Source organism: Henckelia pumila, chromosome 1 (genome assembly GCF_033568475.1).
Source record: "Henckelia pumila isolate YLH828 chromosome 1, ASM3356847v2, whole genome shotgun sequence".
NCBI lineage: Eukaryota > Viridiplantae > Streptophyta > Magnoliopsida > Lamiales > Gesneriaceae > Henckelia > Henckelia pumila.
This window is the reverse complement of record NC_133120.1, coordinates 95,400,086-95,471,893: the sequence shown is the minus strand read 5'-3', so window position 1 is coordinate 95,471,893 and position 71,808 is coordinate 95,400,086. Positions and strand designations below refer to the sequence as shown.

General features: G+C 35.0%; 6 protein-coding genes, 1 long non-coding RNA gene and 1 pseudogene across 10 annotated transcripts; 4 read left to right on the top strand and 4 right to left on the bottom strand.

The window, feature by feature from the left end:
* Positions 1–8,379: 8,379 nt before the first annotated feature.
* LOC140869484 (uncharacterized) lies at positions 8,380–12,791 on the bottom strand (annotated as a pseudogene).
* Positions 12,792–24,870: 12,079 nt separating this feature from the next.
* LOC140874773 (large ribosomal subunit protein uL5-like) lies at positions 24,871–26,743 on the top strand. The gene is made up of 5 exons (XM_073278164.1): positions 24,871–24,984; positions 25,095–25,202; positions 25,298–25,340; positions 25,451–25,646; positions 26,372–26,743. The coding sequence occupies exons 1-5, from the start codon at positions 24,982–24,984 to the stop codon at positions 26,568–26,570; spliced, it is 549 nt and encodes a 182-aa protein (XP_073134265.1). The 5' UTR covers positions 24,871–24,981; the 3' UTR covers positions 26,571–26,743.
* Positions 26,744–32,521: 5,778 nt separating this feature from the next.
* Positions 32,522–36,108, bottom strand: LOC140885032 (ER lumen protein-retaining receptor A-like). Its single transcript, XM_073291951.1, has 6 exons — positions 35,930–36,108; positions 34,707–34,972; positions 33,867–33,982; positions 33,518–33,591; positions 33,389–33,452; positions 32,522–33,265 (listed from the first exon to the last, which is right to left on the bottom strand). The coding sequence occupies exons 1-6, from the start codon at positions 36,018–36,020 to the stop codon at positions 33,229–33,231; spliced, it is 648 nt and encodes a 215-aa protein (XP_073148052.1). The 5' UTR covers positions 36,021–36,108; the 3' UTR covers positions 32,522–33,228.
* A 6,928-nt stretch (positions 36,109–43,036) lies between these two features.
* On the top strand, positions 43,037–44,474 carry LOC140869468 (uncharacterized). Its single transcript, XM_073272964.1, has 3 exons — positions 43,037–43,834; positions 43,907–43,978; positions 44,043–44,474. Exons 1-3 carry the CDS (start codon positions 43,037–43,039, stop codon positions 44,472–44,474), a joined length of 1,302 nt encoding a protein of 433 aa, XP_073129065.1.
* A 5,348-nt stretch (positions 44,475–49,822) lies between these two features.
* Positions 49,823–51,577, bottom strand: LOC140876497 (uncharacterized). 2 transcript variants are annotated; one of them, XR_012148813.1, is made up of 6 exons: positions 51,440–51,577; positions 51,207–51,331; positions 51,023–51,101; positions 50,232–50,364; positions 49,991–50,084; positions 49,823–49,882 (listed from the first exon to the last, which is right to left on the bottom strand). It is a non-coding gene; the product is annotated as an uncharacterized lncRNA (long non-coding RNA). The 2 variants fall into 2 exon arrangements; XR_012148812.1 differs by lacking the exon at positions 50,232–50,364.
* Positions 51,578–52,950: 1,373 nt separating this feature from the next.
* Positions 52,951–53,805, bottom strand: LOC140869452 (uncharacterized). The gene has a single exon (XM_073272963.1). The coding sequence runs from the start codon at positions 53,803–53,805 to the stop codon at positions 52,951–52,953; it is 855 nt and encodes a 284-aa protein (XP_073129064.1).
* Positions 53,806–57,833: 4,028 nt separating this feature from the next.
* Positions 57,834–60,284, top strand: LOC140881942 (U-box domain-containing protein 17-like). Its single transcript, XM_073287629.1, has one exon. The coding sequence runs from the start codon at positions 58,066–58,068 to the stop codon at positions 60,169–60,171; it is 2,106 nt and encodes a 701-aa protein (XP_073143730.1). The 5' UTR covers positions 57,834–58,065; the 3' UTR covers positions 60,172–60,284.
* A 919-nt stretch (positions 60,285–61,203) lies between these two features.
* Positions 61,204–66,845, top strand: LOC140876474 (serine/threonine-protein kinase 12-like). 3 transcript variants are annotated; one of them, XM_073280443.1, is made up of 13 exons: positions 61,210–61,472; positions 61,690–62,108; positions 62,341–62,415; positions 62,548–62,649; positions 62,851–62,933; positions 63,009–63,129; positions 63,492–63,571; positions 64,150–64,212; positions 64,338–64,456; positions 64,726–64,811; positions 65,524–65,645; positions 65,767–65,878; positions 66,378–66,845. In XM_073280443.1, exons 2-13 carry the CDS (start codon positions 61,776–61,778, stop codon positions 66,474–66,476), a joined length of 1,395 nt encoding a protein of 464 aa, XP_073136544.1. In that variant the 5' UTR covers positions 61,210–61,472; positions 61,690–61,775; the 3' UTR covers positions 66,477–66,845. The 3 variants fall into 3 exon arrangements, 2 of the variants coding, with proteins under 2 accessions (XP_073136543.1, XP_073136544.1); XM_073280442.1 differs by having other exon boundaries at positions 61,204–61,472; positions 65,767–66,845; XR_012148803.1 differs by lacking the exon at positions 66,378–66,845 and having other exon boundaries at positions 61,207–61,472; positions 65,452–65,645; positions 65,767–65,795.
* The last annotated feature ends 4,963 nt before the right edge of the window (positions 66,846–71,808 follow it).

The following is a 71,808-nucleotide window of genomic DNA, read 5'->3' as shown; positions in this document are numbered from 1 at the left end:
TAACTTAAAATTCATTTAAAATTTCTTTAATAAATCAAGAATAGTTTTATGGATTTTCTGGATATTACAATCTACCCTCCTTAAAAGAATTTTGTACTCGAAATTTGACTGATCAATCTCCAAAAATATAAATTTTCCTCAACTAATCCATACAATCCCACACTTACATGTCTAATTTCCACTATTATTGTCTTATAAATCAACAATCTGCTGCGCACTCTGATAAAATAATATATCGCTCTTATTTGCAATTTTAACCTTATCAAACCAAAACACATATGTTTGAATCTGCCACGAATCCGCTTGATGATTTAATTTAGATCAAAACATATCTTTTCAAGTCAGCTTTGAATCTGCTTTAAGCCTTAATTCAGATCACCAAAATCCTCAAAATCTTCAGGCACGTGATTCCTACTCCTAACGCTAGCTAAAGGTCAAAGAAAACGATAACAAAACGGTTTGTTTTTTTTCCTTCTTTTGCCCTATAAATATGATCACAAAACAAATTTTAATCACACTCAACTTACTCTTTCTCTCCCAAGTTATTTCTCCAAGATTTCCAAGAAGAAGATGGGATTTGCAATGTTACTCTTTGTAACTATTATGATTGTCCTATTCACGGGCCTTATATTTTTCGGTGAATATCCATCACAAGTCTTTTATTTGTTCTTACTTATGCTTGTACTCTTTGTTCTTCCCTTATATTGTATTGTCATAATGATAGAATTTTACTAAGCTCAACCAAATTCTCGATTTCATCCGTTAAAACTTAGCATTCAAACTATTAACCTTGAAAATAAGCTTGTTCCAACAAACTTAACCTTGTAATACTCCGAAAGTAATTTTACATGCCAACAAATTTTCGTGTCACAGCTTAATCCTAAAGCATTTTTCTTATAGTCCAAAGAAACAATCACCGAGGACATTAGTTGTCATCGAATCTATTCTATACAACAAAAGTATTCCAACAGAAAATCAATAATCATCTTACATTCCTCATGGTGAAAGTATAACATCCTCAGAGAATAATCTTAACTGTAATGCCCAAGAAGGAATTTTTTTCATCAATAAATCCCGTGCCCTCACAAAATCTTTTATTCCAACAATAGTATCCAAAGTATAGCACATTCAAATCTAAAAATGATCACTTAATTTATCCAAACAAGATATTACTATTAACCAAATTTAGAAAGTAACATTAATCTAAATTCATGTCTTTGAACAATGCTCATTATTTCCTTAAGATGCTCTTAATCAAGTAAAGTTCGTCACGATCACAAATCCAAAATCCATTAAACACATGAAAAATTTCCTTTTGAAATTCACACCCGATCATAACTGTAAGAGAAAACACAATTGAAAATTTCAAACATTAAACTTACAGTCATGGAGGCAGGAGCATTCGAGTCCTTGACGAGATTACACGCACGAACTATATCCCAGTTGCTCTAATACCAACTGTGACGTCCCGTATTCTAGAACATTTAATAAAATAGTTGCGGAAAAGGTTGGAAAAAATTTTCATAACTTAAAAGTCATACATCGAGTGCATCACACCAATTCCAAAAGAATTTAAAATCTAAATTTTTAACAATAGAACTCATGACTCCGTGTTCACGAAGTCTAATAAACACTGATGAAACTCAATAACAAAGACCATTTAAAATACGGCACGTCAAAACTTACTACTAACATTTAAATAGGAAAAGGGAATATGAATTCAATTAATTATTATATAAATAAAATACAGTTGAAAGCAATTGAGAAAGTCACTTAACAACTATAAAACTGAAATGAATATTTAAAAGACGAACCATTTGAGATCCTCAAAACTCATCTTTAAAATATTGACAATTTAAATAATTAAACCATTTCTTTTGAACATCGTAAATAAAATATTGTAACAACATAACATAAATAAACATAGGTAAATATTTTCTTTTTAAATACATCAGAGCTTTTGAACTATTGTGTCATGCAATGTCTTTACCTCTTGGACTCTTCAGCCGTGCTACCAAAGCTTTTTAAATCAAAACTGCTAAAACATCTGCACCATTCAAGTATAGTGAGTCTAAAGGACTCAGCAAGATTAAAATATACATATCGATGTCATTATAGCTTCAAAATAATTTAAACTTAAAATGACTTGAGCATACATAACATGATACCTTGAACTTGAAGAATTTTAACGTAAACATCATGGAACTTTAAACTTAAAATCTTAAACATGAACTTCAAAACTCTTAAAAGATGCAAGAAACTTAAACATAAACATCAACTTAACTTTAAATCTTGAAAATAGACTTCATGCATATTCCCAAAACATTACCATTTCATTCTTAAATAAACTTTTGCACTTAACATCTAATAAATAAAATCATGCAACTTGGACAACATCAAATCATGAACATAAACCATGAACATTACATAGAAACTTATCATTTTGGGGTGATGAATTATGTGAAATTGTGGCAACCTTCATAATGGGCACATTCGTAGTTCCTGTTGATCAACAAGCATATGGCACTAAGCCTCATAACATTCGTTCTTTGGAAAGGCCCTCTTCGGAGCTCATTTCGGAGCACCAGTCCCGTGTACTTATCTATCTCATGAGCCATGTTTGGAAAGGACCTCTTCGGAGCCCAAACCGGAGCACCAATCTCGTGTTTGCCACCACAAAGACACATAAGACATCAAAATCTTTTCATGCATCAACATATCATATCATCTTAACATCATTCATCATATCATTTCATTCATTATGAAACATCATTGTTTCATCGTAAATTCCGTCATAACTTTCATTTCATGAACATAAAACTTTACTCCATTACTTCATGCATGTCATAGATGATAAAAATCATACTTTCATATTGAACATATGTTTCATGAATGAAACTTAGACATTTACATGCATCACATAGCGTAATCGATCCACGTAAGTCGTTCTTGTCGTTCTTGACTTAAAACTTGAAACTTTTTGCATAAAAACTCTTAAATATATTTTAGAAGCCTTAAAATATCATAAAAATTAATTTAAGACCCTAAAATAACATAAAAAGAACTTGAAATTCGAAGGTTAGGCGCGGCCGCTCCATTATCGGCGCGGGCGCGCTTAACCTGCGCAGATGGGTCTTCTTGCTCGCTCTGAAACTCTATTTTGAAGCCGGAATTTGAAAAAGTGGTAAACATGAAAATTGTAGCTCTGGATCTTGGCTTCCTAATGCCGAAAACCTCACCTAAATTGGAGTTTTCAGTAAAACGTTATGATCATTCTCCCTAGATGTGTCACTGCCGGGAATTCAAAACACTCTACACACTTTGGGGTGATTTTGACCAATCTTCCAAAATGATTTTGACAAAACCCAAAACATAAAAGTTGTAGATAAATAAGCTAGCTTTGAAATAAAATTAGCCTCATATCATTTGGATCACTACACTAATTATTATCCTCAAAATCATAACAAGTATCGGTAATCCAGTGCCATCAAACACAACTTCAACACTTCAAACTTCAAACATAAACTTCTTTTACCCAAAATCCTAACTACATAAATCATCAAACCTCATCTTCTTGTAATTGAAAATGGATTAACTAACTTCAAAACACTAAAATATTAAATGATTTTGCTTCAAAACTTTTAAACCGTAAATACTATCAAAATTTCTCAACTTCTTCAAAATCTCAAAAATTCATTTTCTTTCAATTAAACATCAATTTCTCACCTTTAAAACTTTCAATAACATCATAATCTTCAAAAATTCATTATTTTCTACACATCTATCAAAAACTTGTCAAGAACGACCACGTTTCACAATTTTAACAATTCATAACTTGACACTCGTAATTTTATGCTTCTTCAAAATCATAAACCATTAAAACATGCACATAAATATACATTTTCATATTAAAATAATTATAATCTTGAATGAGTTTCAAAATCTTAAAATACTTGTTGAAAAATTTGCCTTGAATGAAGATCGAGAAGATCCGGAAACTTGGCAACGGACTAACCTTGGCGCAAATGGAATTTTGGAAGCTAAACTACTTTGGATTTGGGGAAGCCGATGGAACCAAGAAATGAAGAGGGAAGAAGAATGGAAGGAAATAGAATGAATGGGAAAAAGTTGACGTGAAGAGGGGGGATGATAGAATAATGGGGTGGGGTTGAGCATGTAGTAGGAGGGGGAAACCATAGATTAATGAGGTGGGTAAATGGTAGATGGATGAGGTGACGTTTAATTAATAAATAACGTGTGTTGATTACTTAAAACACATTCAGGTCACACGTTTCGAAACGAACTGATAAAATATTCAACCTCTTGAAGATTAAAGTAAAATTATTACAATATTATACTTAAAATAATCGTAAAAATAATTCCTACGATCTCGTTCATAGGTTAGCTTCGTTCCGTGAGTTCAGAATCAAACTCGCCCTGAAATGATTAGTTCAACCGAGAACGTTAAAACATTAAACACACAAATCATGAAATCATATACATAATCATAACTTAAAACAATTTAAAATATAAAACCATTAAATCAAGCATAACCTTTTAAATCATGAATAATAAAATGAAATAACTAAACATCATTTAACACAATAAAACATTTAAATGACAAAAGCATTTAAATAGCAATAACATTTAAATCATAAATAATCAAATGAAATAACTTAAAATTCATTTAAAATTTCTTTAATAAATCAAGAATAGTTTTATGGATTTTCTGGATATTACAAATTGTCTTGTGAACATCATGTTTATCGGAGGTAAATTATGTGCTTTAGATATACTTTATCTATATAAGATCAACTTTCATTTCCAAATAACTGTTTTAAATAAAAGAACAATAGTTTGTTTTTTTCACTGAATTGTTTAATTTTAGGTTTTGATTCACTTGAATTTTTTTTCAAAGTTTTCTTTTGATATGCGAAATTTTAAGTTTAAAGACTGTAATTTTGATCTAATTGCTAACGTGACACTGTGACATTGCAAAATATTGATTTGACATCAAAAAATGTTGACATGACATAAAAATGATGACTTTACATAAAAAATTGTTGACTTGTTATGAAACACCTACTATTAATAAATGCGGAAAAACTTTTTTTTTTTTAAATAATACTATACATATACGCCCATACATATATGTATATAAAAATAACATATATTTCTTAAATAACCTGAAAAAATATTAAATAAATAAATAAATCCTTAAAAATATTTCATGCATCAATTTAAAATGATAAACAATGCTGCTGAAAAATCTCATATGCGGAATAATAATAAAATAAAACATGTTTCAAAATTCCATCATAATAGACTAAATAACTGCGACGGTCACGGGGTCCACTACTCCGTGAGCTCATACGTCCTCACCACCGGTAGGAGCTACATAAATGTCATCATGCTCACCTGCACCATATAAGCGTAGTGAGCCTAGGGGCTCAACATGTCTAATCCTTTATAACAAGGGTTAAAATAATGCATCACATAATCATACTAATACATATAACTTACGTGGACATGCATGCATGATCTTAAAATAATGCATCATAAAAATTATTCATCATCAGTTGTACATACATCATAGCTAATCATACATAACATAATTGAGCATGTCATCATCATAAAAACTGAGTATGGTCATATCCATGAATGTGACTAATAACTGTGCCGACTGATCAGTCTAAGAACCATCGTACGTGGCGGTGGATAAATCCACCTCTATACTGGTAGTAAACTACCTCTGTGTCAATGATAAAACCACTTCTATGTCGGTAGTAGAACTACCTCTGTGCCGGTGGTAAGCCACCTCTGTGCCGCCACATCACTTCAATTTCCATAAAAATATTTTTCATGCTCAATTCTTGATCATAAACACATCATAAAATATTTCATGTATGCATGCACTTAAAAATGAGTCCATAATATATATTTAATTATTTTCATAACATATATACTTATACTTAAAATAAACTTCATGCATAAAATAAATTAAATATATATTTCGAACTTAGTAAATTTTCATGGCTTGGTCCAGACTGCTGATCACTCACTCTAAGCTCATTAAACTTAAATAAAAGCCCAATAGAAATAAATTCTTAATTAAGTATCATTAATCATAATTGGGCCTAAATAAAACATTTATGTCCATTAACTTAATATAAGCCCAAAAATCATTTTTATCCCAAATAACTTAATTAAACTTAATTGGGCCTAAATAAAAATATTAAGCCCACTAACTTAATTAAACCCAATAAAACTCTAGACTGGCCCAAAAATGCATTGACTGGCCCGAAAATTCTCATGGGCTTCCAAACCCATAAAAATAATTGGGCTAACTTAAATAAATTATTTAAGGTACAAATAAAATTATTTGGAGGCCCAAATAATTTTCTAACTAATTATTAAATCCCAAAAACCAATTAAACTTTTAATTAATTAAAAATTAAAATACCCGAGCCCGACCCACCTAACCCGGACCCGAACCCTACTGATCCGACCCATGACACCCCATACCCGACCTGGACCACCCAGACCCAACCCAGCCCCAAAACCCAGCCCGAAACCCGTCACCCCCCTTTCCCCCTCCCTCTCGGCTGCGTGCAGCAGCCCTTGTAGGGCTGCTGCCGCACCAGTTCGGCCGCGATCGGCCGGACCGCCGCCAACAGGACCTTCCCAGGGTCCTGCCGGTTCGAACTCAGCCCTGGCTCGGCTGGTTCATGGCCTAGCATGAACCAGCCGTGGCCTTTTCTCTAGAACCCTAAATCTGTCACGCCTTGACCCATCTCGATTCTAGCCTTGAACCAGGCCAACTCCAGCCCTTAGCCCGACCATGGTTCCCTTCCTAGGACCCTAGCCCACCTATGACCTGAGCCCTAGCCTCTGGACCGAGCCATTCTGAAGAAAAACGTGAGCCATGCCAAGTAGACACTCAAACATGCATCAAACATCCATGAAATTGCATAATTCGAAAATATCTGATAAAAATCTGAATAAAACTCAACATGAATGGTTAGTAGCTTATATGGTGTTCAAACGAAAGAATAAACATGCCTTAAACGAAGATAGATTGAGAAACGAGACAATAATCGCGTGTACGGCGCTCCGGGACGACGAACGGACCAACGACTCCAAGAATCTATGAAGGATCGACTATGGAGATTGCTTTCTGCTGAACGTGAGAATGGGGTGGGAGGAGATGGGAGTTGTCGGCTGAGTGGGGTTAGGGTAGGGTAGGTTTTTGTTTTAAATTTTTGTAACTAGGAATAATTTAGGATAATAACTAGTATAAAATAATTAGGTAGATAATATAACATAAATATAAGATTTTAAACTCTTAAAAATACCTACTAATCTGATAACTAATCAAAAATCCCGAAATACTAATTTATAGTATTTTTAAAAATTAATAAAAGTCATTAAAATGACTTATTTTGGCTAAAAATCAACTCTTAAATAAATATATAATTAAATACTAAAATTTTCTTGACAAAATATCTTAAAATAAGATTTTAAGGCTCATAAACTCATAAAATATTTTTGGCTAAGAATTTTGATATCTCGTCCGTCCACGGTCCCGTCTACGCGATCAAAATAATAAATATTCTCAAAAATCCAAAAATACCATAACTGCGGGTTAAATGATAAAATAAATTTAAATCATGCATATAATTCACATAATAACACATAAATGTCATTTAACCCAAATATAAATTTTTAAATAATTATTCCCAAAATTATTTTTAATTCACATAATAACACATAAATGTCATTTAACCCAAATAATTGTTACATGTTAGATGTCACATCAGCAATTGGACTAAAATAGTCAAAAATTAAAAATTAGTGCATCAAAACCAAAATTTGACAACCTAATGGACTAAAACTCAAAATTGTACAAGTTAATGAAAAAAAAATCACATTCTCTTAATGAAATAAATAGACTAAAATTTTCATTTAACGTATATTGCTTAGGTTGGAGTGCAATAATTGTGTTTGCTTTGTAGAGCAATCGAAATATGACGCTTGAGCTATTACATAGTTTAAAATATATGAATAGCGCTATTACAATCAGTTGTAACTTTTGGTCATACAATTGTCATCGAAGTCAAGGTCACAACTTTGATTCTCGTTGATTGCAAGGATAATTATTGAATAATATATTGTAAAAAAATTAAAACGTGACGTTTGAACTATTGTACAGTTTAAAAATTTTGAATTGCACTATCAACATCAACTATAACTTTTTGTCAAATGCAAGTCACTCGATTCAACAAATATATAACATACGCTATTGTTCTAAAGCTGAAGTAGAAAAATAAGTCAAACTCAAGGTAGAAGACGTCTAATACACTATAAGAGAAATTGCCAATTAGATAGCTACAAATTGATCACAAAAGATAAAAGTTAAAAACATAATGTTCAACTTCAGTAGCTAATTTGAGAACGAATGCTATAAAAAAAATTAATTTATGCATTTCTTGATTATTTCTGCCGCTGATTATAGTGAGGAAAACACCAACACGACGACACGTGTGAACATTAATTGGTTAGAAAGAAGTGTTTTTTGATCTTCTGTAAAGTTCCCAGAGCCTCTCTCATGTTGGTCCTCTCACCAGGCAATTCGGCAGAGCAGTCCAAAGCCAATTTCATGATTAACAACACACACTCGACAATTTTATGGGTATTTGTTTCCTCATTTAATAGTAGATTGGCATCTACCACCTTACGTATAGACTCAGGATACGACTCTTTTATCCAACCCCTGAGGCTCCTACCTCCTGTGAACAGGTCATCACTTGGCCTCATTCTTGTGAACGTTTCCATCAACACAATGCCGTAACTGTATGCATCACATTTTCTTGAAACCAGTCCTTCCAATCCGTACTCTGCATGAACCGTAAAATTCCGTTGAAAGAATCCAAAAAACAAGAACTGGAAAGCAAGAGAGATGATTCACCTGGTGCAATATAACCAAATATTGCCAGAGTCTTGGTGTGTGTGTCACGGTATCATCCTCATCCATTAATTTTGCTACCCCAAAGTCACTCACATGTGCCACCATGTTTTCTTCTAGAAGGATGTTACTAGGCTTCAAATCACAATGTATTATAGGATTTGAGTAGCCGTGGTGGAGATAGTCCATTGCAGATGCAACGTCTATCATTATGTTTAATCTTTGTAGAAGATCCAACGGTTCATGATCATAGTACAAACACTTATCTAGAATCCCATTAGGCATGAATTCGAGTACTAAAGCTCGAAAATCAGTGTTTGTGCAGCTGCTGAGGACTTTTGTCAGGTTACGATGGCGAATGTTGTGTAGCACTTCACATTCTGTGTCAAAGCTCTTGAATGCTCCTTCTTTCTGTAAATTGAATACCTTCACGGCCAAGGTTGTGCCATCAGTTAAAACCCCTTTGTAAAAAGAACCAAAACTACCAGTTCCTAGCAAGTTGTCTTCACTAAATCCATTAGTTGCTCTTTGAAGCTCAAGGTATGTGAGCCTGTCGATGGTTACAGAAGGAAACAAGTCCACTTGGTTGGGAACCTTTTTTTTCCTTCGGCATGCTATGAGAAGAAAGGAGATTGTCAAGGCGGAAAAGGTTAAAACAGCACCCAGTGTTATGACTATAACATTAAACTTCCTTAGTTTCCTATGTTTATGGTGATCATTAACATGGCATTCTGGAAACTGGAACCGAGGCGGACCACACAGTGCACCATTTGACATGAAGGATTGATGGTTGAAATACACGAAAGGCCCTCCGTCAGGAATTTCTCCTCTTAAACTGTTAAAGGAGAGGTTGAGATACATGAGATACTGAAGTTCCTCCATTGATTTTGGAATCACACCTGTGAGATGGTTGCCAGAAAGATCAAGTCTTTCCAAACTCAACAATTTGCCAATTGAATCAGGGATGGATTCATTCAATATATTATGTGCCATGGATAGATTTATCAAGTTTGTCAGCTGACCAACTATGTTAGGAATACCACCCGATAACTCATTTGAGGACAAGTCGATAGATATTACTTTCTTCAAGTTACCAATTTCCTGGGGTAGCTGGCCACTCAATAAATTTGAGAACAGGCTCAATTTCAGGAGATCCTTGAGCCCCCCTATACTTGGAGATATGCTTAAATTTAGTTCATCGGAATCGAGATTGAGATATCTCAAAGAAGTAACGTTCCCTAAGCACATTGGAAGTGGACCATGAAGCTTGTTTTTGCTCAATGTGAGCCCCCCTAATCGGGTTAAAGTGCAGATGTCATCTGGGATTACACAATTTAATGAATTACCAATAAGGATAAATTCTTGTAGCTTCAACATATGTTTGATTGTGATGGGAATGAACCCTGTTAAACCATTGTTATCCAGATACAAAGATTCCAAACTACTTATATTACCAATTTCTTGTGGAATGCTTCCCTCAAGTTCAGACTTACTTGCATCAATTGTCTCAAGATTAGAAGAGAGGTTACCAATTGAAGCTGGAAGGTAACCATTGAAGGAGTTATTCTGAATCCAAAGTACTCTTAGAAGTCGGCAGTTTGTTAAAGAAGTGATGAAACTCAATTCCGAAGACTCGGTAGTGAAGTCATTTTCTCCTAGATTTAAAAAATCAAGAAACCTCAACTCCCCAAGCGATCCAGGAATGGGGCCGGATAACTTGTTAGCAACCAAGCTTAAACGAGTGAGAGCGGAAGCATTTGAAATTGAACTTGGCATGAAACCAGTGAGATTGTTCTGTCCAAGCAAAATTGCTCCAAGGTTAGGTAGTTCATTCCCCATGGTTGGTGGAAGACTCCCGCATAGATGATTTTCTCGTAATGAAAGTGTTCTCAAAGCAGAAATATTGAAGATCGTCTCTGGAATATGATCAGTTAAATAGTTTGTACCTAGAACTAGAATTTCCAGATTCCAAAGCTTGCCAATCTCTGATGGTATTTCACCTGCCACAGAATGCACACAATTAATTATGGAAGAGCTTTGACCAAAACGAACTTCAAAATAAGGCACAATCAAGATTTCCACAAGAATTTGAAGTGTTTCCAGTTGGCCAATAGTTTTTCTTTGGCCATTTGCTCAAGAAGTCGAGCATTCATTGCGCTCGTTAATGTAGGGGGGTCTTTAGCGAAATGTTTTTGATGTGTTTGTTGTTTTAAAACGATGAGGCCATTTTTTTGTAACTGTCCCTTAATATAGCTTCTTGAAGACTATTAATATTCTCCTACATAGCATCTGCTGACATCTTATCATTTATTTAACCTTTCATGCTAATTTCTTGTTGTTTTGTGACAAAAAATTGGCTGAGCTGATGAAGTATCTTTTTTTTTTTTTTTTGTCTGACTGATTATTTGCTTGTTTCATAACCGGTTCTATTTGTGGCTCCACTATCCAACAATGAAAAAAACCATAGACAAACCCCAAAACTATAATCAGTTTTTGTATTATCGGAGAATCGTATATGTTACTCATTTCCTGTGTACTTATTGTCATCCATGTACAACTCCACGAGTGAAGAACAATTGCCAAGTTCCCTTGGAATTCTTCCAGTCAATTGATTTTGTCCAATATAAAGTCCTTGTAATACTGGAAGGTTAGAGCATACATCAATTGGCATTTTTCCTGTCAGGTTATTTTGTCCAATATAAAGCCATTGCAGAGTAGACATGTTATAAATTAAAGAAGGTATTGGACCACTGAGGCCAATTGCATCCAAGGTCAAGTACTCTAACTCATGAAGGTTGCCTAAGTCCTCTGGAATTTCGCCTGCATACGAAACATAGATTTAGTTTTAGTCTGTGTTGTTTCAAAGTGTACTTCTACATACTTTTATTATTCAGTAATTGCCCACTTTGAAATGGGATGTACCTTTCAAATTGTTGTCTCCAAGATACAAGTATACAAGTCTGGTTAAGTTCCCTATCTGATTCGGTATTGGTCCAGTGAATTGGTTAAACTGAAGAATCAAATATTGAAGCTGCGAGCATTCGTTTATAGTTGATGGAATCAGACCATGTAACTGGTTGGAATACACAGAAAAATACGTGAGATTATGGAGATGTCGACACATGTTTGCTGGAAGATTACCCGAGAGGCTGTTCGCGGTGAAATCAACTCTTTCCAGCGATGAAATGTTGAAGATTGTCACGGGTATGGATCCTGAAAGATGGTTCTCTCTTACAATCAAACTCTTCAACTTGTAAAGATTTCCAATCTCGGCGGGGATCATTCCTTCTAGCAGATTATACTACAAATTCAAGATCTCTAGCTTTGATAAGTTGGAAAAAAAAGAAGACGGGATCGACCCCGTAAAACTGTTGTTATCAAGAAGTAGATGTTGAAGACTATACAATTCATCGAACCATGATGGAATCTCCCCACTGAAGCTATTAAAGCTAAAGCTGATAAATCTAAGTCTTTTTAGATTAGCCATCGCCTCAGGGAGATCTCCTTCAAACATATTGCCACTTATATCCAGCGAAACGAGAAAGGAAAGATTTCCCAGTTGTGGGGAGATTCTGCCTGAGAGTTCCATGCCAGAAACATTCACAGCCGCTACTCTTTGGTGACGCGAGTCGCAAGTGACTCCGACCCAGTTGCACGTGGAAGTGTTAGAGGACCAATTTCTTGCCAGAAGATTATCAGGGTCTGGCTCTACTTGTGATTTGAACCCAAGCAGAGCAGATTGATCGGTGCTGATGTCTAAGGCCGAGCAAAAAATGAAGAAGTATGCGGACAGGGAAAGCAGAACAAGATAAGTACTTCTTTCCATCTTCAATGGACGAATTGTAGGAATTCAGTTAAATGAGTTCTTATGCGCCATTATTGTTTGTTTAGCTTTCGCTCCACTTAAGGCCAAGTGGTTGACGTTGAGGTCTTGTAAAAGACCCCACCACTTTCGTAATGTGTTTTGTTTCAAGTGCTGACAAGTCTTAGAGCCAAAGTTGTCAAGCAAATACAGAGAAAGTGCAAATATTTATTTTTAATATTTGTTTTCTTCGTCGTCTGATTGCTCCAAGTACAAAAGCTAAAGCAAGAATACAGGTCACAGTAACTGGTACACTGATTAGAACTTAAAGCATTTTTCTCTTCCTTGATCTTTGCATAGAATTGTTTCGACAAGATGGGACATGCAACCTCGGTGAACCACAAAAAGCCTCGTTTGACATGAAAGACCGATAACTGAAATTCTTAAAGGGCCCTCCACCCGGAATTTCTCCGCCTAATCTGTTGAATGATACATTGAAAAACTTCAGTTGGTGTAGGTTCTCTAATGACTTAGGAATCACACCTGAGAGATTGTTATTAGATAAATCCAAGAATTCTAAACTGATCAAGTTTCCGAGTGAGTTGGGAACAGGTTCATCAAGTTGGTTGCTTGCCAAGGAAAGACTGATTAATTCCTGCAGAGCCCCAATTGTATTTGGAATTCCACTGTTCAATAGATTCATCGAAAGATATATTGAAATGACAGCTTCTAAATCTTGAAATTCTTGAGGAATAGATCCGATTAAAGCGTTCGAGGACAGGTTCAACATCAACAGATCTTTCAGCTTCCATAAGCTTGAAGGTATAGTAGAGTTCAATCTGTTAGAGTCCAGAGAAATTTCTCTAAGTCATGATGTAACATTTCTTATGCAATCAGAAATAAAACACTGGATTTTAGTTCGACTCAATTGTAATATGCCCAAATTAGCTAGGTAACTCACAAAACCAATATGGGAAAATCCCTCTGAATATGTTACTACTAAAAGATACTCGTTGAAGTTTTCGTAAACTTTTGATAGATGATGGAAAAAATCCAGTTAAGTTATTCTCAGATAAATCTAACAATGTCAGACCGCTCAAATTCCCAGTTGTTTCCGGAATGTTTCCGTAGATCTCACATTCAGAAGCATAAATACTATCCTGAGAAGAAGAGAGGTTCCCTACAGAAAGTGGAAGAACACTGGCCAAAGGGTTGTTGTTGATAATCAAGTAATTTAAAGATTTGCAATTTGTCAGGGAAGTGATGAAGCGCATTTCTGGTGATGCCAAGTCACTGGTAAGATTGTTTCTAGCCAAGTTCAGAAATTCAAGATTTCTGAGGTTCCCTAAGGAATTTGGAATTGGACCTGTAAATCTATTGAGACATACAACTGTGAGTTTAGATGCATTTGAGATAGAATGGGGTATGAATCCACCTATGTTGTTTAAATTTACTCTAAGTTCTTTTAGATTTGGTAGTCCATTACCCATATCTGATGGAAGATTGCCCGAAATATTGTTGGACGTAAATCCGATATCTCTTAGTGATGAAATATTAAAAATTCCAGGATGTATGGGACCGTATAATCCATTATACGATAAGTATATTTCTTTTAATTTCTGGAGGCGGCTCACTTTTTCTGGTATCTCACCTGCCAAAAAACTTGGGAACAATCACCATCTTTGAACCTATACTGAAGAGCTATCCTTCCCAAGTAACATGGAAATGCTATACATTTTTACCTATCAAGGTATTATTCTGAAGATATAGATTCCTAAGCAAAGTGAAGTTTCCAATCTCTCTTGGTATGAATCCGCTAACGTGATTGTTCTTTACCGACAGATATTCAAGAAACGATATATTAAACATGCTGGCAGGGAAAGGGCCTGAGATCTTGTTGTTGTCCACACTCAGATTTTTCAGATTAAGCAGATATCCCAACTTTTCTGGAATTCCACCTGCCAACATGGCATGAAACTATGAAAGAATTGGGAGTATAGCACTCTAGTACTTCTTGAATCAAATACAAGAAAAAAAAATTACCTCCAATATTATTATCAGAGAAATGAAGAATTTCAAGCTGTCTCAGGTTTCCAATCTCTCTTGGTATGGATCCGATCAAATTATTTTTCCTCAACGACAATATCCTTAAAACAAAGCAGTCGAGTACTTTTGTTAAGATTTCTCCATAGAAACTGTTTGCATCAAGAAACAGCTCTTCCAGCTTCGGAAGATGATGGCATATATTTGCAGATATAGGACCAAAGAGGCTATTATTTGACAAGATCACAATGACTTTTAGTGTGGAGATGTTGAAAATAGTTGCTGGTAAAGTTCCTATAATCTTGTTGTATTCCATGTTTATTACTTCCAGTCTACGAAGGTTGCCAATTTCTTGGGGAAGAACACCTGGCAATGGCATGTGTAAAAATGGAACAGAGTATGTTACATCAGAGTGGTCTCAAAAATCGAGTTGGTTTGTCGGAAACTCACCGGTCAGCTGGTTATGTTCCACTTTGAGCTCACGTAGGCGCCAAAGATTCCCCAACTCTCTGGGTGTAAACTGCAATGAAAATGGTTTCAGTAGACCAGTTTCCAGCCAAGATTTTGTCCGGGTCGAATGTGATTTCGGATTTGAGAGAAAGAAGAGCAGATCGATCTGTTATGATGCTGCTAGAGTTAACCTTGCAGCTGGTTAAACAGTGGAAGAAAACCAATGTAATAGAGAGACAATGTAGTAACTCAGATTTTATTTTAAGGTAATAATATGATAAACATGATTAAGGGTTGGTAATTAATCAATTTCGGAGTGTTATTGGACTTCGAAAGAGAATATGGACTTTTGACTTTGGGCCGGATCGGAAGCTCCGAACCCAGATCGGAAGCTCCGATCCTAGCCACTTCGGAACCTCATCGGAAGCACAGAGATCGGAAGCTCCGATCCTGGAACGGACGTTCCGATCTCCAGCTGCCAGTAATGCTCGATGACTCAGCCGCGAGTTTTGACAAGTGTTGAACGTAGAGCAGATCGGAAGTTCCGATCCCGACGTGTCACACATGCATGCAATGAGCTGGATCGGAAGCTCCGATCCTGAAATCGGAAGTTCCGATCCTGGCCGGAAATTTTGCCTATAAATAGGGCTTCTCAGATTCATTTCTAAATACGAATTCCCGAGTTTCTTTCTTCAGTTATATAGTGTGAGATATACACTTGAGGGCCCTATCGGTTATAATAGAGGTTCTGGAATAACCAAGGTGTGGTTATAGTCATCCGGGACTAGCGACTTCAAAGGGTTAACTACGGACGAAGGTATGGTCCGGGAATCTATTTAAGTTTTGGGAGTACTTATTAGCTTAGTTAAGGCTTATAGAATTTATGTAGTGATACGGTGAACTTTTGAATATAGGCTTGGAACCTAGGATCTTACTATACTTGAACTAGCCTAGAGGTACGTACACATTGACTGAGATTGCCAGCGAGTATACATGTTTATATGTTGCATTTATTTGGCATTATTATATGGCATGATATATGATTTACCGCTTTATATATTTATATGTCATGTGCATATACATGTTGAGCCTATACCTTGTTATACCTGACTATAGAGCCACTCAGCTCTATACTCGATAGTCTGTCACTGAGAGTACCGCGACGGCGGGGGAATTTATGTCTGTCTACTCTGGTGTACTAGACGAGTGTGGTTGTACCCTGAGGTTGATCCGTGCGGTGGCAGCACTCATGTGGCGCTGGTTCTGAGCATGATTTTTCAAATGACCCGTTACTAGCCATCATGTTGCATGCATCATATACTTACGTGTACTCATGTTTATGTACTGGGCGTTAGCGCTCACGTCCTAGTTGTTATCTTGGACACCTTATTCCATGAGGCAGGTTGCAGGATGGACGGAGCTGGTAGTTCAAGGCAGGACTAGGGAGCAGGAGCCTTGAGGATTTTTATGATACAGTAGGATTCGATATAGCTGTATAATGTTTACTATTTAAGGTTTTGATTTGGTTGTATCACTACAAATTTAAGCCTGGAGTTTATTACTAAGCTGATATGTATGGTTTTGTTTTCGCATGTTTTACTCTGTTAAGTTATTTTGCTATATTAAGTTTAATGCATGCTATTAGTTGCCAGTTAGTAGGTGATACCATGCAGGGTCACTACATTTTTGGTATCAGAGCATGCTTAGATTTTGGGATTAGTACTTGGGATTTAGAATTAGTTTTGAGTAATTCTTGCACATTTGGGATTTTAATGTGCAATTCTTTTCAGGATATGGCTGACGAGAGTCACGGTAGTGTTGGTCAGGGATGTGGTCATCATCATCATCATCATCGCCATCATGATGATCAACATCGTCATCATGAGGGTGGACGTCGCTACTCTATCAATAAGTCCATGCAAGTAGGACCGAAACCCTTGGTGGGAGGCGAGAATCCTGAACAAGCTAGAAGCTGGATGTCTAAACTCGAGAGTACTTTTCGTGCTTTCGATTGTACTGAGGATCAGAAACTGGAAGTTCTAGAATTCGTTCTAGAGGATCGAGCACGTTTTTGGTGGGATGCCAAAGCTGCTCAGGCACGTACTGAGAGAAGACAAGTGACTTGGGGGATTTCTGTCGGGAGTTCCAGAAATTGTATTTTCCTCCGGCTGTTCGCCAAACACGATCTATGCAGTTGCTTACTTTGAGACAAGGATCAATGACTATTGATCAATATCAGCAACGATTTCTTGATCGGCTACCTTTCAGTCCTTATATTAATGAGAGTGATGCATCGAAGTATGATATCTTTCTACAAGGTTTGAACCAAGATATCTACTCTCAGGTTGTCATCTGTGATGACCCGGTATCTTTTGAGACTTTTGTGAACCATTTCCGTCTTGTGGAGACTAGCAACAGGCGGGCACAGTTGATGATGCCAGGATAGCCTAGTGGACCTTTTGAGCCTCGAGCTCAATCTGTTGTGCAATCTGTACCTACGTCTTCTTCTACTCCTACTACTTTATCTGGATCTCGTGGTTCACGAGGTATGTTCCGTTTTCAAAAGAAGAAGAAGAAGGAGGAGTTTTGTAGTTATTGTGGAGGGAAGCATCCTGCAGCATCATGTCGGAGAGCTACTGGTGCTTGTTATATTTGCGGTCAGCAGGGACATCTGCGGAGGGATTGTCCTCAGTATATGGGTTCTGCTAGTGGATCGGGATCCCAGGTTGGATCTCAGGCTTCTACTTTTCCACGTCAGCAGCCAGCACCACAGAGTTCTTCTGGTTATCGTCCCCAGACTCAAGGGCAGGTGTTTGCTCTGTCTCAGGAGCAGGCTACAGAGGGAAGCGATCGCATGTTGGCAGGTACCTTTCTGTTATGTGGTATTCCTCCACTTGTATTAATTGATACTGGAGCATCGCATTCCTTTATTTCTAGTCGCTTTGTTAAGAGACATAGATTACCTTATGTATCATTAGATATGGATTTAGTTGTATCTACTCCGTTGGAGCAAGAGATAGTAACTAAGCGTCTAGTGATGGGTTGCCTTCTGGAGTTTGAGGGTAATGTGTTAGCAGCTAATTTGATGATATTAGCGATGACAGATTTTGATTGTATCTTGGGAATAGATATGCTGACTTTTTATCACGCTACTATGGATTGTTATCAGCGTCTGGTACAGTTTCATCCGATTGAGGGTGATAGCTGGTATTTTTATGGTGAGGGTGCGCGACCTCCGATGCCACTTGTTTCGGCTCTGAAGACATGTCATGTCTTGGAGTCAGGTGGGGAGGTCTACCTCATCTATGCAGTTGATATGTCCATGAGTAGTACGGGTATTGATCAGTTACCGGTAGTCAGCGAGTTTTCTGAAGTATTCCCTGATGAGATTCCTAGTTTTTCTCCGGTGCGAGAGGTTGAATTTGGTATTGATCTAGTACCAGGAACTACGCCTATATCCCGAGCACCTTATCGTCTGGCACCATCAGAGATGAGGGAATTAAAACAGCAGTTACATGATCTGCTTGATAAGGGATATATTCGTCCGAGTGTTTCTCCGTGGGAAGCACCTGTTTTATTTGTCAAGAAGAAGGATTGATCGATGCGATTATGTATTGATTACAGGCAGTTGAATCGTGTCACCATCAAGAATAAGTATCCTTTGCCGTGGATTGATGATTTGTTCAATCAATTACAGGGTACTTCTGTTTACTCCAAGATAGATCTGAGATCGGGATACCACCAGATGTGGGTACGAGACTCAAATATTTCTACGACTGCTTTCAGGACCAGATATGAGCATTATGAATTTTTGGTGATGCCATTCGGTTTGACGAATGCACCGGCAGTCTTTATGAATCTGATGAATCAGGTATTTCGAGAATATCTGGATAGATTTGCCATCGTTTTCATTGATGATATTCTTGTATATTCTCATGACAAGGGTGAGCATGCACAACATCTGAGAATTGTTTTACAGACGTTACGAGATAAGCAGCTGTATGAGAAATTGAACAAGTGTGAATTTTGGCTTGATCGGGTAGTGTTTCTCGGTCATGTGATTTCTAATGAAGGGATATCTGTTGATCCTAGTAAGATAGAGGCAGTGCTGAACTGGTCTCGTCCGACGATGGTTGCTGAGATTCGTAGTTTCTTGGGTCTAGCTGGATATTACCGTCGGTTCATCGAGAATTTTGCACAGTTGGCAAGGCCTTTGACACAGCTTACATGGAAAGATGTTGCCTTCATATGGTCCTCGGATTGTGAGGAGTCATTTCACGAGCTGCGTAGACGTCTTACTACTGCACCTGTGCTAGCTCTACCTTTTGGATCAGGAGGATATGTTGTCTATACTGATGCCTCTGGTCAGGGGTTAGGATGTGTTCTGACATAGCATGGACATGTTATTGCCTATGCTTCTCGACAGTTGAAGATGCATGAGAGTAATTATCCAGTGCATGATCTCGAGTTGGCCGCCATTGTATTTGCACTCAAGATTTGGAGGCATTATCTTTATGACGAGAAATTTGAGATATTTATGGATCATAAGAGTTTGAAGTATTTATTCACTCAGGCGGAGTTGAATATGCGACAGAGACGCTGGATGGATCTTCTGAAAGATTATGATTGTAAAATCAAATATCATCCAGGTTCTGTTAATCTTACTGCTGATTCCTTGAGTCGGCAGGTGAGACTTTCTGCACTTCAGAGTAGTGAAGTATCTCATATGATTCAAGAGTGCTGTTCATTGAGTTTTACGCTCAAGCACAAGAAAGGGAGGAATGAGATTCGTTTGCATACTATTCTATCTGAGCCAGCATTGTATTCTCGGATTAGAGATGCTCAGATATCTGATGTAAAGACTCAGCGTTTGACACGTCTAGCCAATGAAGTTAATAAATCTGGATTCCATTTTCAGGCAGATGATTTATTGTGCCTATCTAATCGAGTGGTTGTACCTAATGATGCGGAGCTCAAGAATAATATTCTTTCTCAAGCTCACATGAGTCGATTATCAGTTCATTTTGGTAGCATGAAAATGTATAAGGATTTGCGAACTAGATTCTGGTGGAAAGGGATGAAGAGGAGTGTGTATCAATTTGTTTCGAGATATTTGGTTTGTCAACAGGTCAAGGCTGAACATCGACGGCCAGGTGGATTATTGTAGAATCTTAAGATTCCCGAATGGAAGTGGGAGCACGTGACTATGGACTTTGTTACCCACTTGCCTATGACGTCACGTCAGTGTGATGCTATCTAGGTTGTTGTTGACCGTTTGACAAAATCAGCACACTTTATTCCTTATAACCGGGAGTATTCTTATGATCGCATGACACGTTTATACATCTAGGAGATAGTGCGATTGCATGAGATTCCAGTGAGCATAGTTAGTGATAGAGACCCGCGATTTACCTCACGTTTTTGGGGTAGTTTTCAGGAGGCGTTGGGTACCACTCTGAGTTTGAGCACTGCATATCATCCGGAGACTGACGGACAGTCAGAGCGGATGATTCGTACATTGGAGGATATGCTACGTTCTTCTGTCATGGATTTTGTCTTATCTTGGCAGGATCAGTTACCTTTGATCGAATTTGCCTACAATAACAGTTATCATCGTAGTATCGATATGGCACCTTTCGAGGCATTGTACGGTCGACGGTGTCGTACTCCGTTATTCTAGGATGAAGTCGGGGAATGGCAAGTCGAGGGTCCTGAATTGGTGCAGCAGATTGTAGACAAGGTAGATTTGATTAAGCATAGGATCAAAGTTGCTCAAGATAGACAAGTCATTTGTGCTAATATTCGTCGCAGGCCACTTCAGTTTGAGCCTGGTGAATATGTGTTCCTTCGAGTATCACCTTTCAGGAAGGTGATGAGATTCGGCGTGAAAGGCAAGTTGTCTCCTCGTTTCATTGGGCCTTTCCAGATACTGGAGAAGATCGGAGATGTTGCATATCGTTTGGATTTACCGCCAAATCTTTCCAATATACATAATATTTTTCATGTGTCGTTACTTCGACATTATATAGCTGATGAATCTCATGTGATTTAGTCTACTGATATTCAGCTAGAGCCAGATCTGTCTTTTGTTGAACGACCAATCCGTATCCTAGACAGGAAGGAGAAAGTTTTTCGAAACAAGACTATACCACTTGTGATGGTACAGTAGCAGCGCCGAGGCGTTGAAGAAGCAACTTGGGAAACTGAGAGTCGTATGCAAGCAGAATATCCTGAGTTGTTTGCTTTGTATTTTTGATTACCATGTAGTTGTAATTACAGTTGTTGTAATAAAACATGGTTTGAATGTTTCATATTGTTATCTTAATTTGTCTTTAGATGTTATTTCGCGGACAAAATATCTAAAGGTGGGGAGAATGTAGTAACCCAGATTCCATTTTAAGATAATAATATGATAAACATGATTAAGGGTTGGTAATTAATCAATTTTGGAGTGTTATTGGACTTCGAAAGAGAATATGGGCTTTTGACTTTGGGCCGGATCGGAAGCTCCGAACCCAGATCGGAAGCTCCGAACCCAGATCGGAAGCTCCGATCCTGGAACGGACGTTCCGATCTCCAGCTGCCAGTAATGCTCGATGACTCAGCCGCGAGTTTTGACAAGTGTTGAACGTAGAGCAGATCGGAAGTTCCGATCGCCCGATCGGAAGTTTCGATCCCGACGTGTCACACATGCATGCAATGAGCTGGATCGGAAGCTCCGATCCTGAAATCGAAAGTTCCGATCCTGGCCGGGAATTTTGACTATAAATAGGGCTTCTCAGATTCATTTTTAAATACGAATATCCGAGTTTCATTATTCAGTTATATAGTGTGAGATATACACTTGAGGGCCCTATCGGTTATAATAGAGGTTCTGGAATAACCAAGGTATGGTTATAGTCATCCGGGACTAGCGACTCCAAAGTGCTAACTACGGACGAAGGTATGGTTCAGGAATCTATTTAAGTTTTGGGAGTACTTATTAGCTTAGTTAAGGCTTATAGAATTTATGTAGTGATACGGTGAACTTTTGAATATAGGCTTGGAACCTAGGATCTTACTATACTTGAACTAGCCTAGAGGTACGTACACATTAACTGAGATTGCCAGCGAGTATACATGTTTATATGTTGCATTTATTTGGCATTATTATATGACATGATATATGATTTACCGCTTTATATATTCATATGTCATGTGCATATACACGTTGAGCCTATACCTTGTTATACCTGACTATAGAGCCGCTCAGCTCTATATTCGATAGTCTGTCACTGAGAGTACCGCGACGGGGGAATTTATGTCTATCTACTCTGGTGTACTAGACGAGTGTGGTTGCACACAGAGGTTGATCCGTGCGGTGGCAGCACTCATGTGGCGCCGGTTCTGAGCATGATTTTTCAGATGACCCGTTACTAGCCATCATGTTGCATGCATCATATACTTACGTGTACTCATGTTTATGTACTGGGCGTTAGCGCTCACGTCCTAGTTGTTATCTTGGACACCCTATTCCATGGGGCAGGTCGCAGGATGGACGGAGCTGATAGTTCAAGGCAGAACTAGGGAGCAGGAGCCTTGAGGATTTTTATGATACAACAGGATTCGATATAGCTGTATAATTTTTACTGTTTAAGGTTTCGATTTGGTTGTATCACTACAAATTTAAGCCTGGAGTTTATTACTAAGCTGATATGTATGGTTTTGTTTCCGCATGTTTTACTCTGTTAAGTTATTTTGCTATATTAAGTTTAATGCATGCTATTAGTTGCCAGTTAATAGGTGATACCATGCAGGGTCACTACAGACAACGACGTTACGGTTCCAGGCCATGTTTGCCTGGAAACAAAACAAGCTGTGGGTGAGCTATATAATATAAGAATCAGTCTTTAGATAATATGAGATTAATTTTATGTATTTGTTTGGAAGAGGAAAGATTGGGGTCATGTGGGATTACGTTTGGGACTAAACAAACTAAAGCAGTTTGGTTCATTTCAAATGTTGCAACAACAATAGATAGACGACACGATTGCTTCTCCTTGCACAAGCGCCATCTCCAAAGTTAAAATGGGCTCACTCACAATATTGTAAAATTTTCATATTTGTTTTAGGTAATATGTTGAAGATTGAATATGTAAACACTTTCCTATGATGCATCTTTTTTGCATGCAAGAATACCACGTGGATATCGGCTGAATGAATGAAGGGATAACGGATTTGTTTGGAGTCAATGCACTGAAATGAATTGAATATTAAATAATCATATCTATCTTTAATATGGAAATAATAATATATATGATGCTTAAAATGTGAGCTCGATGTTAAGCCAAAGCTAGAATTATACGTTCAATTACACAACATATATCAAATTCATCACATTTATTACACTGATAAATTTCTTTTTTATAACTTCGCTCGATATTTAATATGTAACAGTTATTTTTATTTTTCCACCCATGCTAAAATTATTATTATTATTATTTTTTTATCAAATTCTGATCAGGTTGGTAACATATCTATATTATAGTATATGAGCCCGTTTGGATTTTGTAGAGATTTTTTAAAATAAGTGTTTTTAAAAGCTACAATTTTTGGCTTTTAAAAAAGCTCTAATTTTGACTTTAAAAAGTGCTTATTTAAGCACTTTTGTGGTCAACCAAACACCTTATTAACTAAAAAACGCTTAAAAAAGTGCTTTTTTAGCCTGACTTTTGAAACCAAACGGGGCCTATATAATAATGCATCAATCTCTTCGTATCACTACATGATCAATTTAGTAGACCCCTTCTTTCATTCAACAAAAATCATTATAAGAAAATTATTTTAGTAAATTATAAAAATAATTCGTGAGGACCCGAGTTGAAGTCCAGGCAACGGAAATCGATTATTATTAGGGAAAATGATTTTTCCATTTATTAACTTGTTGATTTTTTTTTTGTTTTGGTCCCGTAACTTTTTAAAATTTTATTTTGATACACTAAATTTTAATTTTCAGTTATTTTGGTCTAATTGCTAACGTGATAACTTGAGATATCAACATTTTTCGATGTCACCTACGTACTTTTCGGTGTCACGTCAACAACTCAATTAAAATATCCGAAAATTTAAATTAATGCACCAAAATGAAACTAAAAAACTATTTCCCCTTGTCTTCAAAAAATATATATATTTCTCAAATATATATATATATTTCCCCATATTATTATTTTATTTAATTTTTCAAATATTTGGGCTTTGTTATTTTCCATGGGTATATTCGTGAAATCATTTTGCTCCCCTTGTCTTCAAAATATATATATATATATATATATATATATATATATATATATATATATATATATATATATATATTTTTTTTTTTCCCCTTATTATTATTTTATTTAATTTTTCAAATATTTGGGCTTTGTTATTTTCCATGGGTATATTCGTCAAATCATTTTGCTCCCCTTGTCTTCAAAATATATATATATATATATATATATATATATATATATATATATATATATATATATATATATATATATATTTCCCCTTATTATTATTTTATTTAATTTTTCAAATATTTGGGCTTTGTTATTTTCCATGGGTATATTCGTCAAATCATTTTGCTCCCTCTCACCTGGTACGGAACAAACAAACCCTAATTTGCAGACGCATAAGAAAGATAACTGTAAATCCTGGACCCCTTCCTCTCTCCGCCGCGACCGAGGAGATACTCGCAATGGTACATTTCAGTTCGCTGCAAATTCTCAAAATCCTCTAACACTTTCCTTCTCTTGTACGTTCTTCGTTCCTGAATTTGATCAAAATTTCGATTCTTAAAAATGTCCGCAGGCTTCAGAGAAGAAACTGTCCAACCCAATGAGAGAGATCAAAGTTCAGAAGCTCGTGCTCAACATCTCTGTTGGAGAGAGCGGTGATCGCCTGACACGCGCCGCCAAGGTCACACATTTGTCCAAAATGTTTGGAAGTGTTCATTGTGTTTTTAATTAAATTTGAATTGATTAGTTTGTATTTTTATTTTTGTGTGACATAAGGTTTTGGAGCAATTGAGTGGTCAAACACCCGTCTTCTCCAAGGGTATTGGGTTATCTGATTTTTTGTATTTTTCATTTCACTGCTTCTAGTTTGATTTATTATTTCTTTTCATTTTCTGAAATGTGGTATGTTATGTTACTGATGGGAATCAGCGAGGTACACGGTGCGTTCATTTGGTATTAGGCGTAATGAGAAGATCGCGTGCTATGTTACTGTTCGGGGTGAGAAGGCGACACAACTTTTGGAGAGCGGGTTGAAGGTGAAGGAGTATGAACTGCTGAGACGTAATTTCAGTGAAACTGGATGCTTTGGATTTGGTATTCAGGAGCATATTGACCTTGGTATCAAGTGAGTGTTATTTCGTTTATCTCTAATTTGAGCTGAAATGATTTGTTTCCTTTCTTTTTTCCTTGTGGTTTATCTATGCATCAGTTTTGATGAGTTATTACACGGTGCTTTCATTTGGTATTAGCTGCTAGTTGTCCTGTCATTTGCTTGTGATCAGTGCATGCATGCCACGATACCTTTTAATTGTTATTTCATTTCATTTTGTTTTCGTGGTATCTGGTGCCCAGAAGTTTGAAAGCACTGTTTGAGAAGATGTGAAGTGTTGAAAATAATAGGAGACCTCTAAGGCAGGATTGGAAGGATCATGTAAACCAATGAAATTTACTCTATATTTTTTTACTCAGAAATTTACTCTATTTATTTCGTGTGATTGGTATTGTTTTTACTGATGACTTTATCTGTTTCTTTAATCAGTTATAGCCGAAAACCACGTAATACAAGTATACAACTGTGTTTATTTTTTCTTTGATGGGGACATGTACTGAGATATCCTGCCCTTTGATGTCACTGACTTGTATTCACATGGAGGCTACAGCTTATCTACTATCTTTGCTCAAGGGGCATGTTTCATTTTTTGGTTGCATGAGATTTTGTTGCTAGAACATTGATTTAGGTGTGAAGTGTTTGATAACTCTTTTATTGCTTTATAATTTTATTAACTTGCTGATGGTTCAAATTGAATTCAAGAGTTTGCTAATCAGTTTTATACATGGCTATCATTGCAGGTACGACCCTTCAACCGGTATCTATGGTATGGACTTCTATATTGTTCTAGAACGCCCAGGATACCGTGTGGGTCGCCGTCGAAGGTGTAAATCTCGTGTTGGCATTCAGCATAGGGTTACAAAGGAAGACGCAATGAAATGGTTTCAAGTGAAATACGAGGGTGTGATCCTAAACAAAGCCTCGAACATTGCAACTTAGAAGAGTTTTTTGGGTTTGAAGGTCTGATATTTACATCTAGTGTTTGTGGTTTTGTTAAAACTATTTTCTGTGGTGGTTTTTAGCCTAATATTTTGGGGATCAATAATTTTCAATTGTTATGTTATGAAAATCAAGCCATTTTGGTATATTTAACCTAATATTTTGGGTATCAATGATTTTTAATTGCCATGGTTTGAAAATTAAGTCAATTAGGTGTTTTAGATTTATATGTTGTTTGCTGTGATTTCTTGTGTGTTTCTTCCAACTGTATTATTTTTGTTAACATATGATGTCAAATGACATTTTCTCCTCGTTAGACGTTAACTATGTTCTGAATTCCGTCTTAAAAGGCTTGATATTCTTATTCAAAACTAATAAATTGATGAATTTTGCTTGTCAGATTTTTATTTTTATTTTTTCCTGTGAAGTTGGGAAAAATGAATAGATGCTAGCGAAATCAGAAAATATAGTTATACAAGAATATAGTAAAGACTTAAGACGAGACTGAATCCATGTATTTGGCCCACATCAAGAATGTGGAAATGAAATGCAATTTGGGGTCAACTATTTCTCCTTTATGTTATGATCTTGTCTGAGTTCGAAGTTTTTCTCTCTCCACCGATGGTCCTTAAATGAGAGTTTGATCAATGGTATATTGAAAGAAGCACTTTATATTGTTATGTTATATCAAAATTTTGTGTGCATGCCAGATAAAAACACAGAATTTAAATATCCAATGGTTTGTTACATGTGATTTAAAAATTTTAGAGTGATTATTCACAAAAAGTTGGTGGTTCGGCTACAAAATCGGGGTGGTCTATGCTCCGGAAGGGTCGATGCTACCTAGGGTAGCATCTCCAAAGTGATCTGGTCCGTCCAGATTATGTTGGGGCAGCTACCCCAAGGTAACATGTATTGTTCCCTATGCTCCATTCAAGATGAAATTCATTTGGTGGATATTGCCCATCCATTGAGCGGGAAATTCTATGTCACCCCAAGGGCACTGCCCTGAGGTGACGTGTAAACCTATGATTGGTTAAAATCAGTGGACCCTACGTGCTCTGTCACGCCACCCAAAGCAGTGCCCTTTGGGGTGACATAGAACTTCCTCCATTGGGGATTGAATCCACACAAATGTGTGGATATCATGCCCAATAGAGGTTAAACATTTCATGATTTTTGAGCCCTAAACATTTCACTCCTGAGAATTGTCTGCGGGGTGATCATCAACTTCAATGCCCGACAATGCTATTCCAAACCCCAGCCCCCCCCACCCAAAAAAAAAATAAAAAGGCATTAAAGCCCACAAGGAATGGGCCTTGTTAATCCACATACTTCAATGCCCGACAATGCTATTCCAAACCCCACCCACCCCAAAAAAAAAAAAAAAGGCATTAAAGCCCACAAGGAATGGGCCTTGTTAATCCACATGTTTGGGTCATAAGGGCCCGTTGACTTCTTTTTTTTTTTTTAGGTTGAACAGTCGTATCACGAAACTAATTTGGTTTACACCATTTTCTCTCTTATTTCCCTTGAGGGATACTTTGCCTACGCCGGCATTTGTATTCTGTCCAGTGTGAAAATCCCAATTCAATTGGTTCAAACAAATGTGCCAAAACATGCGAGTGGTGGGATTTGCAATTATTGTACACAAAAATCTTGAAACTTGATTGGCCACCACGCACTCATTTTGCCTTAATAAGGGACCAATAATTTGCAAGGACCGATAATTATTATAAGATTGTATGATACTCCTACAATTTAAATAGTCAAAAACCACAGTTGACACGAATTCAATACCATCATTTGTTGACATGAGATAAAAAAACATATTGCATGATTTGTCTAGCGATAATATAATTTATGAAGGGATGTTAGTTTGCTAACCAAACATAAATTATATGCATCTTGTATGTGATAATCAAACAATTAAGGTAATAACACCAAGAAAGATATGTGTCATACCTACCAAAAAAGAACTTCTATTCATGTTAAATCAACTTTTTATAAAGACAAAGCATGAGTTAGCCCAATAAGAAACATCACATGTTTCTCCAATCTCTAACACATGAACAAATCATCAAGTTTTGATTCAAAAATCATGCTATCCATGTCCACTCCATGATTGCAAAAATCCAGAAATGTCTCCATCAAACCACTCTTTTATATCCATTCCAAGATTCTCAACATAGTATTTCTCAATCGACTTCATCAAATTATATATATTCTAAACATCCTACAAGGTATATATGATCAAAACCAAATGTCTGTATCTGAAATCTCATCCCCAGCAAAAATATTGTCCAATTCCTCACAGAGGATTCAGTTGGTGTCCAAATCTGTATCAGAAAGACTACTTTCCAAGTTTTATGATGTTTCAGAATTCAACTTTGATTACACAAAAAGTGGGCTGTGGTCTCCTCCCGTGCGACGAGGCGCTTTCTTAGCCTCTCCGGGCCGGATTTTCACCGAAGAAGATATGGTGGTTAAGCTAAGAAGAGCCCTGGAAGCTCATAGGAGACGAAGATCCAGGCTTTCTTTTAATGTCAGCATACGCTACATTTCTTTTTTCTTTGTTTTCTTCAACAGAACATGCAAAAAAAGTAACTGGAAAAAAATGGTGTTATGTTAATGTAATGGATTTTTGCGACTTTGCGCAGGCATGCTTGTGTTCTCCAAAGAGATGCTGATGATAAAGAAGGCGGGCATACATAATTGTTTTATCTATATTCTGTGTAAACCATATTTAAGTTCATAGGGATGCAAAATTTACTCCTCTGCACGTACTAAAATTGAGAAAATATCATTGTATTTTGTCGAGGGGTTTATGATGAATGTTGGGGCAAAGCCAGAGGTTAGATTCGAGACAAGAAACAACAAAAACATAAAGTTTAGATCGTACGTACTTTATCCAACTTTAATGAATTGATGATCCATGTGAATTGGTCCATATATATATCAATTAATTATATGAAGTATTATGCTTGGAATGCAGAATCTAGTCAATTTATGATCCATCAACAGACCAAGATGTGACCCAAGGGGATTCCAATGTAAAAGAATAAACTTTTTCAGGTGGTGAAAAACTAATCACGTTACAGATGTTTTTTCAAAACCTGCACTAAAGATGTAATCTTTTCTTTTTTTATGAAAATGGCTGGTTGCCCTTTTGCCTTTGCTAAAATTTGGATACATGCATGTTAATTTAAAGTTTTAGGCCAGAACTGTAATGAGTTCTGCTCGCAATATGTATTAACCGTGTATTAAAACGGCACACGCGGTTGCCCAATAGTTGCTAGAGAAGCCTATTGTTTTGGGTCTCACTATAATATGTGTATGGGCATGGAGCATAGCAGCATTGATACAAGAGGATCATTCAGCATCCATTACCACAACGCTTTCGATCTAGCGCAGTATTGTCCATCCAATTCTTGTATATATCCAAAACTATTCAAGTAAGAGTTGCATAATCTTGGATGCAATAGAAAATAAGAGCCTGAAGTCACAGTGGATTCAAGTTTGAATGAAATACAATACTTCAAAATTTGAATGGCCGTACAAGTGCAAGACCATGCTGGCAAAAGTTCAGAGTATAATTCTCTCAGAACTGGTAAGAATCTAGGCTGCAGTAATCAACCAAGCTTTACAGATGTCTTTTTTGCATAGCTTTGCCTTTAGCCAAAAGACAGACCCCACCAGCGACACCCCTCCTCGCAGGGGCGTTCTGCACTTGGACCAAAGTTTATATGTATCTGTCATGTCATTTTCACAAGCCCATAAATTTGAAAATTTGCAAACCAAAACCCATTTTTTATTTGGATTGAAAAGCACAGAACTCGGTACAGAATGTTAGTCGTGACAGAATTGTCTCAGAATGGCGTCAGGATAATTTATATGTAGTCATAGTTCAAGGAAAGAACAACCTTCTCCAAATGGAAAAATCAATATTCACCGAGGCCTTTATTGTTCATTTGGCATAAACTACCAAGAAATACTATGGTATCCCAATTGTCGTGTGAGTTTAAATTAAAGTACTTGGGATACACATTTTCATACAGGAAGTTTTCCAGTTCGTCGTTAGTTGCATTTGGATAGATGGATTTTAGCTTGAAAATAGTTTTTTCATTTGAAAAAGGAGTCAAGGGATGTCAAATAATTTGAAACAATGGATTTGAAATACATAAGAAAACTCGAGTACAACTTAGTTTCAAGTGTGTATTCAACAATTCACATTTATTCTTACATGCAGTTGACCATAAATTTTTATGCATACTCCACATTTAGGGAGTGTTTGCAAAAGATTATGCTTTTGTAGAAATGATTAAGGGATTAGAGGGATTTTAACATTCACCTTTTTATTATAATCACTTTTGGAGAATCATAATCACCGCATGACTAGCTTTTGGATTTCAATTATTAAGCATAAGCTAACACAAAATTTGGATTTAAAAAACACACAAAATTTGGTCGGCGGACGACCATCAACCTTGGGTACAAACATCGCAGCATAAAGTACATGAACATCCCAGTTGGATGCGAATCGCTTGATGCGAGTCTCCGACTCCGCCCAATTGCCTCTTTGTCCAGCCTAACATTGATTGGGCTTCATATCAAATCGCAATCGGTCACAAGCATAATTTAATATTATTGGAAAATTTTAAAGATAACTTAATTAAAAAAATATTTGGGGACAGGAGAAGAATAAATTTAGACAAACACAAATTAATTAAATTAAATTATTAGTATGTAAAGTGTGAGATGTTCACACAATTTAAACATGAGATTACGAGCAGCATGGGAACTCTTATCAATTTTATTATTTTTCATTAATAAAATATATAGACGGTGGGCATAAATCCAAGAAATGGCTGAGTACTCTGTCTGGCGGTGAACGTCCCCACATAAATTAACTTTGACCCGTAACAAAAATAGCACAAAGAAAATTAATATTAATGTTCCCTCTTCACACCTTATTGCATGTTCATTTTCTATTCTCTATTTTCTATTTCCTATCATAAGAATAAAAATAAGATAAAACTCTTGATTATTTATATCTAATTATTAAAATAAAAAGAAGTCCAATAGTTATATTTATTATAAATACACACTATAATATGAGACGCAATTAAGATACAAATTGGAAATAAAAAAAATTTAAAATCCATTTCCATCATTATGGAACCGAGTGCTAAACATATAATTAATCCATAATCCAATAAACATTGGAATTTGGGCATGAGATATATATTACAAATTTTATTTTATTTTTTTTTTAAAAAAAGATAATATTCATTTTAAGATCTAAATGAGTATGTGGTCTCCACTGCTCAGCACTTTGGTCGTTGACTTGGCTGATCTTAGGGCATGGCACATTGTAAAATGTGTCTCTAAAGTCTAAACACACTCACAGTAATATTATATATATATATATATATATATTCATTCAAATATAACAAATTGGACTTTTGACCTCTCTAGCTAGAGTACTACCCCAATATTTACGCGTCACTACCAAAATTTTCCTTCTCTAGCTATTTGCGTTCAAAATCAATTAAAAGAAAAGACTTCTTCTCTTGATCGATCAATTCACTCCCCGCAAAACATTCTTGTTTTGGTACGAATTTGTGAAAAGCTACGTACCTTAAAATGACTCGAAAAGGAATGGATTTCTTGGTTTTGTTGATCATTTTTTCTACTTTAAGTTGGTGCTTGCATGGGCGTAAGCTGTCGATGGAGGTGGCGCATGATAAGGTCCGGCCGTCTCGAGCAGAAGCAATGCTGTATCTTCCGGCTCTGGCGAAAGGCCGCGTCCCGGCGTCGGCGCCCAGTAAGAAAGGTCACTCGGTGGTTGTCGATGAAAAGCTCATCGGTCGCCATCTCTCCGACGTGGACCGGATTCTCCGATCAGTCCCAAGCCCCGGGGCAGGCCATTAGCCTGCACAAAACTTCTATTTAATTTGCCTGGCTGCTGCCATTTTGGATTCGATTAATTATTTGATAGAGAGGTGACAGCTTATATAATCTGTACTGTAAACATGGAAGAGGGTGTGTAGCATGTAGAGATACATATTTTTCCGTACATCTGAGTTTACTGATAATTACTATTGTTATTTAGGAAATTTACATTTTTATTTATTTATTTATTTTTTCAATTTTGATCATGTTAACGATGAATTGTCCCTTCAGTCCTGAAACTTGCACTTTTTTTTTTTTTTTTTCATTTTTTCAGGTTGGAATTTTTGTGGAATTCGTTAAAGGTGGCTTTAAAAAATATAGATTGATTTCCGTTGCATATGAAATTCACTAACGTTAGTTATCATAACCAAAATTCTCTCTGCAGAAATCTAAAATCATACTAAATCTGTCAAAATGACACAATCTATATGTTTGAAGCTACAAATGCGCACGGCTCGAACTTGGTCAAGAATTTACATGTATAGAACGTACATAGCTTTTTCAGTGTGTCACAGGCTGCAGGTAGCAAGCTGGGAACGTAGTTCTCCCAAATAAATATGGGAAGACGTGACTCGACTCTTCGTCACAAGTACTGGGGCTCATTTCATCATCAATACGATGCTACAGATGTGTAAATAATGCTACAACTGTATGAAGAGCGGATTAAGTTGTATCTGTGTACCATATGCAAACTCGTTCTGTATCAGGCAGGCAACTTCAGTTTCGCGTTGTTTTTCCAGCTGCAATAACGCGGTCAAATCTCTTATTAAGATGGGAATAATTTAGATACCACTGAAGCCTGAGCGCTATATTTTCAAGAGGGGTCATTGTGAGCGCTATATTTTCAAGAGGGGGGGCATCACCTGATGAAGTAATAGTAGAAAAAGTCTGCATATAGAGCTGTTTGGAGAAGCCCAGAGACGCATGCTGGCAAAAGAAGAAAGATTGTTAAAATCAAAAGGTCATCCAACAGATTCATAACCATGACTTACCAATCCATCGAGTGAAATGCGGCTCAGTGAAGTAGCGATATACCCAGTTCAGGATGTAGAATGCTCGATAGGCACTGTGCAGCGAAAAGATGAAGGGTTCCAGCCAGTTAACAGTGCAAAAATGTGATATATTTCTATACTTAAATTTGAGAAAACAGGCAAAATACACGAGAATAGGTAGCACAGGATGCCCCAGCTGATGAAATCACATGATTCAACAATCGAAAGTCCCCCGGCGGGTTGTTATCCAAAAATTTGGCATACACAACTCTTGCTGATATGTTTTAGACAAATAATATTTCGAAGTTTCAATTTTTCAGCGACCAGTAAAATAGAAAATTGAAATTACCCCAGAAAGAAAACATATTGTCCAGCCAGATTGTCCACATTTCCACTTCTTTGCAAGAGAACCAACTGTGGTAGAATCGCCACAGCCTCCAAGTAAATTGAAAATGCCCAAAATATCTGGAACAGATTTAATCAAAATTACCACTAACATCAAACCACAAACACAAAAGAACAAATGCAAACGAAAAACAGCAAGTTTGCCAATGTCCAAATATGCCCTGTTCACTCAACACAGCACAGAGAAATATCCAGCAGCACACTTAGAGACTCATTGAAAGCCTTCCACTCGGGTCGTGTCATCCTAAGGGTAAAAATTACCGTGACGCCATGTGAACAAGGACCAATACTTTGTGTCGCAAAGTAATAAATAATAAATGTTAGTTACAACCACCAAAATACCTAGAGTCGAGAGGGCTTGTGTCGATGTAACGACAACCAGATGAATGTTTTTTCGAGCATAGAGATATATGGCATCTGGCTGGTTAACAGCAAATGAAAAGTAAAATATTTTATTTTGCAAAAAATTAAACTTTCACCACCACTTTTCAGCAAAACAGAGTGAAAATCTCAAACCAACATCAAAGACCAAAGATTCCTTTTGATTTTATGAAATTGTCAGGTCATGAGCATGACATTTTGGCAACCGATATCAATGCCAGGAGTGGGCAAGTGTGAAATCAAGGATCAGAAATAGATAAGTTTAGGCAATTCTCATAGATGTAGACATAGCTTATCAAGGTACTTAATACAGAGCATGTGCTAATACCACAACCCGTAAATGTTATTTACTTCAAACAACGTCGACTGATAAGATCTGAAAACAAAAAGGAGATGATCTAACCTCTTGAAATGTGAACTTCTCATGAACAGCAAGTGCCAAGAGAAAACAAGAGGCAACAAGTAAATAATGCCTAAAGGTGTCAAGCTCACGGTCGTAGGAACGCCGCACAACGCGGTGAAACCGCATGCAATATACTATGCCCAGAGAGCTTCCCACGAACACCATCTTCATCAAAGTGTTGTACACTGAAATAAAGTCAGTAAACAAATCCAGATACCGAGCCAAGAACACAATGGTATACAGTTCCTGCGTCCTCAATGAAATCCCTGAGAGCATAAATGACCATTAGTATCACGTCATCATAGATTAAAGATAAGTTCTACTAAAGTCATATATCTGTGAATGCTTGTGTTGTTTCTCACCCGTAAAGCCATCTGTCCACATAAAGAAAGAAAGCAACTGAAGATAAAAATGTGATCTTTAGTATTTTTTCTTGGGAAGGGGAATTAGGGCTAGATGTTGTTTTACTTTTTTAATGTAACCCACAAACCACCGACATTTTTTATCGAGAGACGCTCAACTGACAGTAATGGATCTCAAAAAAAATTATCAATTTCAGATCACCATATAAGGAATACAAAATATCGCCTCTCTCAACCTATTCTTAATCACATCAACAGGTAAAACAAGAAACGATTTATGAACAACTATGACAGTCACTTGGCATTTACAAACAGTTATAATGCCAGTCAATTAGTACAGCTCAATGTAAGGAGAAACAGAAATATGAGTGAGGAAGAAAATCCTTTGGACACAGGAAGAAATAACAAATTATTGGTGTATGCATGCGAAGACATAATACACAGTAGTAATGCAGACTAGTCGATAAAACAAAAACGAGTGAGGGAAATATGTGATTGAGATTTTCTTTAAAAAAATTAAAACAGGGAAAAAGAACTCCATAAAAAATTCCAGATGATCCCGACTGCAAGAAAAATGGCAACCTCGTCCTAAATAAACCAAAACAATGATGAAAAAATGCATAGCCAAAAAAAAAATTTCTCTTGAAAAATTTAAAACCCTACCAAACGGCCACACCACACGCATAAAAAGTAACAGAACAAGAAAGCGCAAGCATATAATCCTCGCAAAGCAGAAACGCAGAGTTACCAAGCGAAACCAAAATTCATAACCGCATTGCCGATTAATCAACTCCTAATAACTAAGGCCTAAACTCATTTACCAATCAGATTGTTTCAATAACAAAGTAACTCGAGACCAACCTGAGCACGATTTGGTCGAATAAATTTTGAGGAGGAGCACCAAAATACTTATCAAATGCGTCATGTCACCGGCAAATCTAAACACATTCATGGCTGCAAAATCTCCAATCCCGTAAGATTTCCTCTTCCCTCCGCCGTGTAGAATCAGAAATTGGGAGAAATTCCCGTTAATCAGCGGAGTTGAGAAAAGGTGGCAGGTACTGGGGTTTTCGGGATTTTATAATAAATAAATGCAAAAATAAGAGCTGACGTGGAAGTCCGAAACTGCTTTTGGGGCTGGAGTCCATAAAAACGAACCACGTTTTCCCCATATTTATATTTATTTATTTTATTATTATTACATATTTTTTGTTTGTTTAGAGGGTGATGTCACTCATATCTAATTAATCGAATATCGTAAAATATTTTCAGAACACTGATTTGAATTTTTATTTTAAACAAGATTATTATAAATCATTCTTTGCGATTTCGAACCTTAGATTTCAGTTTTAGTCCTTTCTTCGATGTGGCGCTGATGTAGCATCAATGCAGTACTGATGTGGAGCTGACGTGTATAGTGTCACGTTAGCATTTTCGAAGAAAAAGGATCGAAATTGCCAAAAAATTGAAACATACAGGACTAAAACTGAAATATGAAAACATATGGAACCAAAATCGCAAAGTGACAACATACAGAACCAAATTGCAATTTTCTCTAAATCATTCTAATACCAAATAAATCGGTTAATAATATGTTTTTTGACAAGCAAAAATGAATTCCAAATACCCAAAACTCATATTTTGAACTTTTTGGATTGAAAATTTTGATCTCGAATAAACTGAGCTCAATCATTTTTTTCCCTTTTCAATTTTTAATTCACTTTCCAACCTGATACTTGTATGTTTCATCGTTTCAATGGAATCGTTTCACATGTTCATATCCTTCAATATGTACACAACAACGATTATCAATAGATTTGTGGAAGCTGGACTATGTTTATTGTGGGTGCTATTTCCTTCTTCTTCTTTTTTTAATTATAAATTGTGGGTAATGCAGACAATTAAATTTGTCAACCTTGAAATATGACCAAGTACAAAATAATATTAAAATTAATTAAAAAATTGGATATTTTTTGGGACATTAAATTCCTACAAAAAATAGTTAATTAATTGATATTTTGATATATTTTGTGATCAAATCAATATTTTAAATCAAAATTGCATCTTGCATCAGATGGAATAAAATACTAATATTTTTAGTATTTAAAATCAAATTTTGAATCAAATTGAAATAAAATACTAATATTTTTAGTATTTGAAATCAAATCTTGAATCAAATGGAATGAAATACTAATATTTGTAGTATTTAAAATTAAATCTTATGATTAATGGAAAATAATCATCAAATGAATCACGATGAGTCAATCAAATTGCGACACCTCATCAAATGAAAATTTTAGAAATCTGTATCCTTCAGCTATAAATAGGGGCAGATGACCAACAAAAAAATACAAGTTGAAGACAGAGCAGATGAAGATAAGAATTCAAGACATTTCTCTCGATTCAAATTCAAGAAATTCAAGCAAATAAAGAGAAGTTCAAGGCGTGATTCAAATAAATTGCGTTCATATTCAAATTCATTCAATTAAATCATTAAATTCGAGAAGTTCAAGATGTGATTCAAGGAATTGATTGTCTTCTTCTTCAAATTCATTAAGTTCAAAAAGTCTGTGTTATTCATCAAATTCAATAAGATCGTGTTATTTATTAAATTAATCAATTCAAGAAGATATTGTTCTTCATCAAACAATAAGATAGTGTTTTTCATCAAATAAATCAAATTCAAAAAAATCGTGTTCTTCATCAAATTCAAAATCAATAAATTTCGAGGCGCGATTCAAGGTGTTAACCTATCGAATGAACGTTATCAAGACATCAAATAAAATCTCAAGATATCAAACATCTTTCAAGAAGATCAAAACCCAATAAATTCACATTTCACAAAAAATTGTAATTGAAGAAAAAAATAAAAAAATTATCTAAAGATCGCATCCACAAATCTATATTTAATTTTTCAAATTCACTTTGTATCCATTTATATTTTTTAATTTCAAGAAATAAAAAATTTTGCGCTAAATGTACTATTTCTATCCCCTTGCGATTCATGAAATATTGAATTAGTGCATGTAAATGGATGTCCAATTTGATACACGTACAAAGTATAGTATTATTGTATTTTTGAGCAAATATCAGGCTTTTGTTCATCAATATATAGCTCGGTTTTGCATGAAATTTGTTGATGTGTTGATTATCTCATATCAGTTGGGTAAATATATTGAAAGTTATATATATTGATCATTAATGAATTAGTTTATGAGATTGAGTTAGATCCACATTCATCTTTTTAACTCTAACCAAAAGATCCCTTGAGGAGAGAGTTGTCCAATACTACGTGAGACATCTTAACAAAATTAAGTTTCATATATCCTTTTTGCATTCATTCCTAGCTTAATTTTATTCTATTATTATATTATTTTTGAGCACGAACATCGTATACTTTATTTTGAAATATATGGATTTAAAATAAATTTATTTAGAATCTTTTTACGAATCCAAATCTTTTAACTTTACATCCAAATACAACCTACATGATCTACCACTGTAAAATGTTTTTTTTATGTGTATATTATCAACAAAACAAGACGACTTCGATATCAAGTCTAAAATTTATTCTCAATCCACGTGTTTCAAAATTGGCTATTAAAAAAATCGTTATTTATTGTTGATGGAAATGATATCAGTATGTCATATGGTTTTTTGTGAATTATTTTTGTGAGATGGTTGTGGAAATATTAAGCAAAAAATTGTACTTAAGCAACGATAATGACACGTGCAGAAGTCTTGTGAAAATGTGACCAAGTACGAACCAAATTCTACGTTCATTAGTTTCTCGGTGGCATCTATCTTAAAAGAAAACTAGCCGCGTGATATGCACACGCTTTGTATATGAAAATATGAATAAACGTGTTGATAGTTTATTTTTTTTTTAAAACGTTAATAGTTCAGTAATTGAATTCTATTTTTTGGGAAATATGGAGTGTAGAGATTGATGTATTTTTAAAAGAGATGTTTTTCAAAATGAGCACAAATATTTTTCACGAAAAGAGTAAAATGAAAGATAAAATGAGAAAAAAAACTTTGTGTCCCCACATTAGATGAGAAGAAGCAGTTACAATACCTAGCTATCTCAACTTTAATAAAATAGTAGAGATTATGTCGACCATTGAAGTTTCATGCATTTCTCATTTTTCCCTTAATATTTTTTTTGATGATATGATAAAACTCTTATCATATCAAATTTTTATTATATTTTATAGATATATCAAAAAATTGCATGTATATGCACGGATCTAGTTGACTTGTATATGTGGTGTATTCGTTATCGAGATTTATTGACTTTTGTGGAGTTGATAGAGTTTTATTGACTTTTGTAAAATCTCACAAAATTTTAAAGATTTTCACATAATCTTGCATCTTTGTTTTTCATGATTTTTGCAGATATTTGTTAACTTTTTCTAAAAGCCTATGAATTTTGTAATTTATAATTGTGATTTTTAAAATTTATTATTTTTTTGAATTAGTAGTTGAGTTTCAATAACTTCTATATATATATATTTTTTAAAATATTTTCTCTATCAATATAAATAAATTTTTACTTACATATCGATTTGATTTACAAAACCGATAAATAGTACTAAATTCATTGCAATTAAACAGTTAATGTAACTCTGTAAAATTTTAAAATGTTTAATTTAAATAAAAATTTTGTAGAATATCACATAATGATGTTATTAATTATTTTTAATAGAGATGAAAGTGTGTAGACATAAATAAATGTCCACCCCAAATCTTTATTATGGACCAAAGATAATTATTGACATTTTATTGTTGTACCTCATGTTTTAATTCTTGTACTTAATATAATTTTATGGAGTCTTTAAAAGTTTATTGTCATTTTGAGTACATCTATTTTTGTAGAGTTTTTAAAAATCAAGTTTGAATACCACATGATTTTTTAAAACTTTACAAATGTTCATCTTGAATTTCACTAAACTTTTATGAAATATATAAAATTTTAATAGATTGAATATCTCTAAACTTTTAAACTCCATAAAAATCATTAAAAATCTAAAATCAATACATCCTATATGAACCGAGAATCTACACCTATAAATAATAAAGATATAGATAGGCCTTACATACCCCTTTACATACGCCAAATTCTACGTTTATTAGTTTCTACTTTCTCGGTGGCATCATCGTAAAGAAAATTATGTCGATCATTGAAGTTTCGTGCTTCTCTCTTTTTTCTTAATATATTTTTCTTTGACCTTTTCACTATTTTATAGAAATTTAATACTTCCTCATAATATTAATATATTATTATTAATTTACTTCCTCATAATATTAATATATTATTATTATTAATAAAATATAGGAGATTTGTGAGAAAAGTTAAATATTCATCATTCTATTATTTGTACTTTATATTATATATTAAAGAAACTCATTGTTATTATTTACACTAAAAAAACTATTTATTATTATAGTGATGAAACCTATAATTTTTATTTTTCTTAATTTTCTCCCTTCAACCCTTCTCTATCTAATTTTTCAATCAAACAATCAAATTTTCAAATTATTTAATGTTTAACATCTTCATATATTTACATTTTTTTATTTCATTCAGATTAAATTAATTATACATGACTAAAATTTTATAATAAAAATAATATTATATGTGTAAAAATATATGCAGACACATTGAGATTTGAGGCTTATATTTGTTAAAATCAAACCACATATAAAACGAACTTTTATAAATAAGATCTTTATAATTTCATAAACATCATTTAACTGTCCGATTCCATATTTTATCTTATTTCTTTTTCTTTTCTTTTTTCCAATTTTTTTTCTCAGCATCAGCTACCCTCGTGATATCCCAAGTTAGCTTAAACCCACCTGTGAAAAAAGTATTACCAAACACCTCCCTGTGTTTTTTTATTCCCAGCTCACGCACCCCAATCATTATTTTAGTAAAAAAAAAATTGTGTTGTCTAAAATACCCTTCATAAATAACAAGCTCAATTATTTCATTTTCATTATGTTAGAATCTGTCGGCTGCAAAAGTTTTTGCCCTAAGCTTCTCGAAACTTAGCATCGGAGCTGGTAGAGTAAATTCCGGGTCGCATGTTAACTGAATTCTCTTAGCGACCTGTGCTAGGTAGGTTTTCGTATATTGTCTCAATAAGTTATTGTTTCTCCTATAAAATTTGTGTTTTAATTTAAAAATTTTCCCTCGATTGAGTTGGGAATGATCTTTTCCGACTGTTTATGGTAGGTCTCCTTTGTAAGCTAATATTTTTTTATTTTCTTTACAGTATAGGGATATCATGGATTCGACAGTTAGGATTGAGCTGTGGCATGGTGGGAGATTTGATGAGCAGAATAATAACTCATATAAAGGTGGTAAGAACTTTGTGATTCCAAATGTTGATCTTGATAGGTTTTGCGTCGATGACTTGTTTGATATGTTAAAAGCGGCTGGAGGGCAACAAATGAATGTGGATTTTTTCTTTCGATTACCCATAAATGCATGTACTTCTGAAATGGTGAAGATTATTGGTGATGCAGAGATTTGTATGATGTGTAATTGTTTTAAGAATCATGTTTCTATAACATTGTGGTCACAAGAGAATAATTGTGCCCCACTAAAAGATGCAATGATTGGTGTTGGATGTAATCCAAGTGATTATGCTGAGTCTGGACCACGGGTAAAAAATGGAAGTGATAACAATGAAGGGGGGAGAAGTGAGTCATTTGGGAGTGACCCAGTAGATGATGATGACATTGGACTTGATGATTTTTCCATTGGAGATGATGAAGATTCATTAGATGGTAGCTTTCATGAATCTGATGATGATGTTAGTTCAGAGTCTTCTGTAGAGATTGAAGTAGGAGATGATAGAAGAAGACAATCGGATCCACATAATAAAGAGGCCACAGAGTGTTGGTATAGTAAAACTGAATTAGATGATGAACTTATTAGTTTGGCAAGTTCTGATGATGATTATTGTCCAAAACATCCCTTTTTTTTTTGAAAGAATGAACATGAAAAGTTTTGAACTGGTAGTGGGTATGAAATTCAAAGATGTGCATGAATTTAGAAGTGTTCTTGTTGATTGGACTGTGAGATCAGAAGTGGAGTTATTATTTAGTAAGAATGAGAAAAAAAGGGTTACTGCAGTGTGCAAAGAAGGATGTGAATGGAGATTACATGCTAGTTTAGTGATGGGAGGACCAACATTTCAAATAAAAACTCTTATTGGGAAACATACATGTGTTAGGGCCAGTAGCAATAAGTTGGCAACCTATAAGTATTTGGCTAGAAGGATTGAAATGATTGTGTGCGAAAATCCTACAATTCCAGTAGATAAACTGAAAAGAATTATCCGGAAAAAATGTAATGTAGAGGTCACCAAATATAAAGCATACAGGGCCAAGAAAGCTGCTCTAGAAAAACTTAAAGGAAAGTTCAAGGATCAATATCTAAAACTTTGGGATTACTGTGAGACTGTTAGAAAATATAATCCAGGTAGCAAAATTTTAGTGAAAAGGGATCATTCATTTACTGTGCCTACATTTCAGAGAATGTATTTTGGTCTTCAAGCATTAAAGTCTGGGTTTTTAGCTGGTTGCCGGCCTATTATAGGTCTTGATGGATGTTTTTTGAAAACAAACTATGGTGGACAGCTTCTAGTAGCTATTGGCAGAGATGGAAATGATAATATTTTCCCAATCTCAATGGTAGTGGTGCAAGTGGAGAATTTTGATAATTGGAGATGGTTCATTAGTGAGTTGTTGGAGGACATTGGATTTGGAAGATGGACATTCATGAGTGACAGACAAAAGGGTTTGTTAGAAGCTCTTAATAAGCTTGCACCAGAGTGTGAACATAGATTTTGTGTACGCCATTTGTACTAGAATTTTTCAAGAAAGCATCCTGGTGTAGAATTGAAAGGAATGTTGTGGGCAGCGGCAAGCACATCAAATAAAAATGAGTTCTCAATGTGGATGAAAAGAATAGAAGCAGCTGACAGAAAGACTTCTCCGGATTACGAGACAGCAACTGAATGGTTGAACAAAATCCCTCCTGCTCATTGGGCCAGGTCTCATTTCCTTATTTCTTCATTTTATGATGTCATTGTTAATAACATGACTGAATCTTTTAATAGTTATATTTTGGAGGCAAGAGATATGCCCATAATCTCTATGTTTGAATGGATTAGAACAAAATTAATGTCAAGAATTCAGGTGAAGAGGAAGGGAATAGAGAACTACGTAAGTGATATCTGTCCTAACATTGTGAAAAGATTAAATGAGAATGAGCAAAAAGGCAGAAATTGTGCTGTTGTCTTTTGTGGAATGATGGAGTACCAGATTCAGACTCCAAATGGACAAAATGTTGTTGATTTAGCCAAAAAAGAATGCAGTTGTGGAAGGTTTCAACTATGTGGCTATCCATGTGCACATGCCTGTGCAGCAATCAGAGAACATCGGATGCAGATTTCTGAATTTGTTCACCAATACTACAAAAAAGAGGCATATTTAAGAACATATTCTTACATGATTCATGCAGTACCAGGAGAAGATGATTACTGTAATACAGAATATGAGCCTCTCGGGCCACCTGAGGTAAAGATAAGAGCTGGAAGGCCTAAGAAAAAAAGGAAAAAAGGAATAGATGAGGTACAAAAGACTTCTACAAGACAAGGTTTGACACACACATGCTCTAATTGCTTGAAAATAGGTCATAATAAAGCTAGTTGTACAAATCCAACGCATGAAAGATCTAGGTGTAATCAGGTATGAGATTGTGTCTGTGTTTGTTTACACTTGAGTAATGAATAAGTTGCTGATTTTGTCTTCATTTTTCAGGGCTCATCAAGAATTCAAAGCAGGGGAAGAAAGAAAAATGCATCCAAGCATCCCAGAACAGTTTTTACTCAGGTATTTATATTGTAAATTATGGATTTACAAATCTCATAACTCTCATTTTTCAAAATATTTATAGGGCACAACTTCTACTGGGAGTCAGATAGGAGCAACTTCAACCCCAGTGTCAAGACATCAATCACTGTCTTCAGATCCCTTTCAGTCACGATCCAATTTAGTCTCACAACCACCTCCATCATCTCAACAAGAACAGGAACAGTCCTCCAGCATAGCACAACCATCGAATCATATTATTGCTCATGCTAGTGCTAGTGCAAAGAAAAATGAAAATTCAAGTGCAACCACAAGTGCAAGAACACTGGGAAATGAAAGAGAAATTGCAACAGTAAGTGCAATGGGAAGTGCTAATGTGAGTGCAATGGCAAATGCATCATGTGGAGAGAACTTGCAAAATACAGCTGCAAAGAAACTAACTGTATCAAAAGTCTTGGAAAAGATAAGAAAGAGAGCAAAAGAAAGGGGTGGACATTTCATTTTCAGAAAGGATTGAATCTGGGAACATTGGATGCAATTCATTTTGTCGTTGCTGTAACACTTTCTTGTCAAAACTTGCAAGTTTTAATGTATTGTGTTATTTTGTGATAATGAACCAAACAAAGTGTATTGTGTTATTTTGTGATAATGAACCAGTGCACCTTTTATTGCATTCCAGATTGTTATTTTATTTTGTGGTAATGATAATGAACCACTGAACCACTGCACCTATTATTGCATTCATAATGATAATGAACCACTGCACATTTTATTTCATTCCAGATTATTATGTTATTTTGTGAGAATGAACCAGTGCACCTTCAATGGAAAAAACACTAAACTAAAGCACACAATACTAAGTTGCATTCCAAATTGAGAATACTAAAAAAAGATACAAATTACTTACTAAAACAGAAATAACATACAAATACTTAGGTTCCAGATTACATCAGATTCAAATCTTCCATAATAAAAAATACATAACTTTCGAAATATCCCAAATCCCAGCAACCTAACACAAGGTACAATAACCGCAAATTACAAACAAGCTACCACAAGGAACCTTAATAGTAAATAAGTAGCATCCATTACACAAATTCATCAATGCTTGCATTTGCATTCGGTACTGGATCCGACTTTTAAAATCTTGAATTGAAGTATCACTTCATCATTTCCATTATCGGGTGATCTATCGGTTGCTAGCCCTGGACCTGGCGTCGAGGTCGATGTATTCCCACTTCCCGTCTCAGAATTCACCTTGGTTGTTGGCCTTGGCGTCGAGGCTGATGCATTCCCACAGTCCATCTCAGACTTCACTTCGGAGGAAGCTTCAACACCAGCACTTCGAACACTTTCAGGCAAACACCAGCGAAAATAGCCACATTTTTTAAAAGAACAACAATAATACAGGCGTCCCTTGGATGGTTTGGTTTCGGTTTGAACAACTCTTATCTCTGCCCTAACATTGCACTTACAAGGTGGAGTTCGGGGATATCTTACATCAACATCTGGATTTATGGTTTTTGGATTCAATCTAGGGTTTTTCAAAGGGAGAATTCGAGAGCTGCAGAATGAAGAAGAAGAAGTCTTCTATTTGTATATTAAACGAGGGGGCATTTTAGACAAAATACACATAAAAAATCATGAAAACTCGCAAGCATCTGCGCGTGGTGTACAAAACATATTGGCGAGGGTGCGTGAGCTGGGAATAAGAAAACACAGGGAGGTGTTTGGTAATACTTTTTTCACAGGGGGGTTTAAGCTAACTTGGGATATCACGAGGGTAGCTGATGCAATTTCCCCTTTATTTTTTTAAAAAATATTTCATCATGTAACTTTCTCGTCGTGTCATATGTCATGCCACGATTGAGTGTTTAGAAAGTAATGCTGACACACAAACTAATGTTTGGAATTGTTTTTAAAAAAATATTTTTGGGTTTTTCTTCATAAAACTAGAAAAAAAAAAATTAACGTAGAAGTAAGGTTGGATTATTATTTGGTTTGGTCAACTATGTATCGACATTCTACATATATGAAAGGCTGCTAATTGTTAAGAGGGTCAGTTTACTCCCGGTCTCCCGTTTTCCCCGAATACACGCGTTTAGTTTTCCTCTTTGCACAAATACACGTGTCTTCTCCACCGCTTCACACAAAAAGATGGTTCAATATTATTGGTTGGGATGTGAGGCAACAACCGGTTGTACGCATCAAATTTCTTCCGATTCTTCCATCGTTTATCTCTCGTTCTTTACTGTCTTTTTCGCCTTTCCTTGTGCTTTTCACGATCTGCTCACTGTCGAGGCATCGGAAGTTCGAGAAATATAAGCGACTACTGGGTGCAACGACGTTTGAAGAGGTTTTTAGTCCTAAAGGCAATTACCTTCTTTCGCTCATCAAGCGGTACAAGGTTCTATGTAAACTTTTTGTTGATCCAGTCATCTTAGAGAGTTCATCAGTAGAAGTGGATATTTGGATAGATTTATGCAAAGTGTCTATTCTAAGAGAGATATGTGTAGGTAGGAGTCAAAAGTGAGATTTTATTCTCTCTTCTGTTTTTATTTTGTACTGATATAAATAGAATGTAATAGATTTAAGAAAAAAGAATGAGAAAGCTTATTTGTGATGTTGTTTATTACAAAATAGGTAGATATTTTATGCTAAAATATATTTTACAATCATCTTACATATATTTTTTATATGCAACTAAACATGTCCGGTAATAATTTTTTTTAAAAAAACCTCACACATTCAAGAATATATATGTTGATTTCAATGTATATTATTAAAATCAACTCCTTCTTCAATCCACATTGGATTAAATTGAACAGATTGCAACTAAAGTTAGTGGAGATTTCCAAGTGTTATGCATTTACCTTCCATTGATCTTATTACAGAAAGAAAAAATAAAAAGTTTAGTAATTTTGAGATATTTATGAATCTCTTGAAAGAAATAATCAGCTATAAATAATGATTAAAATGAACATGAAATTTAAAAGAATTTCTTAAGAATTGTAATGAATTATATATTTTCAGTAACAAGTGGAATAAAACATTTTTAATTAAATTTTTGGAGCATATTTAAGCAAGTTTAACAAGATGTTGAGAAGTGTAATATAATTATAATAGTGTTTACAATATTTAATTCAATATAAGAATTGAGAATGTATCAAACGAACGATTGTTAAATTTAAAGCTATCTATTTCAAAGAGAACTTGCTGCTTGTAAAACTTCATGATAGACCACTTTATTTTATTCATTTGATATTTAATTTAGAACTTAGTAGCAAACAACAAAGGAAAAATAAAGCAGAAAAAAAAGTTACTGAAACCAAAATGTCAAAGCATGGGAACTTAGTAGCAAACAACAAAACAAAATCAAAGTAAATGAAGCAGTTGAAGGAATCAAAATATCACAGCCTGTAAAGGAACCAAAATATCACAGCCTGAAAATAAGTTGAGGAGGTTAGTTGGACCTTGCTATTATTTGGTTATTATATTGATATGGTTGTTTCAAACGCAGGAAGTGTTTACTTTTGCATGGTGCAGTTGTTGATGTCGACTAAGAGTAACTTGTACCTGAAGAAATGGAAAACTTTAAGTTGTAATAGGTTAAATGATACGTAAATGAAATTAATATGGATAAGAAATTATTTACCAAAAAGTTTTTGGAGTGTAAGGATGATATGTTTTTCAGTCTTCCTTATGATCTTTGAAGCTTTTTTGTGCTGGCATTTCTTTGGAATCCAAGCCTCTTTTACTTCTTGAACCTGTTTGATATTCAGTTGTATGTGTTGCTGCACGTTCCTCTGCTACTTTCGAAGTGCTTTCTTGGGAGTCAATCATGGCCATGTCTCTCACTAAATCTTTATCCAGATGTGAAGATGAACCTAATACTTTAGAGCTATGCGTTCCTGATGAAGATTCATATTGCGAAAGGCATGCTATGATTGTATTTCGAATAAAGGTTCTTCCTCTCGTTTCACTCTTAGATGTTTTGATATGGAAAAAAAATTGTGAATCTTTGAGTTTTTCATTAATCATATGTGGCTTGAATCTTCTTCCTAAAGAAAAATTGGATGCAGAAGTTATGGAAATGTTTCTGATGTTAGAATTATTTTTTCATTTGAATTAAATATACCTCATCTTCTGTGTGAATGATTTGTTCGACTGATGTACTTAATAATACTTCTGCTTCTTTGTTTTCTGTTAGAACCTAATGGGGGGGGGGGGGATTTAGGTTCTATTGGCAACTTTAGCAATTTAAAGTGATTATGCTAGTACGCAAGCGGAAGACTTAAGAAATCAAATAATAAGTGCGATAAATAAATGCGTAATGTAAATAAAGCAGTAAAAGGGATAAGAGATGTTTATGGAAGTTCGACGATAAATCGTCTACGTCTCCCCTTCTTGGTTAAGTCGATTAACCAAGGATCCACTAGCACTTCGAACGTCTTGGCCTTGATGGCTCCAAGGATAGCCTTACAATTTGACACGATCACCGCGCCGATACAACTCAACACTCTTGGCCTTAAGGGCTCCAAGGATAGCCTCAACACAACACTTGGCTTCACACTCAAGTGCTTACAACGATAGCACAACACACTTGGCTTCACACTCAAGTGTTTACAACAATAGCACAACCAACTCACAAACTATTTTTACAAACACTCTCAAATATATCACACAAACACTTTGATAGTGAGAAATTGCTTGCAAAGGAGAGAAGAGATGAGTTGGGATGTCTCCAAATGAACTTGGATGGCCTCTATTTATAGTTGGCAAAGTTTTGAATCTGATTTGAGTGCTTGGAGCGTGTGGTAAGAAGTCAAGGAGTGACAAAAAATGTTCGGCGCCGCTGCCTACATTTTCCCAGCACTGAGCGGATTTTGTGGAAAAATCATATCTTCCAATCTAACCGTTGGATTGATCTGAAATTTAAACTGAAGCTTTAAAACATCTGGATCTTCAATCTGAACGGTTAAGATTTCATTCTAACGAGTCAAACATTTCCAGTAATTTTCGGAAGTCACTTCATCAAGTTTTCGAACTTGTTCTGTGCAACAAATTTGAAAAATTCATATCTCCATATCCATCCGTTGGATTGATCTGAAATTTGGACAGAGGTTGTAAAACATCCTGAATTTGAATCTGATCGGTGAAGATGTGATTTGGATATCCCAGTTAATTTCTGAAGTTGAATCCTCATAATTTGCTTCATGTTCTGCAGAAATAAGTACTGTGCAATCTTTGTAGAAAAATCATAACTTCATATCTAGCCGTTGGATTGATATGAAATTTTGATATAAGTTTGAAAACATCCTGATATTGATTTTGATCGGTGAAGATTTGATTTGGATATCTCAAGCACGTCCAGTAATTTTCAGAAGTTGATTCTTCATTCTTCACTACAAGTTCTGCAGAAATAGGTACTGCACAATTTTTGTGGAAAAATCATAACTCCATATCTAGCCGTTGGATTGCTCTCAAATTTGGACAACACATGTAAAACTTCTTCATCACGATTATGACCGGTGAATATCGGATTTAAATGCCTATAAAATTCCCAGTAATTTTCGGAAGTTGCTGCTCCATACTTTGGCTTCTTCTTCTCTTTTTTTCATATCTCTTAACAATGTTCCATCCATTCAATGAGCAATAAAAGACTTTATAAATACATGTATAGCTTCAAAATAACTTCCAACAATTTATTTGTCAATAAATTCTAATCTGCAAAATCTCACTTTAAATGGTTAGTAACAATTAACCGAGTTTTGTAATCATCAAAATATAATATTATGAGGCTTGTTAATGCATTAAAAACATTAATATCATAACACGAGATTTGTATGCGTTTAAGGCGTAACATTTTCTATATAGGCAGGCAAAGTTCCTGTTCCATCAAATAAGTCGACTTGGAAACGTAACCTGTACACATTTATTAAATAACAGCATGAGATAACAAAGATTTGTGGTGGGAATTTACATATCATATCTATAATGGATTTTGGTTTATAAGGTATTAAAATAACTTACAGTGGTTTGGGGCTTGGGAAGTCATTATTACAAAAAAGACATCTGAATTCACATCCGTATATAGCTCCACAGCCTTTCAAGCAGTCTGGGCAAGCTAAAAAGTACAGATGATGATGTGGTTCTGAGATTTTGAGTGTAGCTTTAACCCAAAACAATTTCACCTGTGATTGGAAATGTAGATATTATAATATTTGTTTATGAGATTTAAATATAACTTAAGTAAATTGTGAATGAATATTACCATATCAGTTAAGCTCAGGATTTGACTAATTTTTCGGATCTGTGAATCTGGTGGCTGCTCTATGTTTTGATATGCTTTATCATACAAATTTTGTGACACAACATTTTCGATATAATCTTTGTTGTCCTTGATCCTAAATAGATGTTTAAATATTAGTAATTTAACTCCTATTATATTTGAATGTAGATATAATGGGGAAAAAATACATGTACTGTAAACAGCAATTTTAGGCAAATGCAAAAGCAATTAACTTGGTAGAAAATTCAAATTTGGTTGTAGACAAAATTGGAAACAAATGAGAATTTACTTAATGTTGAGAATATATTGATTTGTAGTCTATTGTAACCTAAATTTAATAGATTTGATGGTTGGCAGCTACTGTTTATGAAGTTTGTTAAAAATATATTGGAGACAGAGCTGAAATAAGGATAAAGATTAAATTGAAAGTAAACTAAAATCTAAAGTGTAGTAAAAAATTTGATATTATTCCACACAAATTTGATAATATTATGCTAGATTTTAGTTTTCAGTAGATATATTTTGCCTGCGAGTGATTTAACAAACAAGCAATGGTGTTTTAAAAAAAAACTTGGATTCTCGAAAAATAATAATATCATGTTCTATAAGTTTTGTGGAATTATGTGCTTAATAACAGTTGTATTAAAGAATAAAAGTTGGTAATGTGAATGAAGTTAAACAAAAATCAAGGGTAGTATATAAGAGAATATTTTTAAAGAGAATAAGGAGTGCTTATGAAGCTTGGAAATGACATTGTGTAAAGCTTTATTTACCATAATTTTAGATCTTCAGCTTCTGGTATCGGAGGGTGTAGAAAAATAGTACTGTTTGGTACTGTTGCGACAGATAACCCTATTTTGATAAAGTTTAATGAGTAAAGGCAGTTACAACAGAGATACTGTAATGCAGTAAATATTATTTTTTTAAGCATGCGAGAATAGAAAAAAATTACATTACCATAAAAGGTGTTCACTGAAAATCTCATTCCCAAAATAACAAGTACTTTGTGGACATTTTCAGACAAGTAAGGTCCTTCACTGTGCAAGAATTCTTCCCATAATGTCAATAGCATTGGTCGGCGTCTATGTACGTAACAAACATGGAATATCTCATAAAATATAACAAGGGAGGAAAATTTGTTATTATATATATAAATTCACAGTATTTGTTTTAAGATAAGAGTGGCTTACTCTTGATTAACGATAACGAAGTCTTGTAAATTTCTTTTGTTTTTTTGGATGAGGCGCGGTGGGAAGACATGTATTACAACACAAAGTAAATCTGAATTTAATAAACATAAATAATTGAGATTAGTAAAATATGTCGTAATATAAACACAAGAAAAAAATGTGGAGAAAAACTTAGCTGATCTGTTTGTTTGTAACATCTGCGAATTCATGACATTCTCTGAATGGCGTGAGCTGGTAAATATTGTTGATTGACAGCTGATCTTGTTGGCTTACAAGTTTGATGTAAGAACTTCGACTCAGGACCATTTGATGCTGTGAAGTAGCAAGAATTGGTGTACTCTCAGTTATTTGTTTAATTCTTGCATTCCCTATAAAGCATGTCTTGTATAATTGAAGCATCTGGTCCAATTGGTCAACATCTTTTTCATAAATTATGCTCTGCATGCTCTCATTCTGCATTAATAGAAAGCAAATGTTACATAAAGTTGTGGAGTAACAAATATATTTCAGTAAATAGATATTACCTCTTTGTCAACAAAGACAAGTTTATGATGTCTTCCCCATCTTGTCTGTCGAATAGGAGTTTTTTCTGACACAAACAATTTCACAAACCAACTTTGAATATTTGGGTTTAGATTTCTAAGTGTTGTGCAGGTATCTTCTATTGATCTTTTTAGCCAAAAAACAGGAGAAGATAGTTGTTACTTTTCAAAAATTTGTGGACAAATTCTTATGAATAAATAAATAGATACAAATAATGATTAAAATAAATGTGAAATTTGGAAAAATTTATTTCACAATGTTGTGGTGTGAGGAATATAGTGGATTATATTTTCTGAATAAGAAAATGAAACGTAAGATTTTTAATTGAAGTTTTGGAAGAGAATTAAACAAGTTAAACAAAAAGTTAGAAGTGTAATTTATCATGATGTGGGAATTTGATATTCATCTCACATTAAAAGTTATTTATCTTAAAAAGAACTCGCTGCTTGTAAAACATCATGATAAATAACATTCTTTGTGTAATAAGTATGCTGGATCAAGGGTGTTGGTGGTCTAATAAAGACCTTTAACTGATCCATACTTTCACTGATGTCTTCCCCATCTTGTCTGTTGAATAGGAGTTTTTTCTGACACACTTTCACAAACCAGCTTTGAATATTTGAGTTTAGATTTCTAAGTGTTGTGCATGTATCTTCTATTGATATTTTTAGCCAAAAAAAGAGGAGAAGATAGTTGTTACTTTTTAAGAAATTTTTGGGCAAATTCTTATGAGTAAATAAATAAATACAAATAATGATTAAAATAAATGTGAACTCTGAAGAAATTTATTTCACAATTTTGTTGTGTGAGGAATATAGTGGATTATATTTTCTGAATAAAAAAATGAAACGTAAGATTTTTAATTGAAGTTTTGGAACAGAATTAAACAAGTTTAAGAAAAAGTTCAGAAGTCTAATTTATCATAATGTGGGAATTTGATATTTATCTCACATTAAAAGTTATTTATCTTAGAAAGAACTCGCTGCTTGTAAAACATCATGATAAACAACATTTTTTGTGTAATCAGTATGCTGGATCAAGGGTGTTGGTGGTCTAATAAGGACCTTTAACTGATCTATACTTTTTGCTCTTGACAATGCAACATAAAGTTGACCATGTGAAAAAACAGGTTCCTTCAAATAGACACCAACAAAGTCTAGAGTTTGGCCCTGTGCTTTATTAATTGTCATTGCAAAACATAAACGTATTGGAAATTGTTTTCTTTTAAATGTAATAGATGTAAAATTATCGTGAGGAGTTTCTAACGTGATACGAGGAATGAATACAGGTTTTCCAGCATGTATACCAACTGATATTTCAGCATAGATGACATTTGTATTGAAACCTTTACAAAGAAGACGAGTGTCGTTGCAAAGACCTTCACTTGGATTAATATTTCTAAGCAATATGACTTGTGCATTTAGTTTTAAAGTTAGTTTGTGGGGAGGAAGTCCTTGAGGAGTTAAAGAATGAAATAATTCTTCTTGGTCATGTACAATGCATGTGTTTATGTTTTCATCACAGCTGTAATATATCGTTTCCTCACCAGGAAATATATTAATCAATACATCATTAATTTCATGGACAAGCTCATTTCGTATGGTAAGTATAGCTCGTTTTACAAATAAAGAAAGATCTAAATTATAACTATTAATATTTGGAAATATCGTTTCTATTAATATATTTAAAGATGCAATTTTATCCGTAAATGGAATGTTTAATTTTGATGGAATTTGGATTTCATCTTTTTCGTTACTTTCTTCAACACCATCACCAACTCTTAGTAAATAAGAAGAAAACTTAGGATCAAGTAATGCTCGCATATTTTAATTTAGTTTTATTTTCTCAAATTGGTTCCACAAAGGTGACATAACAATTGAGGAATCTATTATATCATTTTTATTACTTTTAAGACTCACTGGTAATGTTTGACAAAAATCTCCACCGAAGACAATAATTTTGCTACCGAAAATTGTTTGTGTGCTCATTATGTCTCTTAACATTTCGTCAAATTTTTCAATAATATTACGTCTAGCCATTGTGGCCTCATCTCATATTATAAGTTTTGATACTTTTATTAAATAAGCTATTGTGCTTTGTTTACTTATGCTACAAGGTTTGGAGTCATTTTCATCTAAAAGAATTTTAAAACGTGAATGTGAAGTACGCCCTCCTGGAAGTAAAGAGGCTGTAACGCCTGAAGTTGCTGTAGCAAGGCTATATGACCAGCAGAGCGAATTGTGGCAAGAAGTGCTTTGTATAAGAATGTTTTTCCTGTACTGCCAGGACCATCAATAAAGAATACATGTGGTAAATTCTTATTAACATGATATAAAATATGTTCGTAAGCATATTTTTGTTCTTTATTTAATTGTTCAGCAGCAAGGAGATCTTCTTTAGGGATAATTATATCTCGTTCAGTTTGTAATTCTTTTGTTAAACTATTATTGAAACTTGAACATATATAATCTGTTGTTGGAAAGAAGTCTTCAAGACTTTTTCCCATTGAATGAAGATAGGATGAAATGATGTCTAATACTTTGTGTCTAATTACATAAGAGCTAAGTGATATTTTTTTTTCAAAATCTTGTGATAAGAAACTTTCATATTTGAGCCATAATTGTTTGGGATTTCTTGGATTGCAATAGACAAGGGCAGTAGCAAATAGTTGGCGTAAAGGAGCAGGCATTAGGTAAGCGGCAGCCTCTTGAATACAGATGTCAATTGTGTTATCATTTTTCATTAATCCCAATATTTGTGTTGCTTCTCGAAATGTAGAGTAAGTTTTACCATTGATTGTTCGTAGGTCTTTGAAGGAAGTAGGTTTGCGAATATGCATGAGTAACAGCTTAAGGTAAAACTTTTCGCCATCTGTTAGGTGGCAGCTATAAATTCTAGCTATAACTTCGTTTCTTTTACGTTGTTCCCATTCTTTCGTGTCACGGTGCCAAGTAAAGTATTCTGAAAATTCAACATATAAGCAGACAAGTTTTTTAGCATAGTCATTGTATTTATTCATATAAAAAAATTGTGTTAACATAGTTTTTTCAATTGTAGGATTGTTAGCAATGTTGGATAGTGATTGATTGACATTGAAAGTTATGAAATGCTGATTTTCTAAATGAATTGGTAAAGATATTACAGATGGATGAACATGGTGGAGGTCAAAGCTAAAAATTCGCCAAATTGCTTTGGGAGGTGAAATCCATCGTGCACATTGGAAATTTTTTATTTCGTCAACTATTGAGTTTTCTTCATTTGGAGTTAATGTATAAAAAATCCTATCATGTCCTTTGTAAATATATTTGTAGATATATTTTACGGCTTCAATAGTTGAACATATTTCAACATTAATGTGGCAATTAAATTTAGCAAGACAGTGCAGTTGTCATTTCTACGTCGATATATTGGATATGAATTTATGTCATACTTGGTATTTTCTGAGAAATATTTATAAGGGTAGTTAAATTTGCACAATTTTTTTTCATACAAGCACATGATGGATTAAGTAAACCACAAGGTCCATGTATCATATGTTTTATCACCAATGAGAATAAATATGGATGTGTTAACTGATTTGGCAATTCAACACAAACAATTCTATCAAAAGCTTCAGGATAAAACATTTTTGATGCTTGCTTCAAAATGAATAGAAAGTGAGCATGTGGTAAACCTCTTTTTTGGAATTCTATTACATAAGTATAAGCAATAACATGACCAAAAATTGCATTTGTAAATAATTCATTTTTTAAAACTTGTAATTTCGCACGAAATATTCTAGCAATCAAATCAGGTCTATTTTGTATTTCATCGGAGGACAAACATAAAGCTTTGATTTCTGGCCAATTCGGGTTTGAAGTAATTGTGAGAAAAATATCAGGTTTTTCATAACGTTGTACTAAAGTTATATCATCCATATATCTTTTTCGCATATCTCTAGGTCCTCATATAAACGATGCAGGTAATATCATACGTTTTCCAATATCACTACCTTTTTGAAATCCTTGTGACATACTGTCTAATAATCCAGAGTACAATTCATTACGTAGACGATGCTGCATATCTGTACTTCTGAAAAATTCTAATCTAGATGTTTCAATTTTGATGTACATATCTATTATATACTGTTGTAAAAGTCTACCAGTATGTAGCAAGAAAGATTTATCATTTTTACGTATTTGTAACTTGTAGCAATAATATTCACGAGCAGACACCATTAACCTGTGGTTTTCTGTTCTATTTGAGGAGCTTGTACTTGCGCAATTTTGAATGTTATAAAAGCATTCGCCATCGCATTTTGGTATTGGAGTGCTTTTTTTTTTTTTTTTGTCTTTCATTTAGTCTTTTAATATTTCGGTGCCAACCTGGTTCTCCATTTGGAAAAATAAGAGGATATTGCATAGGATCATAACAAGCAAAATATTGTTTAATTATTTGAGGTTGAGAATTTTTTGGATATATTAGTATGTGTTGAGTTGAATATTTGTTTCCTTCATCACTTTCTAACCAAATTCCAGCAACTTGGGATACAATAGATTTATTAAAAATATGTTGATCGATAATAGGATCAGCTTGTAAAGAAATTTTATAATCGTACAAATTTTGAATATCACTAAGACTTCGGAAGAAATTTGCGTAAGGATTCACACTTAAAATATGAGTTATTTTTTGTACAAGAGGTTTGCTAATATACATTCGATTAAAAACCTCATGTTCACTGTCAAAAAAATAGAGCTGCAAGTTTTTGGTATTCTGATTATTTGATGGTATGAGTTGATCCATTTTATATAGCTTTATTTATTGTTCTATCTTATCAATTAATTTAATTTGTTAAAAAATACAGATATGGTTAGACAGATGGATATCAGATAATATTATTTTTAACATATGTAAATGTAAATAATAGAGAAATGGAAAATATTTCTTTAGGCTCGAGGTGATAAAAGCTTTTACTTCTAACTTCATCCCGACTTGAACTAATATCTATATCACAAATTTCACCAAGAAAACTATCTCATAAAAGTTTTTTACTATAAAAAAATATGGGTTTTTTAAAAAATAATTTAGATACACATTTAACTTGCAAAATAAATAAGGAAAAAAGAAAATTACGCATCTGATGGTATTCCAACTTTCCAAGCATGTTTTGGTGTGTATCTATGCCACAATAATCCAGCTAATCCAAAAAATCATATTGTACTAATAAATTTGATGTATGTGTAATAACATTTTAAAATATCAATTTCAACCCCTAAATCCATGATCCCGTCTGTTCTGTTTTCGGACAACGAGGCATCTTTGCCTTTTTTTTTTTATTATTAGTAAAAAACACAGAAATAGGATCTTTGAAATACTAATTATTACACGTGTCGAATAATTTGTTTCTCGTACATGATTATGTTTATCTAGATGGTGATAAACATAAATAAGAAAAAATAAACATAAAAATACATTGCTTCAAAAAAAAAAACATAAAAAAACATTATCTTGATTTGTATGTTTGTTTTTTTCTAAATAGAATACGGATTCCCTCGTATCTTATAAATTCTCTAATTTATATCTTCGGCCCCATTTGGTTTTAAGTATTTTTTATTTAATAAAGTATTTGATTAACTAAAAGTTAAAATTAAAATTTTTTCAAAAGTCAAAAATTATAACTTAAAAAAATATTTTTTTAAAAAAATATCAATCAAATTCAAACTGACGTTCGTCTTTCTTCACAATATTTTCAGAAGAAAGAACGAAGGTGGAGTAAGAACTACGCCCATACTCGGCCAAACGTCGCTTTCAGGGAGACTGGCATTGAATTTTTCCTTTTGAAAACGTGAATCAAGATTCTTATAATCTCCCCAACTCGAATTCCAGTCAATTGGTAAGTACACGAACACGCACAAATCCTACACCCTTCGCTGCTTTCTCATTCGAATTGCTTTTCCACCTTTTACGCGGATTCAGAATCTGTGGCTATTCCTATTTTGTATAAAAGATTCACTGAAAGACATCGTTCAAGCATTAATTATTGACCCTTTTGAGTATTTGTAACAATTTCGTAAAGTTTTGGGTTGTGGGTGTCATCGGCAGCGATGTTCCCGTCGTTTTGGAAGAGATCGCTGTCGTTGGTGGCGGTTCCTTTGCTGGGGGGTCTGTCGAATGCTTCGCTTTTGGAGACCCTCTGCGCGTTTTCTACGGAGTTGGTGTCAGCATTCTCCGGTGAAACTGATGCGGCGCCTTTCTTTCAGAGAGGGAATTTCCGGTCTCTGATTCGGAAAATTCAGGTGCTTTCTGTGATGGTGGATGCTCTTCGAGAAGCGGCGTTCTTGCAAGTGGATCCCACAGTGTTTTTATGCTTGAAGGAGCTGTACTTGTTTCTTTACAGGGCGAAACTCTTGCTTGATTATGTCAAAGGTTCTAGTAAGTTGTGGTTGTTGTTTAGGAACTATGCGATTTCGGGTCATTTTCATGATTTGAATCAGGAAATATCCATCCTTTTGGATATTTTCCCTCTTCAAGAATGTCAGTTGCCTGTGGATGTTAAAGAGCAAGTCGAGTTGTTAAGAAAACACTCGAGAAAGTCGAGATTGATTGTCGATAGCCACGAATATTTGTTAAAGTTGAAGTTGTATGATTTCTTGAAGGAATTTGAAGAGGGGAGGATTCCCCATAGCAATGATTTGCACTCCTTTTTTGTAGAAAAATTGATGATTCGCGATGTAAGAAGTTGTAGAGTTGAGATTGAGTTCTTGGAGAAGCAGATTGTTGATCACAACGGGGATATTGACCCTATGAATTCCATTCTTAATGGGTTCGTGGCTTTGACACGGTACAGTAGGTACTTACTATTTAGATTTGAAGATGAGGAGGGTGAATTAAGGTGCTGGAACAAGCAAACGAAGAAATGCTTGATTTCAAAGGAAATTTCTGAAACATTTACATCTATCCCCAAGGATTTTTGTTGCCCGATATCACTTGAAATGATGACGGATCCGGTGGTAGTATCCACTGGTCAAACGTATGATCGTGAGTCAATTTCGAGATGGATGGAAGAAGGACACTGTACTTGTCCCAAGACTGGACAGATGCTTGTTCATACTCGATTGGTGCCGAATAGAACTCTGAGAAATCTAATTCTACTGTGGTGCATGGGTAAAGGTATTTCATACGTTCCAGTTGAGAACGTGGATTCATCTTCTGAAAGTGCTGTGGCTGCTTCGCGGAAGAAAGCTGCTACTGAAGCTACAAAAGCCACAGTGTGCCTACTCGTCGAACAACTAGCTAATGGGACGCCTAGGGCAAAGACTGTGGCTGCCTTGGAGATTAGATTGCTGGCTAAAACAAGGAAGGAGAGCCGGGCTTGCATAGGTGAGGCTGGTGCTTTTCCTCCTCTGAAAATGCTACTTACGTCTTTGGATGCTGTTGCACAAGAAAACTCCATAACTGCAATGCTAAACTTGTCTCTCGACAAAAAGAACACAAGCAGAATCATGGATATGGAAGGGTGCTTAGGGGCAATCGTTGAAGTTTTGAAATTCGGGCGCACCCCTGAGGCCAGGGAGAATGCCGCCGCAACATTATTCAGCCTTTCCACTGTTCATGAAATCAAGAAACAAATAGCCGAAGAACAAGGGGCGATTGAAGCCTTGGCTGGTCTGCTGAGAAACGGAACTCCCAGAGGTCAAAAAGACGCCGTTACTGCTTTGTATAACCTATCAACTCACACCGAGATTTGTGCAAGAATGATCAACTCGGGGGCCATAACCGTGCTAGTTGACGCACTAAGAGATGAAGACGTGTGTGAAGAAGCAGCAGGTGCGTTAGCCCTGCTTGTTAGGCAGCCAATAGGTGCTGAAGCAGTAGGAAACGAGGAAAGAGCTGTCAGTGGGCTGATTGAAATGATACGATGTGGCACTCCGAGGGGTAAAGAAAACGCTGTGGCAGCGTTGCTCGAACTATGTAGAGGCGGCGGTCCGGCTACCATAGAGAAGGTTGTGAATGCACCCTCATTGGCTGGTTTGTTGCAGAGTTTACTATTTACAGGCACAAAACGAGCCAGGAGATATGCAGCAGCACTAGGTAGGGTGTTCCAAAGGAGTGAGAATGTGTTCGTGGTCCGGTATACTACGATTCCAGGCGGGAACTCGACCGCAGCAAGAGATGCAATGCCAGTATCCATCAGTGTTCCTGTATTATAGTGAGTGGCTACCTGCACTGATGGTGGTGTTCAATCCATTCGTTATGGTCACATTTTTTCATTTGTATATCTTTAAAGAATAGCAATACGAGGAAACCAGATTTATTTTTTTAATGATTATGAATAATTAATCTGATGAATACATATAATTCATAAATTTAGTTGTTAATAAATTAATTTGTGTAAATAATGTTATCATATTACGGAATTGGTAAATATATACTAATCTAATCCCAGGTGGAAGGAACCCGGAGGGAAAATTTGTTTAAAATCTCCTAATCAAACTTAATTTTATAACCGGTCTCTTTCATAAAAATGCTTCATAGGTTTCTCATTCTCGGAGCTTATATGTTTTTTTTTTCAGTTGAAATTTGATACAAAAAATTAAAAATATGATAAGAAGATATGATATTTAAACACAGTTATTTCAACTCTGATACTAATATATATTTTTTGAGTACCCAATATGCATAGAAAATATTGACATTAATGATATACTTGTATTTTTTCATATGAAAATTGGTACAAAACATTGAAAGTATAGTATTAATATATGATATTTGAGTATCTAAACATGTGTTTGAAGTATTGATACTAATAAAATATTTCAAATTTTATACTCAAAATTTTATTTTTTTATATCTTATCTAAATCATTGTATGCTCAAATATTATGTATTAGTATAATATTTTCTATATTTTGAAACCATTTTCAAAAAAAAAAAAAAGTGAGTCAAGAAAAGACAAAAACATTTTTTTTAAAGATTAAATAGTACAAACATATTTTTCCCTTGACAAAGTCGCAAATGCAAATTGAAGTTTAGGTTGGAAGATTTAAGATAACTCAAATTTACTCTTTCAGGAAATAAGGGGAAAATATATATATATATATTCAAAGATAGGACGCCGCCAAGCACAACTGGCGACGCGCCATCCTTCACCGCGTAAATTCCACTCTCCTTCCTCATATTCGAATTTGTCAACGTCTACCTGTTCTCCATACTCGTAACAGTTGATTATATTATATATACACCAACAATTAATAGTAAAAGCACTTCCAATGCTTGCTTATTTCTTGTCTGTAACTCTCCGATCTTGACCTAAGTTTCGCCTCACGAAAGCTTCCATACATCATAGTTTAGGATTCAGTCATCAGTTATCCCTTATTTTCGCTTTCAATTGTTAGATTCCAAAAATATAGGGTGGGCTTCAATTTCCCTTCAGTAACTCCAATATCTTTGAATTCTTTGGGTTGAAACTCGAATAATTGAACTGTTCTTGGCGGATTATTGACGATTTCCAGGTTTTGATATTTTCTTGATCAGTTTTTACCTTTCCGGTTTTTGTTTTGTGATATTCACTTTTTAATTCTGTTTCGTGTTATATAGTCTTTATGTTGAGCAATTGAAAATGCAAATACAGCGCGAGCCACCATTTTCTTGATTTTTTTTATTGATTCCAATTATTTAAAAAACTCGGTGATTAAATATCTTATGTAACGTTATTCTTGCAATTTGCAGATCTGAGTTCGGTAGTGATTGTGAATGATATTGCCTCGATAATTGAACATTTCTTGTGAAGAGGAATTCTTGATTGGATTTTTCCAATGGAATCCGGTGTGCCTCTGAAATTTACACTGTTGAAGCAGTCGTCCATGGCTCCAGAGCGGGACTCTGAGAGCCTGGACAGCATGGACGGTGAGCATGAATTTGGAGATGTGAGTGACATTGATCCTGGATTGAGGCTGATGTTCTTGGCAAACGAGGGTGAATTAGAAGGAATAAAAGAACTTTTAGATTCTGGTGCAGATGTTAATTTCAGAGATATCGATTATCGGACTGCTCTTCATGTTGCTGCTTGCCAGGGAAACCATGACGTTGCCAAGTTGTTGGTAGAAAATGGGGCGGAGTTAGACCTTAAAGACAGATGGGGAAGCACGGTATGGTTTGACTCTGAGACTATATATTTGCTTTAAACCTTGGAAATTCTTAGTAATTTAGAGTTCATTAGTCTCACTGTATTTTCTATGTATATATTGTCTGTGACGATTCTTAAGCAATGCACCTTGTACAAGATGGAAATGTCCTAGTCCTCAAGTGTAGACTTGCGAAATCTTTGTGGTATATTTACAGTTCTCTATCTCAATATGTCACCTATTCTTGTTTGAACAGCCTCTTGCAGACGCGATACATTATAAGAGTTACGGTGTGATCGAACTGTTGGAGAGATATGGTGCTAAGCGTTTGGTCAGTGTCTTTATTTGTTTTTTTGGTTACAGTGTTTTTCATGCATCAAGAATTTTTATGAACCGGTAGCTGGGTTTTTCTCTTTAGCGGCCTTTGTCCTTTGGGGTTAATTGCTTTCTGTGTTTTCATCAGATGGCTCCTGCTCCAATGCATGTTCAGAATGCTCGTGAGGTACCAGAATATGAGATTAATCCAAGAGAACTCGATTTCTCGAACAGTGTTAAAATAACCAAGGTATTTGGTTAACTCTGGCACATTGCTCATTAGATACAGCATTTTTCTTTCACCCATCGAATTCTTGATAAATAAGCTGACCAGCCTCACTATTTGGAAATCTCAGATGATATTGGTTGAAACAGCAAGTAAGAGTTGCCCATTTGATCGTAGTTAAAGCTGACATAGTTTTTATTCGTTCTTTTGATGGAATATTTTTAGGGAACCTTCAGAATAGCTTCATGGGGTGGAACACAAGTTGCTGTTAAACCATTTTGGGAGGGTATTGCTGATGAAGATAAAGTGTGGGTTCTTTGATAGTTTACATGTTATTTTAATTCTTTTCAACTTCACATATGCTAAACTACTGGAATTTCCAGGCGGGCATTCAGGGACGAGCTTGCGTTGCTTCAGAAAATAAGGCATCCAAATGTTGTACAATTTCTTGGTGCCGTGACACAAAGTAGTCCTATGATGATTGTTACTGAATACTTACCAAAGGTTTTCCTGATAAACTGTTTTTGAAATACTTAAGTGAATTGAGTTCTGATCTTTTTTCCTCGCTAAACTTTCGAATGAACTTATTTGTTCTGAAGTTTGTTTGTTACATTGTTTAGAATTTCTTGTACATGCATATATATTGCTTGTTATGGTGGAATATACTTTGTCTCTCAAAAGTTATTTCTGGTTTAGCAAAGTTTTGTTTTGGTTCCTCTTCTATTTGAATTGATAATCTCCGATTATTTTTTGATGGTTAATAATGCATTAGACACGTAGTTAGATGATTGATTTAATATTGGCCCTTATACTTTTTCCAAAAAAAAAATATTGGGCCTTACCTTCCTTATATAATGTGTTTTCAGGGTGACCTTCATGAGTATTTGAAAAGAAAAGGAGCTCTTAAACCTGTAGCAGCTCTCAGATTTGCTATGGACATTGCAAGGTTTAATGTGTTTCTGAGTTACTTTAATAACGTGTTTTCTTACGGACTTCTGAGATGCAAAAATATTTAGACATGCTGCTGATTCTCATCTCATCTCTTTTAAATGGAAAGAAGTTGAGAACTGGGGTTATTTATCTTTTGTTTTTGGTGTCAGTCTCTTATCACTTAGGATAATGATTGATACTGGCACATTAATAGTTTTTCATAGAAATAAACTAAATTAGACAACAGATGTGACATTCAGGTGTATATATAATATTTTGTCATAGGAAACCTCAGAACAACACATGAAAATTGAAAGTAAAACATTTGATGAGAGAACAAAATTTTACTGAGAAAAACATTCTTAAATCAAAATGGTAAAAACACGGCTGTACAAAAAAATCATCATTATTTGGAATTTTATGTGAAAATTACAAGAGATATCCAATACACACATGCACAACACTAAAGAATTATAGGATTCATGACAGTGCCGCAAATTAACTCGATCTACCCGCGGTATGTTATGTTGATGCTAACTTCCTTACTATAATAATTTAGCACATCACTTTTGTCTTGTCAATTTTGGTATGCAGGGGAATGAACTATCTACATGAACATAAACCTGAAGCAATTATTCATCGTGATCTTGAGCCTTCGTAAGTTTTTGTCCCTTTGAACTTTACTGCGTATTTTGCTACTAGTATGATTGTTGACATGGTTCCATTGTGTTGTCATTCTTGTTTCTCAAAAAATTTGCTCCTACTTTTTTACAACAAAACAGAAATATCTTGAGAGATGATTCTGGACATCTGAAAGTTGCAGACTTTGGCGTTAGCAAGCTTCTAGAAGTTGCCAACAGAGTTAAAGAAGATAGGCCTCTTAGCTGTCAGGATACTTCTTGTGAGTTTGCAACTCTGAAGATTCTTTCTTGCAAAAACTACAAGTTGAGCATTAGGACATTAATTTGGATATGTCGAGTCTGTATAGGATTCATTTTGGTCATTGGTTCCACTCCTGGAAGGATCTTGTGGAACAAGAATCCATCCTCGTGTATATATATGCAATAAATATCTAGTAATTTTTCACTTGCAACTAAATGATTCTTTCACCTTTAGAAATATATAATAAATAAATGACGGATTCTGTGAATATTATTCCTTTGTTGACAGGTCGGTATGTGGCTCCTGAAGTTTTCAAAAATGAGGAGTATGATACCAAAGTGGATGTTTTCTCATTCGCTTTGATTCTACAAGAGGTAATGTACCTAAATCACTTGAACAATGAACATGTTAAGGTTGGAAAGGCATTTTCGTTTATTTGCAAGGCATGAACAAGTTGTTCAATCCAGTTATGCGTTGAGTTTCCCACTTGCATATCGAAGTTGTTGATGATAGTAGCATTGCATTTATCGAACAATATGCAGGGTACCAGAGAAAAAAACAGAATTTAATTAGCATGCCTGTAGATAACTAGATATATACATGCAGATTCTGTTTGGAACTTAATTTGATCACGGATTGATTGATTCATAGCTGATATACTTGAATCAATCAAAATATTAATTTATAATAGTTCTATAGTTCCTTTTGTCTCTTAAATCTTCACTAAAGAAGCCTTAGAATGTCTTGTCGGTATTTGGAGACCATATCAAGAATTCAGATACTAAAGTGGATTTACTTTTTAATATATGGTACATATTTGACGAATTTCAAATTTAAACTTTAAATTAATCGTGGCGTCAGGCCATTTATTTGCTGGAATGGTGGGATTATTTCCATCATACAAATTTTAATTTGCTTTTGTATCATAAGTTGTCTTATTTGTTGATGTACTGTATCTATTATCACACGACTCAATTCTAACAAGAAACATAATATATGCTTATTGTCAAGCAGGTATCACATTGACAAACTACGTCTTCTATACCAGCTTTCCATTAACTCATCTTTCTGATGTGCTAAACTTAGATGATTGAAGGACATCCACCGTTGTACGCAAAGGAAGACTATCAAGTTCCCGAATCTTATGCTGCAAAAGAACGGCCCCCTTTTAGGGCCTCACCAAAGTTATATGCTCATGGATTGAAGGAGTACGTACTCAGGATTTCTTAATTAGTTACGCGAATGCATTCTTGCTGCATATTCTTACCTTTAGTCCAAACATTTATGCCAATTCAAACTTTTTTTGGCTTGCCTTTTCTACTCTTACAGGTTGATTGAGCGGTGTTGGAGCGAAAATCCAGCTGATAGACCAACATTCAAGCAACTAATCCCGAGGCTTGAATCCATCTACAATAGATTTGGCCACAGAAGGCGTTGGACGGTCGGTTTTTCTACTTCCTCTCTCTCTCGCTCAATACTCTCCCTTTTCACATGCCTTGTGTACATGTGCGTGGGATGCATATCTAATATTGTCAAGATATAATTTATTTAACCACTTTTGACAAGTTAGAAAACTATTTATGACATGGTGTCAGAAACTAAAAGTCATTTGTTCAAAACTCTTTGATGCGAGAAAACCCCCCAACACCGCGTAATTTGAATGCCTTCTATGCTAACACCTGCATATGTATATACGATTTTTGATTAACACGTGAGGCAGTATTTTTAAAGCGAAAAATCATTGTTTAGCCATCTCTTGTGATACAAGCTTTTTGAAATATGACAACTTACTATACTTGCGCTTATGCAACATTATTAAGACAAGAACGAGCTTTATAATTTATAGTATTATTGAGCATATGGAATGTGGCCCTTGCCGATTTGTCGTTATAGAAATTATTTTCCTTCTTCAAATTTTGAAATATGATGGGAATATACAGGTTAGACCATTGAAATGCTTTCAGAATCCTGACTGGAAGAAAGACCCTTCAAGTTTAAGTAGCCGAACTAGTTCGTCCCGATCCAGGGGGAGCAACTAGATAGTGCAGCAACAATAGATCGTGCAAAGACATTCGTTTGGAAGAATATTTGGTTTAATTTTAATGTATTTGTAATCCCCATCATTTGCTATTCGATGAAAATGTTGATATGTGTACACAATTGTCACAATCCAAACTGGTTTACTGTACATTATGTGATAGTTTGAGGATTTCAGGGCAAAATCCCGGTTCAGTCCTAAATGTTTGGACACATTCCCGGTTCAGTCCTAAATGTTTGGACGTTATCGGTTTGGTCCTAAATCTTTCCCAAAAATTCCCGGTTCAGTCCTAAATGTTTATACGTTTCCGGTTTGGTCCTAAATGTTTTCCAAAAGTTTCCGATTCAGTCCTAAATATTCCTTCCATCTACTCGTGTGTTAAAACTAACATCGCGTAGTGTTATATCATTTATAATTGAGTTTTATATTATTTATTATATATTTAAAATTAAACAAGTTGTAAATAAAACACAAATTTATTAGAGTTTTTATCCAAATTTAAATCAATTTTACACAATTTTCAAAATAAAAATATTAAATTCATGACGCTAAAAAATAAATACTTAAATAAAATAAACGAAACTTGAGGAATTAAAATTTAATGATGTTATTTCACATTTTTATTAATTTTGTTATATTTTCATTCATGATGCTTGCACATTTAAGAAAAAATTTGAAGGTTGGAAAAAGATATATATCTTTTTAAAACTCTTTTTATAATTTAAAAATTTGTATTTAAGAAAAATTTACTATTAAATAAAACTTTATTTCATATCACTACTTGTAAGGACCCGATATTAATATATTAATTAATTTGTGTGTTAAAAATATGTAATTATAAATATCGGTTTATAGACGATATTAAAATGAATATGTTATTTATAGAGCACACAGGAGTTGAAATAACTCGAACCGGGTCAAGTTTGAACCCCGAATGAATAAAATAAGACACACATTAAACTAATACATATCCATATATACATATATAATATATATATATATCATAATATCTTTCTCTCTCCACCGTCTCTCTATTCCTCCGTATCGTTTCTTCTGTTTCTTTGTTTTTCAAATTTCTTCATTTCTTCAAATGTCCGTATCTCCTTCGTTTTTGGCTGGATTTCAAAAGTAAATATAGTTCCGGAATCCTCGCGACGAGAGCTATCTTTCGGTACCCATATTTCATATTTTTATTGAAATTTCCGAAAACCCGTCGCACCAGCCGCCGTCGTTCGCCGTCGTTCGCCGCCGCCGATCGTCGCCGGAGTTTAGGGGTAGGTTGTGTTAGTTGTTTAACCCTTTAATTCCAAGCTTTGAGGTATAATTTTGAATTTAGGGTTTCGAATTTTGGGTATTTCGATTCAATTGACATCCGATAATTGATATTTGATTTATTATTGTTTGTAGGTATTATATCGAAGTCGATTGAAGGTATTCGATATTTTTCAGAATTTATTTGGGATTTATTTCGAATTTCCAGATTTTTTATATTGGGAATTTTCGAATTTAAGTGTTGATTATTCATTAATTGAGTGTTTAGATGCTCTAGAAAATATAAATGCGAATTTTCGAAATTTGTAGGAATTTTCGGAAAATTCAGATTATTCTACTTGGGGTATTTTGACTTTTAGAGTCGTATATTTGATATTTGGTCATTGATAGGATGTTTTAATATTAAATATGAATTTTAGGATTTATGAGCAATTTTTCTGGAATTACAGATTCTGAAAATTTGGGATTGGAATATCCGAGAAATACTTGAGATATTTCTGTGGTAATTAAGTGTCGGTTGAGGTACGTATGAGCTGTTTATATTACGACGCCTATAATGGCATGTAATGATATTAAGTATTTTGTAATGAGTGATAATGTGTTTTATGTGCTTACGTGGATTATATGATTTCATTCACTCATTTACAAGTTTACATAGCACGTTGAGCCTTGACTCCTTTGATTGCTATTGATATTGATCTCTTGAGATGTATTGAGTCATCATGGAGCGAGTGACATTGTTTTAGTGCACTCTTGAGATAGCATGAGACACGGACAGGTAGCTCCTGTTGCCCTCCGATGCTACGTACGACACTCCTGATGACAGCATGAGGCTGGACGGGTCGCTCCTGTCACCCTCCGATGCTACGTGTATGGATTAGCAGTGATGATTCGAGGTCTGCTGCGTTCCTGGCACGGGTGGCCACTGAGTTTATTGTGATACGATTATTTGGACTCCTTTTGGTATCCCTTATTTCATTGATACCTGTCACGCATTACATTGCATTTCATTGCATTGTACTTGATTTTATTCATATCAGTTATATTTGTCGTAATTTTTATAGTTCGTCGTACTGGGGTCCGATCCTTGTTTGCTTTTTATGCTGTGGTTGTTTGTGATTCTATAGCAGGTTATCCAGGGGGATTTGACGCATCTGGTGGAGCGTCATCTAGTGGTACCCAGTGAGGTGAGCGTGGAGTCGAGTTCCCAGATATATGTATATATATCAGTTTAGCGAGTTTTATATTTACCGGGGTGATGCCCTGTGTATCTGTATAAATAGTTTTGGACCTTGTTTTGAATTGTTATTTGTGTGATCGAGCCTTGCCGGCTCTGCATGTGTTTAGTCCTGGCCAGTGCGGCTATAGGTTTGTAAATTGGAGTTGTGACTCTATTTTCGAGTATATATTGCTGGTTGTGTTGTACAGGTTTTTGGGATGTCCTATTTACGAATAGGTCATGCCGAAATTTCTGTAGGCCCAAACGCAAATTTTTAACTCGTTTTCGCTGTTTACATTAATTAATCCTGGTTGTTTGATCATTAAATATTAAATCAGGACACGGGCCCTTTCATTTGGTATCAGAGCGTATACTGGGATATGCTCGAACTAGAGTCTAGGACACTCGAGTTTAGACACTAACAAAATGGTTGCGTATGTGTGTGACTACTTGTTCTTACGTGACTTACTTGTGGTGTTTATTTTTGAACGTATTTGTTAGAACCAGTAGTTCTTGGTTTTAGAACTTAGTTTATGAATTCTATTAGAACTCTGAGTTCCTATCATAGTTTTCTGTTTGTTAAGTTATTTTTGCCTGTATTTAAATCCTCGTGTCTTGTAGAATGGCACCAGGAGGAAGAGGTAGAAAAGGGAAGGAAGTTGTAGAAGAGTCTGCAGCGGAAAATGTTAGAAATCTTGATGTGGTCGACCAGCTGTTCAGCCTCCGAAAGATGTGGAATTAGAGATGGAACAACAACCACGGGTGAATCCTGACAAAGGAAAAGCGATTCAGGCTGAGGCTGATCCAGTAGCCCAATTGACTGAGAAAATGGGAGGAATACGATTAATAATTTCTCAATTTCAGGAGTTGCGTCCGCAAAAGTTCTTTGGCAATGAAGGAAGTGAGAAAGCTGCTAGTTGGTTGAAAAGTCTCAACAATATGTTTAATGGATTAGAATATCCTGATGAAATTCGACTGAAGTTAGTTCCTTTTCAGCTGAAAGACCGAGCGCAACTTTGGTGGGAAACGACAGCAGAAACATTTTCTGATTCTGGTGAAAAGATCACATGAGAAGTATTTTGTAAGCAGTTTGCACAAGAATATGCACCACCATCTTATTATTCTGCTAAAGAAGATGAATTTAATCTGTTGGTGCAAGGCAATAAATCTGTTGCTGAGTATGCTTCTCAATTTTCTGCTCTTTTGCCTTATGTCCCACATGTTGCAAAGAATGATCGATCAAAGCTTTCACATTTTCTGAAGGGGCTTACACGAACGATCCATACGTTGGTAACTACTGGAACTCCATCTACTTATATAAAAGCAGTAGAAAAGGCCAAGAAAATTGAAGCAAGTCTACTCAGGGGTGAACCACAATCAATCCCTGCATCTGTTTCTCAAGGAGCTGGAAGCAGTTCACAGACACCAATGGGTTTACCTTCATATCAGCCTACGCAATTTTCTCAGCAAGCGAAAAGGCCTTGGTTTAAAGCTAGAGGGAAGCCATTTAAAAAGAAACCACAGTCTAGTTCCTCCAGTTCCAGTGGTAGTCGTGGTGGAAGTTCAGTTGGATCGTCTGGAAGAGTGTACTGTGACAGATGTGGTGGTAATCATTTGAGTGCACATTGTACAGGATTTCCAGGAACTTGTTATACTTGTGGGCAGGCTGGACATTCGTCTCGAGTATGTCCAAATGCTGGAAGACAGCAATTTCAGCCACAACAGTTTGGCCAGTTTTCTGGACGACCATCATTCAGACCATATGCTCCTGTACCACAGTTTGCTCCTACACAGCCTTATATTCCAGTCCAGTCCACTCAGCAGCCTAGGTATCCATCTCCTCAGAGTCAGCAGCGTTTTCCAGGTCCACAGCAGGCTTAAGTCCATGCTATGACTCAGGATCAGGCACAAGATGCACCTGGGGGAGTTATTGCAGGTATTTGTTATATTTTTGAGTATCCTGCACGTATCTTGATAGACACAGGAGCATCTCATTCATTTTTATCTGTTACATTTGCTGATGAGCATGAGATTGCTTTTACTCCGTTATTGGATACTGTGTCTGTTGCTACTCCTACTGGTGTTTTCTTGATGTCTAATGAGATAGTTTTGAATTGTGTGATTAGATTTGAGGATAAGATCATGATAACCAATTTAATCAAACTAGCTATGTCTGATTTTGACTGTATCTTGGGTATGGATACACTGATGAATTATAGAGCTACGGTTGATTGTTTCCATGGCATTGTGAGATTTAGACCGTATTATGGCAATAAGTGGAATTTTTATGGTAGTGATTCACAATCTCGCATTCCATTAGTATCGGCAATGGAAATGTTTAGATTATTGTCGATAGGAAATGAAGGATTTATGATTTATGCTCTAGATGCGACGAAGGAAGAGAAATTGAAAGTTTCAGATATTCCTGTCGTTAAGGATTTTCCTGATGTATTTCCTGATGAGATTCCGGGTTTTCCGCCTCAAAGGGAAATAGATCTTAGCATTGAATTAATGCCAGGGACAAGTCCTATTTTCCGAGCTCCATATCGATTAGCTCCAGCAGAATTGAAAGAACTCAAGACGCAATTGCAAGATTTGCTGGAAAAAGGTTATATTAGACCAAGTGTATCACCTTGGGGTGCTCCAGTCTTGTTTGTGAAGAAGAAAGACGGAACGATGAGAATGTTCATCGATTATCGGCAATTGAATCAGGCTACTGTGAAGAATAAGTATCCTTTGCCACGAATTGATGACTTGTTTGATCAGTTGCAGGGTACATCTGTGTATTCTAAAATTGATCTTCGTTCCGGATATCATCAACTTCGAGTTCGAGAGAAAGATG

Excerpts from the sequence above, each read along its gene's own strand:
- LOC140874773 (XM_073278164.1), top strand. Across the intron at positions 25,341-25,450 it reads AACACCCGTCTTCTCCAAGG|CGAGGTACACGGTGCGTTCA; the intron begins GTATTGGGTTAT and ends GATGGGAATCAG. Across the intron at positions 25,647-26,371 it reads CATATTGACCTTGGTATCAA|GTACGACCCTTCAACCGGTA; the intron begins GTGAGTGTTATT and ends CTATCATTGCAG.
- LOC140885032 (XM_073291951.1), bottom strand. The coding sequence starts at position 36,020 with ATGAATGTGTTTAGATTTGCCGGTGACATGACGCATTTGATAAGTATT. Across the intron at positions 33,983-34,706 it reads AGAAGTTCACATTTCAAGAG|ATATTTTGGGCATTTTCAAT; the intron begins GTTAGATCATCT and ends AATCTGTTCCAG. Across the intron at positions 33,453-33,517 it reads GCATTTCACTCGATGGATTG|CATGCGTCTCTGGGCTTCTC; the intron begins GTAAGTCATGGT and ends TTCTTTTGCCAG.
- LOC140869468 (XM_073272964.1), top strand. The coding sequence starts at position 43,037 with ATGTGGATGAAAAGAATAGAAGCAGCTGACAGAAAGACTTCTCCGGAT. Across the intron at positions 43,835-43,906 it reads AAAGATCTAGGTGTAATCAG|GGCTCATCAAGAATTCAAAG; the intron begins GTATGAGATTGT and ends TTCATTTTTCAG. Across the intron at positions 43,979-44,042 it reads CCAGAACAGTTTTTACTCAG|GGCACAACTTCTACTGGGAG; the intron begins GTATTTATATTG and ends AAATATTTATAG.
- LOC140869452 (XM_073272963.1), bottom strand. The coding sequence starts at position 53,805 with ATGCGAGCATTACTTGATCCTAAGTTTTCTTCTTATTTACTAAGAGTT.
- LOC140881942 (XM_073287629.1), top strand. The coding sequence starts at position 58,066 with ATGTTCCCGTCGTTTTGGAAGAGATCGCTGTCGTTGGTGGCGGTTCCT.
- LOC140876474 (XM_073280442.1), top strand. The coding sequence starts at position 61,776 with ATGGAATCCGGTGTGCCTCTGAAATTTACACTGTTGAAGCAGTCGTCC. Across the intron at positions 62,109-62,340 it reads AAGACAGATGGGGAAGCACG|CCTCTTGCAGACGCGATACA; the intron begins GTATGGTTTGAC and ends TTGTTTGAACAG. Across the intron at positions 65,646-65,766 it reads TATGCTCATGGATTGAAGGA|GTTGATTGAGCGGTGTTGGA; the intron begins GTACGTACTCAG and ends CTACTCTTACAG.